Here is a 65,466-nt window from a genome sequence, read left to right as displayed (position 1 = left end):
GCCGTTGCTCCGCCGGACCACCACTTGAGGCCCTCACCTCTGTCGGACCACCGCTTGACGCCATTGCTCCGCCGGACCATCACGTGAGGCCCTCACCTCCGTCGGACCACCGTTGCTCCGCCGGACCACCGTTGCTCCGTCGGACCACCGTTGCTCCGCCGGACCACCACTTGAGGCCTTCACCTCCGCCGGACCATCGTCTGACGTCGTTGCTCTGCTGGATCACCACCTTAGGCCCGGACTTCTGCCGGACCACCACTTGAGGCCCGAACTCCGCCAGACCACCATCTGACATCAAACTTCTACCGAAGTATCACCCTCCTACTACGGTCTTTCAGACCCCGGTCTCCTGCCAACAATGATCTTTCAGACCCTGGTCTCCTTCCAACAACGGTCTTTTAGACCCTGGTCTCTTGCCAACAATGATCTTTCAGACCCTGGTCTCCTTCCAACAACGGTCTTTTAGACCCTGGTCTCTTGCCAACAATGATCTTTCAGACCCTGGTCTCCTTCCAACAACGGTCTTTTAGACCCTGGTCTCTTGCCAACAATGATCTTTCAGACCCTGGTCTCCTGCCAACAACGGTCTTTCAGACCCTGGTCTCCTGCCGACTACGGTCCTCCCGACCTCTGTCGCCTATTACGGTCACTCCGACCTCCATCATAGGACAACGGTCTTTCTGACCCCAATCTCCTGCCGACTACGGTCCTCCCGACCTATGTCGCCTACTACGGTCACTCCGACCTCCATCACAAGATGATGGTCCAGACCTCGGTCTCCTTCCAAACAACGGTCTTTCAGACCCTGGTCTCCTGCCAACAACGGTATTTCAGACCCTATGCTTCTGTCGACTACGGTCCTCCCGACCTCCGTCGCCTACTACGGTCACTCCGACCTCCATCACAGGACAATGGTCTTTCTGACCCCAGTCTCCTCCCGACTACGATCCTCCCGACCTCCGTCGCCTATTACGATCACTCCGACCTCCATCATAGGACAACGATCTTTCTGACCCCGGTCTCCTGCCGACTACGGTCCTCCCGACCTCTGTCGCCTACTATGGTCACTCCGACCTCCATCACAAGACAATGGTCTTTCAAACCTCGGCCACCTTCCAACAACGGTATTTCAGACCCTGGTCTCCTGCCAACAACGGTCTTTCAGACCCTGGTCTTCTGCCGACTACGATCCTCCTGACCTCCGTCGCCTACTACGGTCACTCTGACCTCCATCACAAAACAACAGTTTTTTTGAACCTCTGTCGCCTACTATGGTCACTCCGACCTCCATCACAAGACAATGGTCTTTCAAACCTCGGCCACCTTCCAACAACGGTATTTCAGACCCTGGTCTCCTGCCAACAACGGTCTTTCAGACCCTGGTCTTCTGCCGACTACGATCCTCCTGACCTCCGTCGCCTACTACGGTCACTCTGACCTCCATCACAAAACAACAGTTTTTTTGACCCCAGTCTCTTGCCGACACGGTCCTCCCGTCCTCCGTCGCCTATTACGGTCACTCCGACCTCCATCACAAGACATCGTTATCTTTCAGACCTCGGTCTCCTGCTGACTACGGTCCTTCTGACCTCTGTCTCTTGCCGACAATGGCCCTTCCAACCAAACAAACATGTCTATGTTGATTATTGTAACTCCCACAATGTAATGCATTCTATATGACGAACATTTGTAACATCAAGCTAAGGCCTTCTCCCTAAGAAGGGCCTCATTTGTAATCGACTGCAAATACTAGTGGATTTATTCAAATTGGGCTAGACCCCGTGGTTTTTCTCCCCTTTTAAGGGGTTTTCCACATAAAAATCTTGGTGTCTTATAAATGTTACACCCTCTCTCACTTATCTGCTTGTGCGCTGGATCTACCGTCGTGAATATTCCAGGACGCAACAAGTGCGGACGTTGATTTGATGTTGTGGATAGGAAATAAGAAATTTTGTTTAAATCCCTCCAAATACAAGAAATTATATTTAAAAAAATTAATAAAATATTTAAGATGTGCGTGTCAGATATGTTTGTCCAATTTGTATTTGATATTTTTTAAATTGGGCACATGTTCGGTGTGTCCGACACGTGTTGGAGGAGTGTTAGACGAGTGTCGTCGGACTCTTTGAGGAGAAGTCTATATTGTAGGATCTTCATATAAGAAGAGTGATGCACTTAGAACAATTCAACATTATAAAATAATTTTTTATCTAACCAAAGAGAAGTTGAGTAGTGGTCAAGATTTGAATCAAAAGACAAGTTTAGAACGAGCTGGTGACACTCGTTGATGTTCGCATTTTCATACCTTAATTAATCTGATGAAAATGTATGCTTCTGTAATTGAAGTGATTGAAATTATTAAAAAAAATACGATAAATGATCAACAATCTTTTTGAAGCTAGTGTTATGATATATGATATTGAATTTTTTTTTATTTTATCCTACAATGCACTTAATTATTTACATTGTAGGTGTTACAAATGAATTATTACAAGCCTTGCAGAAAAAAGATCAAGATATCAAAAATATAATGAAATTAGTACTATTCTCCAAATAATATTACAAATAATGAATATATGATATTTTTTACTTGACTAAGTATTATATTTTTTGCAATGTTTTTGAAGTTGATGTTTCTAGTATGATTTCTAAATTCAAGAGTGATTGGCGATCAGAACACAGAAATAAAAAATAACAAATTTGCATCATTATCGTGTGAATTTCTTTTACATTGTTATTGATATGTAATTTCAATAGCAAAATAATAAATTCTTTGAAGTTAGTATTAAGTTGCTTCTTTGTATTTCATTCTTGAATCGAAGTAAAATGTTTTTCTTTTTATGATAAGAAAAAATTAATTCAGCTTGCAAAGTAATATTCAACATATTTTTTCTATTGTTAAACTTATAGCTTTAGAGCTCCAACTATTCACATACATTCTTGATATGTGAACAAGAGAGGAGTTTTCATCTTTGAGTAACATTGCTGTGCAAAATAATTTATTAAGATTAAGAAAGATATTATGTATCCCTTAATTTACAGGCTTATTGTTTTGATATTAACTTTGTCAGTTACAATTGCTACAATTGAGATAATATTTTCTATAATGAATGCAAAGCTTGTAATTTTTTTATTTAATAATTATAATGCAAGTTTTTTTGATTTGATTCAAAATAAGAATTGTTTGGTATATTGTAATATTGAAATGAATACTTCAGAAAGAAGAAACTACCAGATCAAAGGAATCATAGAAAGTCAACCCTCAGGTAAGGTTGACAAAAATGATTTGATTGTCCTAAATAAAATAGGGTTTTATGGTGGTCTACCAATAAAGATGGAAATGAAAACTAGAACTCAATGTGAGAGAGAGAGATAGAGAGAGAGATAGAGTCTCACATCGATGCGGGAAGAGATAGTAACTAACTAGGGTTAGGGGTGTAAGTGAGTCAAGTTGGTTTGTGAGCTAGTCTGAGCTTGATTGGATAAATGGCTTACGAGATGAGCTTGATTAGCTGAGGAGTCAAGCTTGACTAACTTTGACTTGACTAGTCTCATTCGCTCGCGAGCTTGCTCATTTAAAAAATATAAATATAAAATATGTTTAAACATGTTAAAATTCAGGAGTTCAAATATAAAGTTACTAAAAAATATTTAAAATCTATATCTTAATTTCTTATAAATGATTTTTTGTTACTTATCTATTAATTTCTCATTCTTTTGTGATGTTATCATAATAATTGTTTGTAGCATATTCATTTTCTCTTTTTATTATAAACGAGTGAGTTTAAACTCGTAGAATTAAGTTCAAACTAGAGCTCGCAAATGTCATGAATGTTAGAAAGTGAAAAAGATGTTGATGTAGTTAGTTATGAATGCTAGAAGAGTAAAATGGAGCGGGAAGAGGAGATGCCATTGATGTGGGTGGTAGGAAGAGTTTAGAAGGTTTTAATAATCAATTTTCATCACTTTGTTTAACCTATCTATTAAAGTCCATAGCTTTCACTCAGCAGTACGTTGTTAAGGATTTCATATAATGATACTCCAATAATTGTGTTTGTAATGGATGCATAAAGTTCTAAAAATCAATCGTATGAGGACCACAAGAACAATAATGTTGGACCATGTTGCATCCTGGAAAATTCGTGTTGCGGAGAAATAAAGAATTTAATGTCCTAAATTTGTACGAAGATCTAACAGACATATATATAAGAAAGAGAAGTGTAGTGTTCATAAGAGACAAAAATTTTTAAGTAAAGACCTCTTAAATGGTGGAAAAATCATGGGCCTTGCATAGTTTGAATGTATCCACTTGTGTTTGTAGTTGATTATAAATAATGCCCTTTCTCGAAGGAAGGTGTTGGCTCAATGTAGCTAATACACATTGTATAAAGCACTTTATACGTGGTTGGGACTGGAAGAAATCAATATCATAAGAGTTGTTCTCAAGTGAGTGTTGTCAAATTCATTTGGTTGGTAGGGTCATAGTTGGATTATGATGGTCAGAAAGACCGTAGTCGACAGACCACGGAAGTTAGAAAGATTGTAATCAGGTGACGGATGTTGAAGGAACTGTAGTCGACGAGCGAAGGTCTGAAGGACAGTGGTCGGAGGGACTGTAGTCAGGTGATGGTGATAAGAGGAAGGCTCTATAGCCAACGGAGATGGTCGGGTAGACGTCCAGCAACAACGGCCTGGTAACGTGGATTCATGGGCGGTGGTGTCGGGTGGAGCTCCAGGATTCTTCAAGTGTTAGAGTTCTCCTCTTCTTCATTCATTCGCCTTCTCCCTTTTATGTGAAGAATGAGATGGTATTTATAGTTTTTTGGGTGTGACATCCTCAGTAAATATTGGGAAGATCCAGGATATATTCGGAGTGTTCTATCAAATGGCTAACAATGATTCTCTTGATCATAGAGCTTTTGTCAAGCATTTAAGTGTCTTAGTGATATCATAATGAAGTAATCATGGGCTCGTTGGATTCATCGAGCCACTCGATTCAACTATAAGCATGTGATATTTGGATATCATTTGGTTATCTAATTTATACTTTGAACCTTCTAAATATGCTTCTCCTCTCAATTTAAACTCATTTGGGCTCAGATTGGAACGATTTTTCTGTCGTTGGGTTTGTATCTTCGAGACATTGATTAGTTTGACTATAAGTTTGGTAAAATTTGAGTTCGGATGGTACCGCATTTAATTTTGAAAGTTTCCAATTTGAAAATGCCTAGAGATCCATCCGTGAACAAGGCGATTGTTGGTGATTTATCGAACCATATGATAATAATCAAATAACAATTAAATAACTTATTATATTAATAAAGATTATTGAAGATAATGATCAAATTTGTAATATCACTTGCTGGTGGTAGCTACTCGCTAAGTTTTGCTATGAAAATTATAGTAATACCACTTGAAATTAATCTAACCAATCTGCATGCCATTAGACATGATAAGACATTATTATATCTAATATCAAGTTAGCATTCAAATGGTCAAATTAAAAATTTAGATCCAAAGATTAAAATTTAATCTGGCAATGTTACAAATAAATGTAATATTCATATATGAATCATATAATGATGTATATAGATATTATATAAGGGTCTTTTGGGACAAATTTTTTATTATTTTTATGAAGCAATTTTTTAGTATAAGGCTTTGTTTGGGACGGCTTTCTTGTCCCTTCTTAAAGCAGTTTTCTAGTACAAAATTTTAAATTTTTGTACTAGAAAGCAGCTTTAAGAAGCAATAAAAAAGTCATCCCAAACGAAGCCTAAATTTTATACTAAAAAGTTGTTTCATAAAGCAGGAAAAAAGCTCTCCCAAATAAAACTTTAGTGGATCAAAGTCTTTCTATCTCCTTGTTGATATAAACTAAAGTCAACCACATAGACTTGGTGCATTCTTCTTTGGAACTTGATCTCTTTTACAATTGCTTTGTAATTAGTATCATGATAATTTAGCTACATTTAGATGGTGAGATTTTGATAGATGTCTTGGAAGAAATAACTATAAAATGTTTGTGATTCAAGGTGGAGCTGTTGTATATGATCAATAGCCTCTTCAATAAATTTTACTAAAAGTTCATATTATATATCTATTAAATCACATTTGAATGAATTTAATTCCATCATTTGAGATTTGAGGATTGTTCATGTGATTATTAATAATGAAGATCAAATGAAATTATGTAAATTATGTTGCTCACTTTTATAGTGGTTGATCTCTTTTATAATTACTTCATAGTTCACCATACTATTTGATGAGAAAAACTCAATAACATTAAATATGTCTTAATCTAAGTTCAAATGATCATAAATCAAGAACTTCGAAGTCTAGCTAGTTAGATGCTTCAAACTTCATACACAATTTAAAAAGTGAAACGATGCCCAAATCCTATATACTTACATCTCTATAAATAGAGAGTCAATAAGTTCAAAATCACTTAATTTTAATATTACTAAGGCTTCTCTTGAGATAGCTTTTTTACTACTTCTTAAAGCAGCTTTTTAATACAAAAATTAAAAAAAAATCGTGCTAAAATATTGTTTTAAGAAACAGTAAAAAAGTCTTCACAAATGACACTTAAATGCCTAAGAAACCGTCTATAATCAAGAAATCAATATTGATCATTCGATACATGTTTAAAATTTTGCCAAATATAACGAAATAAATACTCGAGAAAATTATAGATAGCTCCGCATTTATTCTACACATAAAATTGACAAGTAATTAGAGAGAGCTTAACTATCTAAAAATCCAAGAACTCTGCTTATCAATCATCATCGATGATTATTCTATGCGGTGTTCAAATAAATCCGGAGGACAATTCGGATGTGCCACATGGCCACATCATCCAATATACTGTATATTGAATGACATGACATGTCCGAATTAACCTCCGGCCACATGGAACAGGGCACCTACTAATTTTTTCATTGTCGGCCGACAACAAAAGGTTGGCTCTCTTCCCCTATCGCAATAGGGTAAGCGCCTGTCTGCACATTGGGCATGTAGAATTCCGCCGGAACCACTTATCAATACACTCCACATGGAAGCAGTGTCCGCACTCCGGCAAAAACCGAACTTTTTCGCCGTCCTCAAACTCCGACAAACACACCGCACACATCCTCTCCTCTCCTCCGCCACCGCCGCCGGCACTGCCACCGCACGCTTCACCACCAGCCACGTCTACCTTCCTAAAAATACGTGACGGCGGTATCAGCTGAACTCTCGACACCTCAATGGACACCGCCACATCAGCTCTGATCGCCGCCTCGCCGTTGAACTCTAGAAACACGTCACGACCTCGCTGCCGGCGACAGATTTTTGACATACAGAAGTAAATTACGACGAAAGCGGCGGCTAGAGAAAAGGTGACGAGGAGAAGATTCATGAAGGCGCGAAGGTTGCTTTGTTCACCGTCCATGAGAGGGAGAAAGCTGCATGGAGCAGGATTTTCCTTCTTCATAAGAGATGCAGTTGAGATTGTTAAATTGTTGAGGAGTCCATGGGAGGCTTTTTTTTTTTAATTTTTTTACTTGTTTATGCGTTGAAAAATTGACCTTGGAGTATAAAATTATTAAATAACGCATTAATGTGAAATAAAAAAAGATTTTTTAGAATTACAAGCTTCTAATTTTGTCGTGCTCGATATACTTTTATATGTTTGTTTTTTGCTTGGAATGAATATAAGAAGGTATTGGAATGCTATAGCCGTAAAAAAATAATCCTTGTGAGATTGTTTTGAAATATTCATAAAAATGAAACTTTTGAAAGAGACCAAAATAAAAATGGTCAATGAAAGTATTTTTTTTATCATATATGGTCAATGGAAGTTGTGATAACAACCCACAAAATTTTTTTAAAGAAAAAATCGAGCATTTGATCAATATTAAATTCATTATTGGTATGATTGAATTTAATTGGTTATGAATAGAGAGAGAGAGAGAAAGATTATTATTTAAATTAGAAATTTTTTAAATTGGCTTTGAGGCCACCCAAACTCTATTTTTTGCAAACTTGTATAGCAAATAAGTGTTATGGTGAGACCAACCAACAATACTAATAACTTCTTGATTCGAACCTGAATTTGGCTAAGTCAGACTCTTTGAAATATAATGAGTCATTCATAGGGCCGTTTGAGGGACCAAATTAAATGACATCCATTTTTTGTGTGCTTATGATCAAAATGAGCGTTTTGATGATACAAATATAGTAAGCCTAATTTCACTCAGATATGGTATCATTAAATAATAAAGATATTAGGAAAAAAACTAAATAATAAAAAAGATCGACTCTGATCGTCCAGTAGATCATGCTTATACACATTTGATTAAATCAATTAGAAAGACCACTAAAAAAATTTGTAAATAGGCTCTACTAATACACATTTAAGAAAATACTTCTTCAACTTTGAAGAATTTCAAAGCTCTAATCATCAACACACTACAGGAAAAACATCATTTTCCGGCGTCCATTTTCCAGAAATCCGCCGGAAAATCCGCCGGTATTTGCGACGAATTTACTTCCGCCTGAAATTATGTCGGAAATGAGTTGTTTTCCTGTAGCGACAGCTAAAGCTCACAACCTTTGAGGAGCAAGATGAACCTAGAGTAGGAGATTGAGAATCTTAAAATTTATTTTATTTACCCTAAAAATATGTATGTCAAGATGTCTAGTTGTCCCAATCTCACTTGACATTCATAAACTATGTTGATCAATATAAATTGTGAATTTCAAAATATAATTTATGAACTTAATTAAGAGTCTCTATAGAACTTAACCCATAAGATGCAATTAACTATGAAAGTTTGCTCTTTTGTTGAACTCGTAATTAAATAACTATGTATTGTTTTTTATATTAGACATGGGGAAATTTCTATGCAACACTTAAACCATCTAGTTCTATTAAACCTGAGAAAATTTTGTTTCTACCCCTATAAATTTTTATGTCCTTGCCCTCATTAAGGCTCTTTTGAAAGTAATCATACTTTTACCCCCTATAAGGCTATAATAGTGATGAGTAAAATGAACTAGGGTGGATACTTAGGAAAACCCTCACAATAATATTATTCTTCCCTTGAGATTTAGTATGCCTCTAAAGAGAATCTCTAAAAAACTTTTTTCAGAAATCCCCTTAATTTTGGCTTATCCTAGAGAAGTGGGACAAGTCCTTAATAATCTTTTAACTTTTGCTAAAATTCATGATAAAGAGCTTCATGAAGGATCGAGACAAAGGGAGACATATGAGGAAAATATAAATTAGAGGGAGAAAGACAAGGCTTTCCATATTTAAATTGATAATTTTTAAATAATATTTATTAAATAAGATTTTTATATAATCAAAAGTCATCTTGATATGGAATGGAGGAGTGAGCAGGATCTTCCATTGCCTTAGCAAGACCATAACTAAAGTTTGGTGTTTTTTTTATTTAAAATGGCCAATTAGGAAAAAGTATTAGTGGTGAGTGATGGTTTATTTATAGAATATTAGTTGTGATGGGGAGGAATTTTAAGTTGGTTTAAGGAGAGGGGATTAGTACTAGTGATGGCTAGAGAGAATGAAATAAATGAACATGAGTAAATGTGGGTGTATTTAGGGTGGGTAAGTTTTCTTGGAATATAATAAGTGCTTGATTTAATGAGTAAGATATCAATAATTAAGATGTTTTTGGAATGACAAATTGGGTTGTAGAACTTAAATGACATGTTATAGATTTTATGGTATGTGAGTTGTTATATTATTTATGTTAGTGGATTTGAGATAGGGAGGAGGGGATGAGGGATGAATGAAAGAAATGTTGACCTCAACAAATATGATATGAATAAGCAATATTAGTTAAAGGAGAGAATTTTGGTTATGATAATGTATTTTTCATCGAAACTAAAACTATTAATGATAAAAGTAAATTCTTATGATAATGTCTCTTTGAGCCTTCTCATAAAGGCTCATTAGCATGTGATATTATACTGTAGATCTGTAAGAACATAATTCAAAACAGTCTTTAGTAACTTGCATTGAGCTTTAAGGGAAATATCGAGGACTAATCATTTACTTGGGTTGTTTGATAGAAGGATTTGAGCGCAGAATTTTAAAAAAATGACACTTTAATTCCTACATAATTTTAAATCCTATTTCTCCCCCCATTTTGGCTTAAATCCAAGATTCAGTAAATTCAAGCAGTGGACAAATTTAACTTGTATCCAGAAGTCTATCACAACTTCTTCTCCTTCACAATCCTTCATTTGTCACTGGTCTCGTCAATACCTTCTCCAATAAGCTCTGATGCCCACTTCCTTGCTTATTTGTCATCTAGGATCTTGAAATTTGAGGGAGAAAGACAAGGCTTTCCATATTTAATTGATAATTTTTAAATAATATTTATTAAATAAGATTTTTATATAATCAAAAGTCATATTGATCTGGAATGAATTTCGAGACATATTTGAATTGAAAACTTTCAAATTTCAATTAAAAGATATTTGAACTCTGATTTCAATAAACTTATAGTTGAACATAATGTCTCAATAGGACAAACTGATCAACTCCAAAAGTGATCCAATATAAGCTTGAATGAGTCCAAATCAAGAGCCTGAAGCATAATTAAAACTTTATGACGTTAGTTGGATGGCCAAATGGTCTATAATTTTGGCATGCTTATAATCAAATTAAGCAGCTTGACACGACGAATATAATGAGCCCAAGATTGATTAATTTTGACATAATTAAGGTACTTAAATATTAAAGAAATCAACTATGTTCAATAGAAACAGTCATTTTGATGGAGTGTTTAAGATTTTCTATATATTTATGGGGCATATCCCAAAATCTAATTTTGAATAATTAATTCTTTCTTTTGTCTTTTATAATAATAACAACCAAATCTATCTAACTTCTTTTATCAATAGTATAAATATCAATGAAAATGACTATATTCATCAATATATATCTATAACTAATTAGTTTCACACTCTCAATCATCTTCCCTGATCTGAAATGATTTAAACTATATATAATGAGCTAAAAAGCTCAACATATTCCTAAATCCTACAAGTCAACTCATAGCGCAAAAAAAAAAAAAACAATATGCAAGTTGCAAATCAGCTCAAAGCAATAGATATCAATTTGATCATGAATTTATGCTAAAATAATAAAATACATACAATAACCATAAGACCTATAAAAATAGTGCAGTAAGGATGCAAGTACAATAGTGCAGAACGGAAATAATGAAATTTGCAAATTGGAAAACCAAGAATCATTGACTAACCAGTAACCACCACCATCAAACCTTTATCGCTTAATCGCCATCGCCAAACCTATGCGGCTCCATCAGCGAACCACCGCTACTAAACTCACTACAGGAAAACCTCATATTACCGGCGGACGAAATCCGCCGGAATACATAGATATTTCGACGGAAATATACGTTTCTGGCGCACGTTGCGGCGAAAATCCATACGCCGGTTTCGGTCGCGTCGATAAATTATTTTCGGCGCCATATCCGCCGGTAATTAGCGTCGCATTATGCGCCGGCCATTACCGGCGGATAATACGATACAAAGTGTGCATAGAAACCCCACGAACTCGTTTGCGATTCAAATTGTACGTCGGTACTTACCGGCGGACTGTGCGCCGGTACATGGGCCGGTAATTTCCGACAGAACAAAGACGACGGTACATACGATACGATTTGTTGTATCGTCGTTTCCGGCGAACTTCCGGCGCAAAATCCGCCGGAAACCTGGAGCATTGACAAAAAAAAATTTCCTTCCCAGCCAACAATCAAATTTCCACACCTGCAAACCTATACAAATATCAATTCTACAACATTTCAATTGTAACATTACAACATATCAACAATTTCACCACAGTTTCACAACAGTTTATAACATTAAAAGAAACAGTTCAGTACTAACAATCAACTAAAAACATCACATTAAAAGAAACTGTTCAATAAAACATGTTCACAGAAATAAACAAGTTCATATAAACTAAATTAAACTACTCTGACTCCGTGGACTCCTCCTCATATTTATTATTAATGAGCCAAAAGATATTAATTTAACCATATTAATATCATTTATTGTTTCATTTGATTAAAATTGTATTTTTTACCTTTATAAATTATTCATTAATAGCTAATTATGATATTAGTTATGTTAATTATAATTAAAGTGCATATTTAAAATTGAAAAAATAAAAAAAAATGGAAGAGAATTTCGAAGAAGAGAAATAAAGACCAAGGGTTCTTAATAATTTAATTTAGACCCCCACGAACTTAACCAAATAAAAAGCATCGTTTAATAAGTTAAGTAAATTACTAAGTAATAATTAATTGAGATATTATTTATGCTAATTTTTATTTTATTACTTAAATTAGCATTAATATATAATAAATTACTATGATTAAATATCATAATAATAATTAATATATAATAAGTTTACTAAATGAGTTAAATCCTTCTTAAAGCTAAACCCTCTATGGACGCCAACATTTAAAAATAATAAGTTCCGTATGAAATCGAAATTTCAAAAATATATATATATATATATTTAAATTGTGTCACACGCCTCGGCCTCTAGGCGTGATTTGATTTTAGTTTAATTTAATTTTTATATTTTCTTATAATAATTATTATATCATCATTATTATTTTTATTATATCATTATATATATATACTCGAATTTAATAATTCATAAAATTTATATCTTTCTTATTTTTATGTTCATTTAAATATCAAAATTTACTATAAAATCACATTTTATTGTTTTATTAAATTTTCAATAAAAATATATGAATTCAAATTGAATTTGTAAATAGTTAATGTTATGTGTGTAATCCTGAAAAAAGAAATGCTGGAATTACAAGAAAAGGAAAGAAGCCGTCACCGTTACAAACGGCGATGCGATCTTATCTGATGGAGGGCAAGTCTGAACGCGGGAGCATGAAAACCTCACCCTTTTGCCGTCTCCTTCTTTCTTTCTTCTTCGCGTTTTTCTGCTTTCGTTTCTCTTCCTCTCGAATCTTTTATCTGGATGGGGAAAGATCGCGAATCTGGTTACGGTGGTGGAGGCATTCTTCTCTCCGGCATGCAAACTCTCGCCGCCGCCTCCGTTCTTGCCGAGGTAACCATCTCGAAGCGATCACAGTCCTCCTAGGGCTTTTTTTTTTTTTTTTCATCCAGTTAATTATTGAAATGCTCGATTTGAATTTCCGTCTTTTTAACGATTCGTTCTTCTAGTTAGTTGGGGGTTTTCAATTGCTAAATGGGGGAATGGTTAACTGATTTATACTATCAAGGTTTCTCTTTCTTTAATTTTACTTGGTTTTGCGGTTAAGATTGGGTGGGTATTTTGTTGTATTTCTTCTTCTGGTTGGTTGATTTGGGTGTTGGTATTTATGAAATGGAATTGTGAGGTTTTTCTGTGCGATGCTTCTTTTTCTTTATTGCGGTGGACTTCAGAATCCACCAGACGGATAGGTGTCAGAGGTGGAGGAGGAGCTTCTCGGGATTAAGTCAAATAGCTTATCACAGAGTTTGGAGAGATTGAAAACCATATGGGTGAATCCCTGCTTACATCTCTCTCCATGGAGAACCACCACCCCTCCACCCTTCTCTCCATGGATCCCACTGGAGGTTGCCCTTTGCTGACTGCACCACCTTCTTCTTCCCATGATGATTCGGACCATGACATGATCCAACGCCAAATTGTGCTTTATGGTCCGCCGGACATTAACCTACCCCTCTCAGCTGATCGATCTCCTTGCCAGTTCGACCACTCCGAGTTGCTTGATGTTGGCTTAGGAACACAAATATATGAAGCTGAGTCCACTGTCATAATCCCTAAGGCTGGATCTCGAAAATGTAGCAAACGTGGAGATGGCATATGGGGAGCCTGGTTCTTCTTCAATTTTTATTTCAAGCCTGCCCTCACTGAGAAATCCAAGGGAAAGATTATATGGGATGGATCTGGTTTTACTGGATTCGACAAGTCCAACATTCGGCTCGATGTGTTCTTGGTCCAGCATGACATGGAAAACATGTACATGTGGGTGTTTAAGGACAGAGTAGAAAATACTCTTGGGAAGATGCAGCTGAGGAGCTTCATGAATGGGCACTCTCGTAACGGCGAGCCTCAGTTCCCTTTCAATGTCGAAAAGGGTTTTGTTCGATCGCATCGGATGCAACGCAAGCAGTACAGAGGCCTTTCTAACCCACAGTGTGTTCATGGGATTGAGGTTGTGAGTCTCCCCAATCTGACAGTTGTTTCTGAAGCTGATTGCAAGAAATGGACAGAGCTCACTGGAAGAGAACTTAATTTCTCAATTCCCGCAGATGCCATTGACTTTTCATCATGGAGGAATCTTCCCACCATGGATTTTGAGCTTGAGAGGCCGCCACCTCTGTTGAAGACGATGACATTGCATCCACATCAGAAGAAACTACTCAACGGTTCTGGATTGAACCTGTTGACCCAGCAATCAAATCTTTCAGCTTCTGAAGGGATAGACCTTCCAGCTACTGGCAACAAGCGCAGGAAGGATTATTTCCCTCAAGGAATGGAAGAAGACTTCTGCTCTCCTAGCAGTTCTTATTCAGATAGAGTTGCAGACATTGAATTGCATGTAGTAGCTGATCCTCCATGGCTGAATGAGTTCAGTGGTGTCATGAGAAATGCTTCTGGGCCTGTAACTGCTGGAAAGACGATATATGAGGATGATGAAGGGTATCTTATAATGGTTAGCTTGCCTTTCTCTGATCAACAGAGAGTGAAGGTCTCTTGGAGGAACACACTTACGCATGGAATAGTTAAGATACTATGTGTTAGTACTGCTCGAATGCCTTACATAAGAAGGCATGATAGGACATTCAAGCTGACAGATCCTTGTCCCGAACACTGCCCTCCTGGTGAATTTGTAAGGGAGATACCTTTAGCTACCCGCATACCTGAAGAGGCCAAGTTGGAAGCTTATTATGATGAAACTGGAGCTGTTCTTGAGATTATGGTGCCAAAGCATCGGGTTGGCTCTGAAGAACATGAAGTTAGGGTTTCCATGCGCCCTCCTCATCTTGTCGACCCAATGAACTTTTGTTAATGCAAGAAAGTTGGGTGAAGTAGATTGGTCAATTACTGTTGATTACTTTGTTTCATGCAGAAAAATTGCTTTGTATTTAAGAAGCTTCAATCATCATATACAGCCTTCATAGCACTTTTTTATTGTTTTTGGGCATTGCGTGGGGAAATTTTTTGGGTCAGGGTGGATTTGATGGTTATGTGTTGCACTTGTTTTGAAGTAAAAATATTGCTCATTCTGATCAAATTTGACTTAGAGTGTCTTTATCATAATTTTCTCTTATTTTCTTGCAAGATTAGTGCTGCTTTTATAATTTCTTTTTGGGATTGTTGGAGAAAATGCTTCATACTTTGAAGCTATTTATAATTTTTTATTATTGCAAATACTGGCAGTCTGGCATATGGTAAATGCATGAATGATTGTTAATGATGCATATAAATTATTTTAATGTTTTTAATTGGTAAAATATACAAATAAAATTAGATATTTAATTTGGCTTTTACTTGACATGCAATAATATTTGTATTTTTAATATATTTAATGAATGAGTAAATTAGTATAAAATTATTGAATTTTAATTTGTAAGTATTTGAAGTGTTTTGCATAACAATAACAAGTCTTTATCTCACTATGTGAGGGCGGTTGCATGAATTTTTTCTCTATTGTGTTTTATTAAGAGTCAAGTTCACATTTAAATTTAATAAAATAATATTAATTTTAATAATTTCTAATAAAGATTTTTTAGGTCCGTTTCTATCTTTCTTAATATATGTTAGCTAACAGGATCATTGGGAGGTTAATATTTTATGTGATCAAATCATCTAAGATGTCTCTATTTTTCATGTTTTAAATAATATTAAGGCTTCATTTGGAATAAATTTTTTATTGTTTTTCTACAACAACTTTAAAGCACAAAAATTTTTTGATAACAGTGAGAAAATATGATCAAAAGTTATCCCAAATAAAACTTAAATTATGGTTGGCTTATAATTTGGAGAATGTATAAGGTACTTATTGTGTGGCAGATGACAAGAGTCATGGTAATGAGAGATTATTACGTGCGGACGTCGAATGCGTCCAGAGGCTAATCAGGAGCCGCCATGTCATGCAATACTCTGTGCATTGAGTGATGTGGTAGCTCCTGACTGGCGTCTATATGCGTTCGGCATCCGCATGTAGCAATTATTTCAAGAAAAGGGCGACCATAGGAGTGGGAGGAAAGCACGAGGAAGCTTGCAATGCTAAATGATGAATGAAAAAAACTTCTCTTATTGAATATGATGACTGTCTTATTAATAGCATTTATAGAACATTGGAGAGAAAAATTAGAAAAAGGCGATAAAGTTGAAAAAGTGATAAAAGCCAAAATTTCAAATGCCTAAGTATTCAATAATGCTAAAAGCAATTCATTGATTAAATCCATCCAAACTATTCTTTCTAATAGCTTTTGAATGGTAGACTATAATATCCCACACATATAAGCAAATGACTATCACTTCTTAATAGACAATAATAATTACATCAAATTGAGATTTTATTTGGAACATATTTCATACTACTTTTTAAAACAGTTTTTTATTACAAAATTTTTAAATTCAAAAAAAAATTACACTAAAAAATTATTTTATAAAACAATAAAAAAATCGTCCCAAATGAAATCTGAATCAGCTTAGATTGCCCCACATGAGTACTATAAAAATCCTGCCTTACCCCATCAATAGGCATTGATTGATGAGGTCACCAAAATGAAATAATTGAAGCAAGTGGATCTCATAATCCAATAAAATTTTCTTCCAGCCAGCACATTCTTAACACCATCTTGCACTTCATGGTCCTCTGCGTGTGGACCCCTTCAATCACAATGAATTGTTGGTTTATTGGACTGAAATGATGTGCTCAATTCCATTTGCTCTTGAAATAGTTTAGAATATTATAATGATAACTAAATGATGTTGATGATAATAACTAATTAAAAAGTTATTACTAATAATTATAAGCTTGTTGCATCCTAAAAAAATTTTAATTGGATGATATTAGTCGAGCAATGATGATCAGCTATGATGATCAGATGATGTTAGTCGAGCGATGATGATGGGGTGAAACGGTCAAACAATGACGCTCGAACAATCATGAATGGATTATAATTATCGAGCGATAATTATTAGAAAAAAAACAATCGGGCGAAGATGTTCAAATTATCATAGTCAAGAAACAGAAGTCAAATAATGGTGGTGGCTAGTGATGATCATCGATATTTGTAGAGCTCTCTAGTCTTCGATGTGTCTGTGAGCTTGTCTTTCTTTTTTTTTTTTTTTTTGGTTCTTCAAATTTTCTAAGCTCTCTTCAAACTCAAGTTTAGGTTTCTTTCATGTTGATAATAAGGGGTCAATTTATAATATTTTAGCATTGGCATTTTGATAAATTTTGCTAAAATTTAATAACATTTCATCGAACTGCTCATATTGAATCATTTGATCATAGGCCATTTAAGGCATTAATGACCTTTTAATTGAGTGATCTTTGACTTAGTAGATTTAGCTTCATGACACCGCTCGATTTGACTAGAAACACACAAGATTTGAATATTGCATGATCCTGCAATCAATTTCCATAAGTTTCTAATTAGACTTCAGTTAATTGATCATTTGGATTCATATCGAATCATCTTTTGGATTGTTGGTTTCATCTTGTCAAGATGCACAGTTTGACTATAACCGCACTGTAATCAGAGTCCGAATAATTCTAAATTTAATTTTTGATATTTCTAATATAGACGGTGCATCAAAATTTGTGTCGAAGAAGTGAAATTTGTAAGACATACAAAACTAAATATTTTTAAATACCAGAGAAGCAAAACATTAAGTGGAGAATAAGCATCTAGATAATAACTAGCGTAGATCATAGTCAAACACTTTGAATTTGTAAAATTGTTCTCCGTGGCAAAGAATATAAAGATCCGTAGACCAAATTCATGGTCAAAGTGCTCAAACCTAGTCATGGGGGTGGATCGATTCCATCTCCACGACCTTATCTTTTCATTATAAAGAATCATTCATATAAGCCTCAAATATGCAAAACTAAGATTTCGTTTGGGACGGCTTTCTTACTACTTATAATAGTTTTGTTAGTACAAAATTTTAATTTATGTACTAAAAAACTATTTTAAAAAGCACTAAGAAAGTCATCCCAGACGAAGTTAGGCGAAACCTTAGGCTTCATTTGGGACGACTTTCTTCTTGCTTTTTAAAATAACTTTTTAGTACAAAAATTTTTTTAATTTGAAATTTTTGCAGTACAACGCCGTTTTAAAAAGCAATCTGAAAGCTGTCCCAAAGAAAACTAAGGGTTCGTTTGGGACGGCTTTTTTATTGTTTTCTAAAACAAAATTTTAGTACAAATTTTTTTATGCCAAATACATTTTGTGCCAAAATATTTCAATACTTTTTTTTTTTTTTTCTCGAAAAGAGTTCAACAGCATCAAGCCTTTAACACACTATGTGAGGTTAGCTACATGAATCATTTTTTTTTTTTTCCATTGTGGCTGTTTTAAGTCAAATTCCTATTTAAATCTAATATAAAAAAGTCATTTCTAATACTTTCTAACCAAATATTTCTTGGCCTATCTCTACATTTCTTAACATAGGTCATATATAACACATATATTCTCCTAATCGAGTCATCAAAATACTGACATTTTATATGACCAAATCATCTAAAGTGACTCTTCTAATCTTATATGTCGCTAGAGCTACTCCAATCTTTTCACGTATATGCTCATTTCGCATTATGTCTCTAAGATTAAATTCGGGACCCTAAACCCTAAACCCTAAAAGAAAATATAAAATTATATATGCATTTTTTTAATAGGTTTGAAAGAATCTTTTTTTTTTTAGGTAAATTATCTTTGAGGTGGTCAAGTATTTGATTGAATGTCGGCCACTAGCCAGATTGCTCTCATGCATGTAACATATGTTTTGCATGAAATTTATTTTTTATTAGGGCTTTGTTTGGGATGGCTCTCTTACTACTTCTTCTAATACAAAAAATAAAAATTTTATACTAAAGAGTTGTTTTAAGAAATAATAAAAAAATCACCCCAAACGAAGCCTAAGTTGATTGGCTTTATCATGATAGTGCCCTCATTAGTTTGATCTCTATACATAAAGAAAAAGAGAAATGAGATCAACTCATTTAGAGATTACATAGAAATTAAGGTGCTATTAAAAATTGAACATAAAATCAAAGTAATGATAGGTAAATTGAATAAAAAGAAAGTAATTGGATAATTGATGGCCTCTTTATAAATAGAAGTGAAAGATAATTGTTATGATGAAAACTTCAAATAGTTCGAATGAGAAAGTATCATTAGGATTGAGAATTGTCTATCTGAAGAAAAATATATAAGAGAATGATATAATATAGATAGAAAGATGCTAAAATTTAAGTGATTTGGCATCAATTAAATCTAAATCCAATAGAAAAATATATGAACTACTGATAAATATAAAAATGTTGTTCAAGATGTACAATATTAAGCACACTTAATATCATTTTCTAAATATCTTTTTTTTTGTCTCCTCCTCATCAAATTGAGGACTCTGGTCTTATAAAGCTCTATATGGCTTAAAACCTTGCAATCTCAGCTGACTAAAATATCATCTGAATTAAATTCCTATGTTCTAGAAATGGGAGGAAGAAGAAACTCTTCTTGAGCCTTCTTGCTAGAGAGAGTGAAGAATAAGGGAGGAGAGGGAGAGAGGAGTTGTAGGAATCTCTTATTCTTTAATCTATTGGGCTTACAAGAGAGGCTCATTACATCAGCCTAAACAACCTATATATAAGAGATTGGATACTCGTGTGGTGTCTTTGTGGATCAACCTAATCTAAAATAGGACAAAAACACAACACTATAAGAAACCTCTAAACCATTATGTTTTTCTTTCAATTAGTACTACTAAATTTGAATTTGTATGTGTCACTAATTTGTTATTCCACTAAAAAATTCTTCCCCTGACCCTAAGTATTGAGATGATACGACCTGGTACTACGAGAAAATATGCAGCACAAAGTCAAAATCTTATAGGATAATAAATTCACAGAACTTTGTTCTCAAAAGATCAGAATTCTTTGACCTATCAAAATTTTCTCCACCTGAAACAACATGAATGGTGATCCAAAATTATGATATTATAACAAAGTGTTCTATTGGATGATGCGCTTAAAGATCGTGAATGATGCGCTTAAAGAAAATATAGAAGAGGAATAAAATACACCATAAGAGAGACACCCATATTTGTATATTGACTTGCCAATTTTATTTCCATTGGAGTGGAGAGATTTTTTAATCAACTAATAAACACACAACTCATAATCATGTTGCATATTATAAAGAATACCACTAGCACTTTCTTTTACCAAAGTGCACTTAAGAAAAAGGCAAGAATCCAACAGAGATTAACTTGTATAAGAAACCTCATGTCACACTCCATAATTTAATTTGAAAAGGGCTAAATTAATAGAGATTTATTTGATAGTACCTGCACCCAGGTATGATGTGAGCGGGAAGAGGATCAGAGATGAATCAAGCAGGGATAAAAAAAGTGTCAATGGTAAGATAAGTAGATATGCTGATTCGAGGAGAGGATTGATAGCACCTACCAATAACTACAATGATTGTATTCATTGTGGAAGGAGACATTCCTGACAATGCAACCTTCTAGCGAGGCGATGTTTTCAATATAGACAGCAAGAACATAAGGTAGCTAATTGTCTACAAAGAAGACCTGGAAGAAGAGCCGATCCTAGAGCAAGATAGTCTAGGCAGATTGAAGGACAGTGGATTGTATGATTGAGAGAAAACAATGCAAAATTGAATAATATGGCTTACGAAAGAGTTGTTAGTGGTTGTTAGTGGCAGTTAGAGTCTTTTGCACTAGGACCAACAGCACTTGTCCCAATGATGCCACGAGTGTACAACTTGCAATTACATGTAGATACGAATAGGCCTGAAGGTTCTACTGCTAAGAAATTTTGTTATGAATGGCATGACATTTCATTGCATAAATAAATGGTGTGTGATTACATGAATTGTTTGACTGTATAATATAAATTGATTTCTAGTTTGGCTTGGATTCTTCGACAAGATTTTGATTTGATTTTGATATGATTTGAAATTATGTTGTACTTATTTATTTTGAAACTAATTTGTTTTGTATTGATTTCGTGTATCCTAAATTCTTAGTAGATTATTGGGCATGATTTTTTTTTGAAACTAATTTGTTGTGGCATTGGGATTTTGAGTGTCGCGGCTTTGGGGGGTGCAGTGCTGCAATGCCAGAATTTGACGCGGCGACATTAATGCACTCTATTCTACAACACTTCATACTTATTCCATAGTTACTGTAGAACAAAGAACATAAGTGTCACTTTATTGAATTCTGACGCCCCAATGCTGCAACCTCCATAGGCACATTTCTCAAAATTCCACCACCGCAGCACCATAGTGTAGAAATTTTAGATGTTTCAAATAAATCCATTTAAGATCTTTCAATTGTTGCACCTTCTAATATGCATTAAGAGAGTGTGAGAGAAATGTAAAAGATGTCCAAAACTATAATATCTTAACCCTACGCTAACCATAAAACATCTCTAATATAAAAAGGACATAAAGAGCCTTACTCAGTCAAGCAAATTAAAATAAGATCTATGTGGAAGCCCCTAACAAAGTCAATAGTTAGGGAAGATCTTAGCTTTTTGAGTGATATCCCTAAAACACTTAAACATGATGATTAAGAAATCTACCTAATAAAATCTAATTAGCCTGATCAAACTTTGGTTAACTCAAGTTAGCTAAAACAAACATTAGTCAACATAATAATGAATTGTGTTTGTTATATATTTAGAACACAAAGGAAAAACTATACTCTATAAGAGACAAAAGCTACAAATTTGCCCCATTTTGACATGTGAAGTGGCACTTGGTATGTCTTACTTGACACTATGTAGTTACAAGCTCAACTACTCAGCATTCTCCTAATTACTTGACTACTTGCTCATACATGCTTAGTTACTTAATTATACATATTAATTTACTAGGTCCAACCAATCTCTTAATTTGCCTTCTTCCCTATGAACCTGTCATGCTTAAATGCCTACTTGGCTCTCCTATTATAGTTTCTACTCAGCCCTCATGATACAATTATTTACTTGAGTGTGCTTCTACTCCAAATTAAAGTGAAGGAGAACTTGAGTGTGTGAATTCATAGCCCCTAGACAAAGACTTCTAAGAAAGGAATGAGGTCATAGTGATGATAAACTATTTATAGAGGTCAACTTCAACTTATTATCATTTCATCACTAGATATATTAAATCCCCCACAAGTTAGATTATTCATACTTCTTTATTTCTTATATGCATTTATAAGAATTAATCTTCTAGTGTATTTATTATAATAATAGCTTAGATCACCTCCTACTCATTCTTGTTATTGTGTATGTGTTCTATACTAATTATATGTTTAACATTATTAACTTATAAATAATTTAACAACTACTAATGTAATTACATCAATCTTATAATAGATTATACTTGTCCTACATCATGCCCTCTCTCAAGCCCAATGTTATTATATTTGATACATTATCAAAAATTGATTTGATTAGGCACTAATCTCAATGCATATTTAAATAAAGAACTTTCAGAATTAATCCAACATCATCTAAACCCTAAATTAAAGAAGACCTCATCATCTGTCGCTGGCATAATAGGTCAATTGGTTATAAGGTAAAGTTTATAATTATACCACAGACCTTTTATTTTAAGGAAAGTCCATCAGCTCACCCTCATACGCATGGTATTTTGTTTAGCGCCTAACATTGCGGCGCTCCATTGACCTAACACTACAGCGTTGCATGTAAAACATCACTACACTGCAACCCCACGTCAGCATCGCTGTGCTAAATTATTTCTAGAAATTATTTACATGTTTCCAATTACATGAACATAGAAATAATAGTACTTTAAAAATGTAAAAATGTTAGTACTTTCAACATATGTAAACAATATCTATATATTACATAAGTATGCATAGTGCACATTTAATGTAAATAATGACTTGCATTTTTCTCTTCTTCCCTCATTCCACACATTTTCAAGTACATGACCATAGAAATTTCAGTACCATCAACATGCATGAATAATATCAGGAGCGAAGCCAGAAATTTGTATTAATGGGGGCACAAATTATTGATTTTAAATTATTCTAAATCTATATTTAAAATTTTAATAAGTAAAATAACTAGAAAAGAAATTATACACTGCAAATTTTTTAAAAAATTTTTTGAATTACTCCCCAAAGTTCATTTTCTACATTTTTTTTTTGCTAATTTTAAACATATTTTCATATTCAAATAACTTTAAGAAATTAGATTATATCATAAAAATTAAAACTTTAAATTTACAAAATGGTTGGATCTAATACTTTACTTATTTTTCATTTTTATAAGATTTTTAAATGTTTTTATTATATATTGTAAAGTAAAAATCTAACAATACGGTACGCATCCCTAAACCCTAAACAAATAACTTTAAATTCCTTTTTCAGAAAAGAACAAAAAAAGTGATAGAAAGAGAGACTCACAAGTAACAAATCCTTAGAGAGAGAGAGAGAAAGAGAGAGCCGTGCGAATACCAAGAATTAATATTTTGGGGGAAACCAAGAATAAATCTCAATTTTGAGCACATTTGGCTTTAGGGTTGCTGCTTCAAGCATGTGGGGAAAAATAGCGGCAACGAAAGGAATTTAGGATAAAGCTAATTCACTTAATTATGTTTTAACCTTTTATATCAAATACATTACCTAATTTATAAAATTTTCATTTGCTTGTGGGGGCACCTGCCCCTAGTGCCCCCACCCTGGATCCGCTAGTGAATAGCATCAAATATAACACAAGAATATGTAATTTTTCACATGTATAATGAACACAGTATCATTTTCGAGGGAAACACTTGTATGTACATTCAACATTTACAAATAATAAAACTATTCATGAATAACTTTTTCTTCATTGGTTGAGATGAAGCATAGAAAAAACTTACTTGCTAGTGATGTGTGTGAGATGTTAAGAGGCCCTTCAAGTGCTTGGTGGGCTATTTTGAAAGGATCAAGGAGACGACCATTCAAATTAGAAAAATTACAAGGAACCATAGCCAAAAAGCTTAGAAGACCAAAGCTAAGAGATGATGAAGAATAAGGACTAATACTAGTAGAAAAAAAAAAAAGATAAGAGAGAAAGACAACGTAAAAATACTCTAACCCTACCATCAACTAATCATAATCCAAAAAAAAAAAAAAACTCAATAAAATTATTTTTTAGAAAATTTATTTGTGATTATATATATATATATATAGCTGTATCAGGAAATCTACAACTCGTCTTTCTCGCTCACTCGTCCACCGGACTCTTGAGCCTATATATTTATCAAACCTGTCCGCTGGTTGGGCTTCGAAGGCTTCTCCGCTTCTACGTCATTGCCTTGCCTGCAAGCAGAGCATCCCAACGGACTCCTTGTCTCCTCTCCTTCCTCACAGGCTGTCGCGTTTTACCCATTCCCTGATCGTCGCTGATGGCAGCGGCAAGCCAAGCAAGTTTGCTCCTTCAGAAGCAACTGAAAGGTTAGCGGTTTGATCGCTAGGGTTTACACCAAATTCATCGTGCATCGCTAGCATGGAGAATATATATGATGGTTCACTGTTTATTTCTTGTTCTATGATCAGATCTCAGCAAAAATCCGGTGGACGGCTTCTCCGCCGGCCTTGTAGACGATTCTAATATCTTTGAATGGAGCGTGACCATCATCGGCCCGCCGGACACGCTCTAGTGAGTGATTCTTTTGGAAATTGTTTGGATTTCACCTGAAATTTGGTTTTAATCATTGATATGTTGGGCTAAATATTGGATGGATATGTTGGGTGTTCATGTGAAATATGTTTTTTTTTTTAATTGTTGTTTGATCTGAAATTTGTTGTTATATATAATAGGAAAATGGTTGAAATTGACTTAATTTGCTTAAAAATTGTGATTCCTGAAGGTTCTGTTAGGGTATTTGTTTCCTTGAATGATAAAGCTTTTCCTATTTTATTGTATTTTAATCTATTCCCAGGGCATGCTTCATGTTTTAAATTTCCTTGACTTTAGCATGGAGCAAAGAAAACATAGGATATACAAGAGCATAATTTAATTTTATTGCTAGTCGCCCCCTATATTTATATTGTTATGGTTTTGACTCAGAGTTGTAATCTGATGCTGGGTTGTTCTACTTATAAATTGCAATTGCTAGGATTATCTGTTAAAATGTCTCTCAGGGTCTTTTATGTTGCTTGTGCTCGTCATCATTAGCCTAGTCTCTACTATTTGGAGTGAGTTTAGAAATTCCGTTTCTCCATTCCTTTAGAGTGCTGCTCACTTTCAGGCATGATTGATAAAATACTTTCAGATACTTTTTGAAGACTTTTTACATGAGAACCATAAAACTAGCATGAAAAGCTATATGCTTTGATTGTGCCTATAGCAATAACAATGATGATGATACGTCAGGGTTATCAAATATTGTAAGGTGGTAGAAGGTCTAAAGACTCAAAGAGGATTTTAGAGAAGAGTGTAGGTGGTTTGGAGTTTAGCCTCTGGAGTGTTATTAAATAAGGGCTAATTTCTTCCAATTGCGGAGGATAAATTCACTTGCATCCCTACATAGAGTTGTAGGGACTTCACATTATGTAGCGGTTCTTTTATTTTCATGTTGTTTGTATGATATTACTTTTCCCCACTGTAGGATAGGCATTCTGCAATATAGATGCTTTTTAAAAATGTGGGTATCCTTGGGGTTATTTCGTGTGGAAGTGTTGGATGTTTAAAAAGGGTGTTAGGAAATGTTTGTAGAAGGTATGAATTGGTAATCATACTTAATAGGTTGCTCGTATCTTAGAGTCTAAGTTGTTTAAATAAGGCAAAGTTTTTCATTCATATATAAAAAAAAAGGCTGAGGTGCCTTATCAGCTTCCTACCTACTCCCAGGTGATTCACTTTACAAGGGGATGTACCTTGACAATGTCTTTGTTAAGGCGAGCATTTTTTAATACCATGTAGTATAGTGAATTCACATCTTTACTTGTAGCTTTTCCTCCTTTTGTTAGACTGGAGATGTTTTTTATTTGTGTAAAGGTTATAAAATGATCATAAATTTAATTATTTTAAGCTACTTCTCCATTCTGATAAATTACACGACTAATTTAGAAGATAGAAAATCACACTATCCTTACTCTTCTTCATTTTCTATTAACCTTCAATTTTTTTCATGCTCATTTTACATATTCACTTGCATTATTTGGAATATGTTGTATATGTTAAGAAGTGCAACAATATTTTTCTTTTGCATAATAAATCAATAAAAAAAAAATTTTCTTGATGGAAGGTACCTTACAATAATATAGTCCATAAGTGCTAGTGGTAGTTCTCCCTCACTATGCATTTTGGAGAATTCTCATTAAAAAATTCAACATAGCTCTTGATTAATTGTTGAATGGGTTTCCCAATATTAATATCTTAAGTCTAATAATTGACAAAGTATTTACATATCAATATCTTTTTTTTACGAAAAGTACTCAATGTTTTACCTAGTTGTACAGAAAACTATTTATAAAAGGGAAAACACCTTAGCTCTTGTCTTTCTGATGTGATTTCAATCTTTGGTATCTTGTGTTGCCTTACAATATAATGAAACTATAAAGAATCTATCATCTTGCATGAAAATTTGTAAAATCTTCTAGGTCTTCAGTGGTTGTGGCATCTTTGCCCAACATATGTGTATTTAATGCATTGAAGCTTAGCCAACGGCACATTTTTTAAGCATAAGAAATTTAGTGTTCATGCATCCAAGACGGGCTTGTTTTGTTTTTAAGTTGTTTAGGTTGCTTTTCATGATTAGTGAATCGTTTTTTTATATTTTTTTCGTGAGCTGGTAGCCGCTGTTCTAGGCTATAAAGCATAGAGCTGAACTTAAGACATGGTACAGGTGACAAGGCATTAGATGGATATTATGGAAAAATATTTATGATATATAATATGAAATCATGCTTTTGTTTTATATATAAGTCTACATGACAAACTACATATGAATTAAAATTTTGATTAAAAAGAGAATGAAATTCTAATCGCTACATTATGCAAGAATAAACCAAGAGGATTCCAAAATCATCAATTTTATGTATTTTCTATAGTATTCAATTGATTTAGAAGGTCCAAGACAGTTTTCATATTTTCTACAAGATCCCCGAGAGTTTCTAGATGGAATTGATGAAGTTTCAAACTCTAAAACCGTCTATGACGGGATTGGAAACTTCTAGGATGGTTCAAATTTCAATTTACTAAAAAGAAGATGCAACGTGGAATTTAGCAACAAAATAGCAACCAAATCCTATCCACATGCAGGGACCAAACACTTAAGGATGATTTCAAGCAGAATTTTAAATGTGTTGCTTGTTTTAAAGATTATTTCTTATGTTTATCCTTATTTTCGGATTTCATGTTTTTAGTTAGTTACTTATGACTGTTTGATGGAGAAGTATAGAGAGAATAAGGTGGATATATATATGATATTTATTGATTTAGAGAAAGCATATGCTAAAGTTCCAAGAGAAGTGCTATGGAGAGTTCTAGAAAAGAAAGTGATTAATAATATTTATATTCAAGTCATTAAGGATATGTAGGAGCTATTACTTGTGTTCAAATACAAGATGATTTGATCAATTATTTTCCTATTTCAATTGGATAACATCAAGGATCAACCTTAAGCCCATATCTTTTTACATTAGTTATAGATGTTCTTACTAGACATTTGCAAGAGGTTGTACCTTGGTGTATGCTTTTTGTTGATGATATTCTTCTTGTTGATAAGATTAGAGAGGGAGTTGATGGTAAACTTGAATTATGGAGGTCAACCTTAGAGTCTAAAGGTTTTCGTTTGAGTATATCTAAAATTGAAAAGATGGAGTGTAATTTTAGTAGTAATAGAACCAGTGGGGGGCTTGTGACTTTGGGCTATCAAGTCGTTAATAAGAGTACACGTTTTATACATCTTGGGTCTATTGCTCAAAATGATGGTGATCTTTTTCAAGATTAGTTTGGATTTTGCTTGCTTCTATGTTTTTTTTTTAATTTTCTAGAAATAGAGATCAATTGTAATAAATGAAAACACGTTGGAAATTCAATACGAAGATGATTCTCTTGATCTGAAACCCCTCCCTCTTATCTAATACCCACCATCCTCTAGTCCCAATAGAAATAGAGGCTTTGACTCTCTTTTCTTCACCCTCTATTTTTTCCCTAGATATTGGCTATAGTTGTATACTACAACTGATGAGGATATCCGACCTTGAAGAGTCTACCAGAGGCATGGCCGTCGATCTACGACCACGATTGCACCTCTTTACTTTTGATTATCATTATATTAGATTTATTATTTATGTATTAATTTATGGGGCCTAGTCATGTGTATGCCCTAAGGGCAAGTTGGTCTTTTTATTTTCTTCATTGTATTTGCTATTTAAAGCCTCCTCCTCCTTATTTGAGGAGGTAATAAATGATATTATGAAAATTTCAGCAACTTGTTCCTTGTGAGGTTGTGAGAAAGCTTTGGAGAGAACCCTAAGTGAGGGAATCAGATCACCCACCAGTTGTAGGAGGCATCCAGGCTCGTGGTCATCTTTATTTGCTTTCTTTCTTCCCCTCCCCTCCCACCATCGGCCATCCCCTCCCCACCTCTCGACAAATTCCCACCACCATCCCTCCACTTAGGCCGACCACCCAAACTCTAGCCCCCTTACTTGGCCGCCGGCCCCAACCCCAATTTCCCCTAGCCGTCGGCCATAGTTCCCCTCCTTTGCCTCCAAATCCTCAAGTCTCTAATTACTTACTTTCCATATTTAGTTTATCTCTATTTGGGAAGATTTCAAATTCAAATTTCAATTATAATCGAATTGAAATTCTTTCCTAAATTAATCAAGCTATATTTGGAAAGTTTCCAAAATCAAATCAATTCAAATTAAAGAGATCTTCATGATTAAATCTCTTTAATTTAATTTATCTTGTTTGGAAACAAATTAAAACCCTCCACAAATCCCCTTCCCCTTCCTATAGCCGACGACCCCCCCTCTTTTGCCCGTCTCTCTCCTATCTAGTTAACACCCCCATTAACCTATCCAATCAACCACTCAACTTCCCCAAGATCAGCCGCCACTACCCTTGCTCCTCCCCTTAATTTTCTACCAAGTATTCTCTCCCAAAAACAGCTCCTAATCCCCAATTCTAGGTTTCCAAGTTGCTGTCCAAATTTTCTGGACATTGTTTGGTGGCTGTCCAGAGATTTATGCACTTCTCCTTGCTATCCAGCCAGTCGGGAGATCATCGTTTGCTATTCGGAAGTTCCAACACACTAAAATCTGTTGTTCTCTCATGCATGGTGGATCTGGAACTTGATCACAGGTTTGTTTACAACAATCAAGGCCAAATAGACATTGTCAAATCTCCATTCTTCGATGTCAACTTGGAGATCAACCGCACCGTTGAAGAGTACATTGATAGGATTATCTTCAACCTCGCCGCCGCCTTCGACGAACAACTCTCATCTGTCCAGTGGCAGATTATTTCCAAACCCCTGATGAAGATTAACTCTTCCTCCGAATTTTATACCTTCCTAATTACTTTCAATTATGGTCATAATTAATTCATAAAGTTGTGTTAACTCCCTCCGCTAAGTCTAGTAATTAAGGAGTTGAGTGAGGGATCTATTTTCATAGTGACTAGTCTCATTGTTAACTTAGGGAATTTTCATTGAAAATCTTCCATGTATGTTATGCTTGAGTAATTGATTATTTTGTGATCTTAACCTTTAGTTGTGTGACTTGGCCTAAGCTATTTTCACCCCTTTTTTCACTTTATTTCATCGTGCAAATCACTACAAGTTCATTAGTTAATATTGCTCTCTAAATTAAAGCGTGCAAAATTTTTATTTAACATCGCCTAGTCATTTAAGTTATGCATCAACAACCATCCATGAAAGAGAGTTACATCTTGGGTCTATTTTCATACTTTGGGCTGTCAAGTCGTCAGCATTGAGACCTTTTTCTTGCAGTTGTATTGGAGTAACTTCATTTTCATTCTTCGCAAACAATCTATCATTTGATGGCTCATTAATGATGCTAGGTGTTAGCACAGCATGAAGCTGTGAGTCAAGGATATGTGCACAGTTTTGGTGCTTGGTTTCATATGTTTTAGGTTTAGGTGTAGAGAAATAACAAATTAGAATTTATTTTATGAATAAAAATAGAAAATATACTTTGAATTTTATTGCTTGATTCTGTTTGAACTATGAAAGTATATATAGACTTATCCAAAAGTCTTATAATGAAAATAAATCAAAGCTAATCATGTGTGAGAGAAGGTCGTAAACTCTATTTGGATTGTTAGTCACGATTATTCAACACTCCCTCTCAAACTGAATGGTATAAATTTACTATTTCAAGTTTATTTACAATATTTTTGAATATGGTGTTGAATAAATCTTTGGAGAGAATATCTACAAGTTGATTTTCTATTGGCACATAAGGAATGTAAATCAACCCACTTTCTAGTCGAAAACCGCCTCGAGGCGCAGTTACGCAATTTTAAACCTTGCACATAAGGAATGTAAATCAACCCACTTTCTAGTTTTTCTTTTATGAAATGTCCATCCAGGTCTATATTCTTGGTATGATTATGATGTATTAGATTATGAGCAATACTGATGGTTGATTTATTATCACAATGAATCTTCATTAGCTCTTCCTATTTGTTTTTTTAATCTTTCAAAATGATTTTAATCCTCTTAAGCTTGTAGATTCTTTGAGCAATACCTCTAAATTTAGATTCAGCTCTAGATTTCGCAACAAGTTGTTTTTTGCTCCTAAGATTTCCTTTAAAAAATGTATAGTATCTAGTGATGGGTCTTCTATCAATTGTTGTTCCTATATAATTTGTATTAATATATCTTTCAATTTATAAAGTATCATATTTTTATAGAGAATTTTTTTATCAAGACTTTATTTAAGGTATCTAAGGATTCTATAAGTAACTTAAAGGTGAGACTCTTTGGATTTGTGCATGGATTAAGTGATGATACTCACTACAAATGAGATGTCTGGACATGTGTGAGATAGAAAGATTTTTTTTTCAACTAATCTTTTATTTTATATATTTACTTATTTTCCTTCTTCATCTACTTTCAACTTTTAACCAGGTTCAGTTGGGGTTTTATGAGACTTGCAATAAGTCATTTTTGTTTCTTTTAGAAGATCTATGACATTTTTATTGAGAGGGGAATATTCCTTATTCTAATTTAGCATTTTCTAATTCACAAGAAGTATTCGAGTTTCCTAACTCTTTGATCTCAAATTCTTTGATAAACTTTTTTTATGAAGCTTATTTTCTTTATTTTCAATGCTTGTAACAGTTATATCATTAATGGAGTGTTTTATGAAGAGGGTATGATCTTCTTGGCTTTGTTTGTGTCCAATTTTATTTATGGCTTTTGTAAATCTGTGTAACCATACAATTAGAGATTGTGTGAGGCCATATAAAGCCTTTTTTAATTTGCACATTGTTTTTCTATGAAAGAGCTATCAAATGCAGGTGATAGATGCATGCAGAATTCTTCAACATCTCAATGTAAGAAAATAGTTACACAATGTGGCTGCATGGACTATCCACGATTTGCTGCAAAAAAGATTAAGATGCGTATTGCATTCATCTTCACAACAAGAATGAATTTTTTGCAGCCAATTTCATAGGATCGAGTATTTCTTTTGGCCACCAATCTTACTTTAAACTATTCTAGGGTTCCTTTTGTTGTATATTTTATAGAAAAAATCTATTTGCATCTTATTATTTTCTTTATTTTGGTGGTTCAACGATCTCCCAAGTGTGATATTTTGTAGAGCATTTATCTCTTCTATCATAGAATCCTTCCAATTTTTTTTCCAAGTGCCTCAAGTATAGTTTGCACTATTATAATTGAGTTGAAACTAGTATTTGTAAGAAAGGCTTAATAGGTAGGAAATTTTTTTTTAAAAGATGTGTACTAGGAAATGAGATGCATGGGAGAATGTGTAGTGATGTGTTGATCTTTATTATCTAATAAAGCTTCTGAGTCTTATGCTTGTCAGAGATTTTGGCCGGGCTTATTTCTTATTGTATAGACTTGCAGGGATATAATGTTTAGATTTTTTTAAGTTTATTTTGTAAGAATGTCAAAATGAAAGATAAATATTTATCTTCCAGTTGTAAGTTCTTCTTTTAAGGGTGAGTTTGATTGAAAAAGTTTTGCATCAAATCTAAAATCTTTTAAAAGAATTTTTCGATGGTAGGATGACAACACTTATGCCATTTTTCGAGTGGAGAAAAACCTAATAAATACAATTTAAGAGCTTTAGGATCAAGTGTACCCATGTGTTGTTTGTGGATATAGAAATAGACAATTTACTCAAAGATTTTTAGAGAAATTTTTGAGAGAGTTATTTATGGGGAAAAATTCAACGACATAGTTTAGAGGACTTTCTAAACCAATCACCTTAAGGGTATTCTATTAATTAGATATATGATATTTAGAATTGTTTCTCCCCAATATTTTTTAGCCCCTTGATTATGAAAGAGAAGAGCTGTGGTGGCTTTCAAAAGATGGTCATTTTTTTCCTTTCTACACTCCTTATTGGAGAGTGTCAGGGTAGGAAGATGGGTGGATGATACATTCTTTTTGAAAAAAGACGATAATATTTGATTAAAGCAATGGTGAGCATTCTCACTTCAAAGTACCTTGATGATATCATGGAATTATTTTTGTATGATGATAGTAAAATTGGGAAGAATAATATTAACATCATATATTTGTTTGATAAAATATACCCATATAATTTTAGTACAATTATCAATGAAGGTGACAAATATTTTAGATTTAAAAATATTTTGGATTTTGGAAGGTCTACATATGTAAGTTAAATTAGAAAAATGAGTAGAGTAGAGGATCTAGAATTATTTTCAAGAAAAAAGACAGGGTGATGTTTAATTATTCCATTAAGTCTTATAATAAAAAAATTTCTTATTTACATTAAAAAAATAAAGTATACATTATATGGTTTTAAAAGAGGGATGCTCTAGCATATAATAATATTCTCAAATGACTTCTATATTGAGAGTGGAAATGAAGTAATATAACAAGTGGTTTCAATCTTTAAGAAGATATAGCCCATCTTTTTTCTAGTTTGTCTAATGGCCTTTCCTATGGCAAGGTCCTAAAATAGCAATGATTAACAAAAAAGGTTATCTTGTAGTTATAGTTTTTAATAATTTTATGAGTTGATAGAAGATTTACTATAAGATGAAGAACATGTAGTAGTATATTATTGAAAATAAATGTCAAAGAAATCAAAATATTTCTTTGACTTGCTACTTTTATTTTTCTATTGCTAGGGTAAGATTTGTTGGTTTGAAAAAGGTTTGTAAGATTTTTCATGTGGTTTGTGACTCCTGAATCTACGATTCATGTGTTATGAAAACTATTTAAGGTATTGAAAAGTTATGTCATTTTGAGTTTGAGAGCAAAGAGTTGAGAAGGTTTTTTGAGTTGGTTGATTTCTTTAGAATTGAGCCCTTCTAATTTCACAAGGTATATCTACCCATTTAGTGATGCTCTTTATTTTTATAATAGCATGGGGTTTTTCATAAAGTTCCCAAAATTTTTATTTGATGACATTTCTTCTTGCAATAGTTGTTTCATAGTTTGCCTTTGGAAAAATGTTTTTATCATTTCTTACTAGAAGAGTTTAGCAGTTAGTCTTTGATCTTGAGGTTTAGTGGTTAACATGGTAGATGTTTCGTAGATGAGAGCGTCGAGCATTATCATCCTTCCTTCTTTTGCTCGTATGAGAGAAAAGTTCTCATTTAGTGATGGTAGGTTTTCTCTATTTATGATTTGGACATAAAATTGGAAGAAGTCATTGTTGAGTCCTACAAACATCCTTTCTATTTGTACAACTTGCTTGAGAATTACAACATCACATAGCATGTCATCTTGAGATCTTTGTAATAATCCAGTTGAAGCCAATAAATTTTCATTGCATTACATTAGTAAATAACATGAATATTATATTGCTTGGTTGATAAATTTAGTTTTGATCTCGTAGATGAGGGTAGCATCCTTTACTTTTAAGTATGACTATTTCACGATGTTCCAAATTCTTTTGCAGTAAAAATAAATAAATATATCGCCCACTAATCTTAGGCATCATCATATTCTAGAATCGTATCATGATCATGAAATCTGCTTCATTTCAAAGTATAAACTTTGGATCCTTTGGCTTTGAAGAAGGATCCGCAAGGTGATGGATCTTTCCTTTTCCCTTCAAAATGATCCTTATAATCCAGAACTATCTCAGATAATTTCTCCCACTCAAGCGATACGAGATTTATAGCCCCTGGAGTTCTCTCTTCCTTAGTAGAATAGTCAATGAAACCAAATATAATGAAGAATGTGAAGAATATCAATAAGAAGGAATGAGATCAAAGATTAAAAGGGGGAAATACTAACCTTTGTTTGATAACACGTGAATAAGTAGAAATGTAGAAAAGCTACTTTGAATTTTATTACTTGGTAGAAAAGCTACTTTGAATTTTATTACTTGGTTACATACAAAGTGTGGAATACATATAAACTTCTTACAATGGAGATAAATGAAACTCATTAAACCAAAAAAAAGTCCCCAAGGATGGTCAAAGCTAGAAGAGAAAGATGAGGCGCATGGACTGCAGTCTAAGGGTCATAAGATTGATCCAATGATTAGAACCCTTAATTCATGTGCTTAAGGATAGGACTGTCAATATTTGACACGACCCGAAAATCCGACTCGAATCCGACCCGAAAATTTTGGGTTAGAGTCAACCCGAACCCGAAACGGTTCGGGTTCAACATTTCGACCCGTTTCAAAAATCGGGTCAGGTTCGGGTTAACCATTTGACCCTAAATTGACCCGAAAATCCGGTTTTTACCCGGCAATCCGAGATTGACCCTTTTTTGACCCGAAAAAGAGGAGATGGACCCGTTTTTTACCCAAAAAAAGGAGATAGACTCGTTTTTTATCCGAAAACTAGCAATTTTTTGTTGGAAATGGGTCATTCGGGTCGTGTTGAGTTGATCCGGACTCGAAGCGGGTCGGGTTCGGGTCAGGAAAACTGACTCGTTTTCAAAAACGGATCGGGTTTGGGTTGACCCGAATAGTGCCGAGTCAGTTTCGCATTCGACCCAAACCCGACCCGTGACCCGAACTTGACACCCCTACTTAAGGATCCTTCCCAAGATCATTTGATTTTTGGGTCCCACCAATGCTACTATGTGTAGGAGGATGGAAACTCTATTTGGGCTGTCAACTGTGGTGTGGGCCCCACAGTCATTTAACATTTTATATATTAGAGGTTTTTTACTCTTACAAATTGTGTATATATGTGTTTTGGCTTCACCAAGGCATATGCCTCATTGCCAAAAGGTGAGGCATATGCCTCATAGTGTTTCTTTTTTAAATTGTGTTGAGATGTGTCTCTTATTGTACAATTTTAAATAATGACATTGATATAGGTATCAAATAATGAAAGGGATGGTCAATGCAACTATTTGCTTGAAAGATGTCTTTAAAAAGAAGCTTCTCTCATAATTTAGGCATTATATAGTGGAAAGATCAAGGAGGTGTTCATTAAAGTTTTGGTAGTCCGATATCTTGATGGAGATCACCAGTGGTGTGATTTTCAAGTCACACCTTAGAGATTGAAAATATGTATCCATGAGTGAACATGCATCGTTGATTAGATGCATGATGATTAAGATTAGGATGTAGGAAATCCATTGGATGGCAATAAGAACAACGAGATAATGATGATTTTTTTAATTTTGAACTTGTTTTGATGAGTTTGTATCACTATTCACTTTGAAGAAATCTTTAAAGAGAAGTTACCCTCATAATTTAAGCATTATATAGCGGAAATATCAAAGTTATTGTATTCGTTGAAGTTTAGACAGTCCAATCTCTTGGTGGAGATCACCAGTGGTGTGATTTTCAGATCACACTGTTGAGCTTGGAAGTATGTATACATGAGCGAATATGGATCGCTGATTGGATACCTATTGATCAAGATCAAGAGGTAGGACAATCAAGATCATTGGATAGAAATAAGAACAACAAGATAATGATAACTTTTGAAAATTGAACTTATTTTGGATAAGTTTGTATTGTGAATTTAAATTTAAAGTTCCTTCTTTTGAGACTTAATTAATAGTGTTTAAAATTATGCCTAAACTATTGAGTTAGGGACAACGTTACTTCTTAGTTTATGGAGTTAGTTTAGGAGAATATAATGTTAAATTCAAATTAATTTATTATCATTTTTAGCTACAAATATGCCATTTCCTGTAATTAATAGTAATTCCAATTCTCCAAAAATCTCTCGCCCTCTTTTGCAGTCCAGCAACGGGCAACCAAAGACCAAGCCACCAGCGCCATCTAGCTTATGTTGTGGCCTTTACTACCCCAAACAGCTGTTATCCAAACACACAACAGGGAAAAAAAATTCTGTTTCTTTGTCCTTAGCAATTCGGATTCAAAACAGTTAAGGATATCTTGCTCTCCCACACCAAAAATTATTTTTTGTTGGCTGTTTACACTGGACTAGAGTTAAGAAACAACAAGGTGATAGGAAATGCTTGAGTTCGCAAGTAACCCTAATGGGAAATACTCGAGTTCGCAAGCAAACCTAACAATAATCAGTAAAACAGCGAGAAAAAATGAAGAAAATATGTGGAAGAACAATCAAACGATAGATAATCTTATAGAAAGCAAAGCGAAATAAGAACGAAGCAAAGATACACTTGCTCTTCAATTTGAGAGGAGGATCGTTCTCTCCCAATCTCTAGACAAGAAGCCTAGGGCCCAAGTCGCCAAGAAACTCTAATTCCAATCAATCAAAACATAATCCCTCCCTAATCCTCTCATGCTCTTTAATACAAAAGCTTTCCTAATCTAATTTCCCTCCCAAGCCCTAGTCGCCCCTCCTTTTTAATTTGAATTCAATTGTATAAGTGGGGCCCTCACTATGGGCGGGCAACGCCAAGGGAGGCGGATGGTTTCCGCCTACTGTAATAAAACTGAGCCGGCCCAAGCCGGCTAGGCCGGTTCAGGGTGAACCGGCCTAACACAAGGTAGCTGCTTTCTTGTGGAGGAAAGCTAGCAAACTGAGAAGGAACTTGCTGTTCACAGCAAGAAAGGTGAAAACGGAAAGAGGGTTTCATCTGCAGTATGAAACAACATACACTCAAAATGCCTTCAATTGATTGAAAGAATTTTAGGGAACCTTCACAAAAAATTTTAAACTCTTCTAATCCTCTTCAACTCTCTTAATTTGGGACTTTGAACCTTTTAAGGAGTAGATTGGGATCATACCCGTTGTTGTTCTTGGTCGTTCCATCCAACTGTGAATATTTTCACTATTGGCAGAATACTAGGGAAGTTTTGAGGTAAAAATAACAAGCATGAATAAGGGGAATAGAAAAGCATGCCAAAAGGAGGAGAAAGCTGATGAAGAATGTTCATAAGAAAACTAATTAGCCTCGTTATGCTATTGCGGTAACATCCTTTCAATTTACTTACTAGATTAACATCTATTCTTTGTTTTTACTAATGTATCATATGTAGCCTTTCCATTTCATTTTAGCAACTTGATAAGATACCCTCGAAATATTGAGAAATTTTGTGCTATTTATTTTGTTACATTCGGCAGTTTTAAGTTGGGAATGATACATCCTTCAACCCTATATTTTAAGCAGGAAACACACCCTTATACACTATACTAAACACCCAAAGACTCCTGATCCATTTGAAATTTTTTGGACGCCAATCCTATCCTATCCGAGATAGCTTTTGCTCATGTTTGGCACCAATGCACAACCCTTAGCCTAAAACGCTGGAGTGACATGGATGCAAAAAAAAAAAAACTTGGACAACCCTTAATAACTAAGACGCCTCAAGGATAGAGGAACTATACGCTATGCAAGGAGCTAGCAATACACCAAATGAGAATGATGTTAGACTTGCAAGAATTGCAAGGGTATTAGAAAATATGGACCAAATGACTCATTTGCAAACATCAGTGTCTTATAAGCACAAAAAGGGATCACTTCAAAAGTCGCAGTAAGAACTTCAGATTCTTGAGGTCATTAATGAATCATGGAAAGAATCACCTGTAGATGAAGAAAACCAACTACTAGTTAAACATCTACCTTCTTGCAAAGCGGATGCCAATTAGAGTTATTTATTTTGGATGATACAGAAGATGCTGATAAGATAAAAAATTAGTTGGGAGTCCTACATATCAATTTTTCCTTTTACATTTGCACTTTCGCTCAATAAAATTTATTTAACCAATTGAAAATGTCGTCCCCCGCACTTATATGATGGAAATCAAAATCCTTAAACTATGACCCGCCTCAAATAGTATGAGAATAATTAAAGAGATAATTGAAGGCCTAGCTTTATCCCATCGTCCATAAGGTGGAGTAGTGGATCTGTGTAGAGCTACTAAGGCAGAGAAACGAGCAGTCAGCATGAGAGTATGCCAATGATTTCAAGAATTTAAAAATGACGTCTCTATAAGGATTTTCTGAAGCATTGTGGAATTGTGCATGTCAGTGCATGGTCACATCACCACTAGTAGCGACGTAAGCATCTTCAACAGTCCTGGGAGCATCACTAGTAGCCCTTAAAACAAAATAAAATGAAGAGGAAAAAGTCTTAAGCAAGTTCAGCTCCATAAGGAGTCACCTTAGTTCTCCTTTTGCCAGCTAGGAAAAGAAGAACAAGAAGAGAAAGATGAAGCTCAGTAATATATCCCAATCGACGCGATTTGCGGCAGAGTCTCGGCAGATTTCGTGGATCCGTCGGGTATGAGGTTTGTACAAGAATTTTCACTTTGCTTCTCCTCTCATCTTTGCTCTTTTGGGTTTGATCCGTAGGTCAACAACAATCTCAGATTTTAGACAAGATTCACAAGAGTTCCTTGATGAAATTGATCAAATTTCAAGAATTCTGTGTCTGGCAACAAAATAACAACTAAAAACTTACCTCATGCTAATGCAAAGACCGAGTACCTAAGAAGGATTTTAAGGATTTAAAATTTATTGTTTGTTTTGTAGGCTAGCCTCCTATTTTTATGCTAATCTTCTGACTTATAGCTATTTATCAGCTACTTTTGAGGAGTTAGTTCTTATTTTCAAGATTACTTTGAATTTTGAACGTTTTTGAACTTTTCTATGAATCTCTATAAATAAAGTTTGATCAAAATCAACAAAAACTAGTTAGGAATTGAAAGTAAAGCTATTTCTCTTGATCCTAATTCCCTCTCTCTTCTATGCATTTCAGCATCTAGTTCTAGGAGAAATAGAGAATCCAGAGATCAGCCAGAGTAGGTAATTAGCCATCTTGCATTTGCAGTCCCCAACTGCAACCTTCCAGTGAACGGAGCCACACCTAAAGTTGCTGCTATTCTTCTTTATTTTGCTAACGGTGAATATTTTCACTGTTGGCAGAATACAGAGCAAGTTCAGTGGTAAAAACAGCAAGCATACACAAGGGAAATAGCCAAGCTCACGACCAAAGAAAAAGTCAGAGAATGTTCCTCAGATAACCATTAGCCTCATTATTTTTTTATGGTAACATTCTTTCAATTTGCGTACCAGATAAACATCTATTAGGTGTTTGTTTATCTGTCATATTGGGCTTTTCATTACATTAGTAGATTTGCTTGGTAGGACACCCTAGAAATATTGGGAGGCCTTGTGTGATGTCATTATATTGCTTTTGGTAGTTTTAGGTAGGAAAGAACACATCACTCAATCATGTAGTGTAAGTAGGTGACATACCTTTAGACACTAGACGCCCAAAGACTATTTAATCCACTTGGGAGGATTTGGGTACTAATCCTATCCAAGGCAATTTTGGATCAATGAAGCATAAGGAATAAACAATGAGATTAAATAATGTACACCGAATCAATAATCTGCAATATAAGTGATTCAAGGGAAATGATTTAAGGAACTTGGATAAAGCTAAAAAATGGGCTGATTAAAAAGCATATATAAGACCAACTATCTTCTGAAGTTCATTTAAAATTTTTATTTGAGGATATGGCAAATAATTTAAGCAAATAAGTTGCTTCAATGGACACTGCGACCATCAAATAGTGTTGGCATTTATTACTGTTCTAGAACTTTTAATTGCCTTTATATTATGAAGCATTTTTTAGCTATTTACCATATTATTATTAAGTTTTTGCAATTTTCAATGATAAAGGCTTTACTTGAATTATGTAGAATATGTTATTGGTACCGGCATCCTTTCTATCTATTAGATTTTTTGTTATCACAGTGATGGTGGTTATTTCAATGCAATTATGAGTTTCCCACCCAATTATCCTAATAGTCCTCCAACAGTAAGGTTTACATCAGAGATGTGGCATCCAAATGGTTAGTTTTCTGCACCTTTGTTTTAGCTTGAGAAAAAATTCCCTTTAACAAAGAATGCTAACAATAGATGCATTCAGTTTACCCTGATGGCCGTGTTTGTATATCAATTCTTCATGCACCTGGGGATGATCCTAATGGTTATGAGCTTGCAAGTGAACGTTGGACACCTGTACACACGGTACGTTACTGGTTCACAAATTTTAGCAAGTATTCCTCTATAAGGCTGCATTGGCATTATTTCGTGTACTTCTTATATTGTCTTTGTTTTGGTCTATTGTTGTCTCTCCCTTATCTTTGGTTGTGTTGAGCATGAAGATCAATATATTAGAAAATGATAAACTTTTATCCATGTATCTTTATTATTTGCAATGTAGAACCAGTAAAATACTATAGAGGAATTAGAATATAAAAGTATATCTTCTCAAAAGAATTGAAAACGTTCTTATAATTCTTGGTGTTTGGTTTTGTAATTCCACTGGAAAAATAGAGAACTGTACTTGTTTTCTGCAAAAAAAGGTGGATAAAATAAAAGAATATTAAGCATACACTTTCCAAGTAAGCTAATGAAGTTCCTTTCTACTAGAATATGCTTTTTTTATGCGTTTTATACTATGGTTATGATCACTCTTAGTTTAAGAAAAAATAATAGCACGGAGCTAAAGCGAAATTTAGCTAAATGGGACAAGAAAAGACAGAAGAGTTATAGGTTCTGAATATAAATGTTGTTAGCAGGTGTGCTACCTTTGTTATGGTTGAGATCAAGATTGGTGGTAGTGTGAGTTGTGGGGATTGATCAGATGAGTTGGACAGATGGAACTAAATTTGTGTGTTATTTTTGTATGCCGATAGGTTATCTATGAATAGGCAAAAATTGACTTTGAACTGACCTTAAGAAAGTGATGGAGGTGCAAGTCAAGATTGATCATTTGGTTACGTACAATGGATGAGTCAAGGTGGTTGTGCGTAGTATAGATCGATAGGCGTAAGGAGATATGTGGTGTTGGGAGGTGGCAGATGCAGGAGGGGTTTTTCAGAGAATCAGAGAATAGAGAAGCAGAACATAATTTTTCTATTTCTTCTTCGCACAACCAAGGACCGTGAAACAGAGACAAAATCGTGTATACATACAAAATTTCATTTCTTTGCAACCTGGATTTGGCAGAATTTCACCTATCGAATGAAAATGAAAACTAACATGTTCTAATAGTAGCCAATAGGTTGACCTAAACAAAACATGTGGTAGCTGATGTAGTGCATGAAGCTCCTGCTAATGTAGGGTCTAATGACTATAACTATTGCACTATGAAAGAAAAACAAAATAGGCTGTTATTATTTGAACTTGTAGAAGTTGGAAGAAATATTAATCAAATGATTGGACTTAATTAAGATTGACTTCTAATAAGAAAGTAACAGTTAAATGAATATGAAGATATAAATATTTGTTAAAAAAATAGGCTACTACTAATGGAGGGTTTGGTAGAAATCATAAAGAGCTACATTTTTACTTTATTGATTATGATACTATTCGAGACATGTCTATATAAAGGCAAAAAATGAGAAATAAAAAACAATTATGGAGAATATCCTCAATACTAAGGATATATTACTCTAATAAATAGATTTTTAATAAACATTAAGCATGTATGATAATGTTAATATTATAATATAATAAATCTAAGAACTCTAACGTCCTCATACAAATTCACAATGTGACAGCTAGGAGCATTGACAATTATATAATGCAAGAAGAACCGAGAGATCTAAATCAAAAGCTATTTAATAACTTTCCAAATTTTATAAGTCAATTTACATTGAAACGAGTCATTCTTTGGGAAACCAAGAACTGAGAGATTGGCTTTGGGCTGAATGTTGAGATGAGGGAAAGAAAATATAGGATGAGAGAACCAAGTGATCAAGCATAACCAACCAAGATGCTAGCGAGCACAAACAACTAAAGATTTGACATTGCCGTTGTCAAGCTGAGAAGGCAAAGATGTCAAGATAGTGCTAAGCTATGATTGTTGCCAAGATAAGAGTACCTAGAGAAAATAAATTGTACAAGAGAGATTGAGGATTTGGAAACCACAGAGTGTCAAATGAGTATCAAGCAAATGGCGGAGATTGAGATCAAGGAGATGATCCAAGTGATCGATCTAGACACAAAAAAGAGCTTGACATGTCCTCCAAGCAAGATGGAGTAGAGACTAGGTGCTAGCAAAACAGGCTTGAGCAGTATTGATCATAATGCTATTACAAATATGTCTATATAAAGGTAAGAGAATAAAATAATAAAGATAATAAAATAAAGGACTTTATCTTTAATGATGAAGATTTATTACACTAATAAATATTATGTATTTCAAATAAATATTGAGCATATACGATAATGTTAATATAATAACATAATATTTCTAATAACTCTAGTAGTGTTTACTGGTTAAAAAGGTTATGCATTACAAAGAAAAAAAAAATAGGCCACATTATTTGAACATAATTATGATTGAATTGTAATAAGGAAATTAACTTTTAACTTACATGTAGATGTGAATATTTGTAGAAAAAATTAAGCTCCTACTAATCCAGGGTTTGGTTAAAAAGATTTTGTTTTGAAGAAAAATAAAATAAGCGGTCATTATTTGAACATGTTGAATTTGGAAGTAATATTAATTAAGTGATTAAACTTAATTAAGATTGAGTATTTATAAGGAAATAAACTTTTGAAGAAATAAGAAGATATGAATGTTTGTTAAAAAAAGAAAAAATAAATTAATTAATAAAGTAAGACATCTCTTTTTATATCTTGAAGCTTGTTCGGGTCATCTTAGTTTTTTTTATGGTTATGGCTATAATATGCTTCTTGGAAATTGCAATAGTTTCTTGAACCTTTTTGTGTTCTTGCATATGCTTTTATGTTGTTAGGTTGAGAGCTTCATAGGCTTTTGCATTTATTTATCTATGATGACATGTAGCACTAATTAGAATTTTCTATGTTTGTAGACTTGAAATTTTGATTAATTCATGCCCTCTTTGGAAAAATATGTTTTTAATGAATTGTTCTATTGATATTTATCAAGTTGATATAGGCATAAATGATATACTTCTCGAAAAGAAATTCATAAGACATCACATGCAAACTTATCTTGTCGTTGCACCAAATATCTTAGATGTCTGGCACTAGTAGTGGATATAATTTTTTTTATCATAACTTGTGTCATTAGATTAGTTTTGCTTTCTAAAATTTTAGAAATGATATGTTGTTTGTGAATCCCGAAGGAGGTGGAAATGGAAGAATTAATATGTTGGTTGATAGTTCATGAAATAAATTCAAATCAAATACATTATAAATTAGACTAAGTGATGTGAAACATGTATGAAAACAATAATTGCTTTGGAAATTAATAATAATTTGGAAAAAAAATTTGCCAATTGTAAACCTTATGTTTAATCAAGTTACATTCCTTAATTTTCAATTAGAAGTTATGTAATAGCATATGGTTACAAACGGGATTAAAAGGATACTTGCAAGTAACAACAAAATAAATAAGTAAAACTAACGGTAATGAATAACAAAAATCCACGGTTTAACAATTAGAAATGTTCACCTTGAGTTCCCTCACTCTCGCTCTTGAAAGTGGTGTTTAGCAGAGAAAGATTAAAAGTAATCCTAGTGATGCCACAACAAGACAAGCGACGCTTAAGGTATTGTTCGCTAGATAAGTAGTTGCGGGAGGGGAACTTGGTGGACGTCCGATGATTTGCCACTGTCTGGTTGGTCGTTGTTCGTCGATCGTCTCAACGAGATGATAGAGTATGCGATATACGTAGCTTTCAACATAATCTTTGAATTCCTAGTCAGGGTCAAAGAAGGGCGATTGAAGGATGTCGATTTGTCCTTGAGAGTTGTATGCAAATTAGTGGTTGACTTTAGGATCGGCCATTCATGGAGGCGACGTTGGCTTGTCGGACTTGATCCTTGAGAGGATTTGATTTGGAGGAGGAGAGAAGTTATGAGAGTTTGAGGCAATGGGAGGATTTCGTCTAGGTTAAGGTGGGGTTCAAGGAGGTTGGGAGAGGGAAGAGAAAAGGTGGCTTAGGAAAATCTGAAATTAATTTCAGATTTTTCTAGGATGGGGAAAGAATAGATTTTGAAATTCAAAATCACTCCAATTAGGCAAGGGGAGGAGGGGCTGCGGTTAGATGGGATTATGGGGATTTAATTTGAGCTTGGAGATTTAATTGGAGAGAGAAAGGAGAGAGAGGGTTGGCCGGCCACATGGGGTTTGGGGTTGAAAATAAGAGTCTAGGTTCAATGTATGTGGGCCCAAAGACTTAAATAATGATTGGGATCAAATCTGAAATTATATTTCAGATTTGATTTAATTTGAAGGCTTACCAATTGGGTTCTAACAATAAGGAAAGTATTTCAAATTTAAAATTAATTGAATTTTTTTTTTTTTGGAAATTAAATTAATTGAATTCAAATAAAGACTCTTTCCTAATTGTCTTTGGAATATTTTAGGAAAGTAATTAGGAGCCTATTGAATTTGAAAATTCAACTTAATGGTGAGGGTGGCCGGCGACTAGGAGGGTTGTCGGGGGGAATGCCGGCTGTTGAAGGGATGGAAACCGGCGGCTGTAGGGGCGGTTGGGGTTGTCGGCGGCTTGGGATGATGGGGATGGGGCCGGCGGGTTATGGGGGGAATGGGAAAGGCTAGGGAGGGCTTTGGCCGGCTGCAAGGAGGAAGGGTTATGGGTGATGGCAGATATAAGAGGAAGGAAAAGATAAGAAAAAAAATAGAGAAAAGCAAGAGCTCACCCGAAAGAGCTGTTAGGTACTTCGTTTGAGCCTCTCCTAGACTTCACCTCTCATCTCAAGAGCTCATAAACAAGAACTCAAAATCTGAAAATTTTATTAATTCATCATTAACCTCATACAATGCAAAAGACCTCTATATATAGGTCTAAATAATAAAAGAAAAAGAAAGACTCAAATGCCCTCGGGGCTACAACAAGAACTCACTATCCATAGGGGTAAAATAGGAAAAATTAAATTGCAAAAATAATAAGCAATACATGAATACATCAAAAGCAAAGGCTCCGAATCATAGCCGTCGATCTACGATTCCTCCGATGATACACATGTTGAAATCTCTAGCTGATGTCCTCATCACTAAGATCATATTATTTTAATGTAGATCTATTATGAGATATAAAACATCATGCAATACATGCAAAATTCACTAGTCCCGAACTTTTAGTAACATTTATTTACTACTTTTGATGAAAATAATAAAATATAAAACAAATCTATTCAAATGAAAATGCAATGCCATTCTGCTAGAAATAACAAGTTTAGAACTAAGAAAGCCACGCCATGAGTTGAAATCAATTCATTCATTGCAAATCAGATTGTATCAATTATTGAGTAAAAATAAACACAATTATTTTAATAACAAAGTTTTGAGCAATCAAAGTAGGACAGAAGTCACCAAAAGCAAAAAAAGTAACACGCATGTTTGTATAGGGAGATGAACTCCTCAAAATCTTATAATCACTCACTTGATTCAGAAGTTGACTCACGTAAGTTGAAGGAATGTGGCCCCTAAAATTATTTGAAACAAATTTTTTTTTTTCATTTCTCAAACCCCACGTAGTCGGATAAAGACTTGATATTGTTGTTGATGTTGTTTTTCATTTCTAAGAGCCTTAGATTATCCATCCATTGATCCAAAGAAACTCGTGAAATTCACATACCTTTGTTATTAGAAAAAAGGGAAAATCCAAGAACATGAATCCAACCCAAGTGTAACCATTGGAGACCAACATTACAATTCATCTACGAGAGTATCAGAACACCTACAAATTGTGAAATAGAAGGCAAGGCCCACCTGTTGGAGAAGGATAATAAAGGTCAAACAAAAATGTTTTCTTGCAACCGAAGTAAACTAATTAACAAGACAAAAGGATCGCATTAGCCTGTAAGTCATAAATTAAAGAGTTGGTGGACACAAAGAATTGCATAACCAATCAAAGCAACTGAACAATAAATTAACGAATCCAAAAATTAAATACTTGTCATAAATCAAATTTTTATGCCATGGTGACACTAATTAGAATTTTTTTATTTTTGTAGAATTTGAGGTTTAGATTAATTCATGTTTTGTTGGGAAAAATATGCTTTCGATAAATTGTGCAATTGATATTCATCAAGTTGATATGGGCATAAAAATAAAAAAATAAAAAAGTTGATATGGGCATAATTGATAAACCCACTGTAAAAAAAAACATAAAACATCACATGCAGACTAGTCTCGCCATCACAAAGATATCTTTGATTTTCTGCATTATATATTTGATGCAATTCAATTGTAATCCTTATTTTGAAATTATCTTCAGCCTTGGCTAATTAGAAGCAATTTAAAAGAGAGAAAATTATCTTTGTCAAATGGAAAGTTTTTTAACTTGTCATTTCTTTTTTTTTTTTCCTCCTGAGCTCAAGCATTCAGGAATATGTAGTGTTGGTGCAATGCGATCTTTTAATTTTCTCTCTTTATTATGGAGAGATTTTTTCCTTATTGTGAGACCTTTTTTCTCACCTTCTTTAGCTTATTTGGAAAGACAGCATGATATGGGCAAACATTTGACACGACATCACCCTGGCTCATCAATTTGCATTCTAGTCTATTGCAGAATTTGAGATTTGTAATAGAGTTTAATTTTCTTGTGATACAGAATGAAAAGTTTTTAGCTTCGTGTTTCATTCTTTGCGCTCATGCATTCATTAATAAGCAGCATCGGTGCAGTGCAATTTTTTAATTATTTCTTTAACTTGGAGGTATTTTTCCTTTTCGTGGGAGACCATTGTTGCCACCTTTAGTGCATTTTGGAAGACAACATGATCCGTGGAAGCAATTGAAATAACCCTTTAGGCCTCATTCTTTTATATTTTCATATATTTATTTCATTTAGTAGTTATATTTCCATATATTTCTTTCATTTAGTAGTTTTATCCTTCCAAAATGAGAAGATCATTGGCCTTTCAAATACAAATCTCAATAAGAAGTTTATTTTGATGAACATGTTCAGCATGCTTTTGGCCTGCGATTTAAATGAGATGTGGATTTTCAGGTGGCAAATGAGTTCATGTAAGACACAAGATGTTCACTTTGCCAATTTTGAGGACTTAGTGATGTAGGACTACAATGCTTGCAATGGTTTTGTTAAGAGCTTGCACAACTTATTGATTAGAGAAATAACAAATAGAACTAGTAGCAAATAGAACGATGAATCAAAACATAAGAGTGGTCACTTTCGTTTAGACTAAGTTGCATATTAAGAGATTTGAATCATCAAAATATCATAGGAAAAATAATATCATGCAAAGTATTAGCTTTCAACGAAAATCTCTAGTCTAACAATAAGATTAGGAAACAAATGAATGCACTCAAATCCCTATGTTTACTAAGCTTAGCAGAATCAGGCAAACGCGACCTTCATGACTACAATCAAATCACAAAGAAAGGATTAGATTTTAAGAAATACGATAAGAGGAAGATTAGAAAACCTTCGTCAAGGATCGGTTGTAATCCTCCACTCGACGATCTCAAGTTGCTCTTCAATAGCCTCGACCAAGGTGTCCAAGATGCGCTCTATGTAGTCCTCAACCGTATGATCGATCCTCAGGTTGACGTCGAAGAAGGTTGAATGGAGGATATGCACGAAGCCGTGTTCGTCGTAGGCAATTCTGTAATGAAGATCCGGATTGGCCATGCATTGGTTTGTTGTGTGTAGTAGTAGTAGCGGCGACGCCCTTCAAGGCCCCAAGATCTCTTAAGAAAGAGGTGGTCTTCACATGAAACAAGAGAGAGGGAGAGGGGAAGTTAAGAGGGCTCTCTAAATTGAGATGATCTCATTTAGGTCAGTTTTTTTATTTTCAAATTCTTTTGAATTTTGAAATCAAATAGTTTCCAAAATTAAAACAACCTAATTTAGGAAAGGGCATAGGGTGGGGCAGCGGCTTGGTGGGAGGAAGTGAGCCGGCGGCGTGGAGTGGTGGTGGTGGCCGGTGGATAAGGGAGAGACGGAGAGGCGGTGAGGCAAGGGGGCAACGACGCCTTGCTTGGGAAGCTTGGGCCGTGGGGCGAAAAAGGAAGGGGAAGGGAGGAGGATGCCGGCGGAGGGAGAGATGGTATGGCCGGTGTTGGTAGAGGGGAAAAAAAAGGTAAGGAGATAGAAGATAGAACCACGAACCCGACTCGTTTAGGTTGGTGGGTATTGCACAAGCTTCCCTCTCCTAGAGATTTCACTCTAAACTCTCAAACTCTCAAGCTCTCAAGAGAATTCAAATAAGAGAAACAAAGTTTTCGATTAATCATTCATTAACTTGCAAAGAAGAACAAGGGGACTATATATTGCCTCTTACAATGACTCAAACATAAAAGACGACAATGACCCTAGGGCTTACGAACTACCTCCCTTAACAAAAGGATATAACGGGAAAGCAAATACAATATGACATCATAAATAGGAAAATATAAAAAAGAAATAAAAAATACAATGACTCAATCGTGGCCATAGATCGACGGCCATGTCTCTGATAAAACTTCCACGATCTGATGTTCCCATCACTTAGCATTTATTCACCTTAATAGTTAGTATGTCTTGTGGGATGGATTTAGTCTTAGTTGCTGATTGGGAATATAAGACGCTGAGAAGAACCAAGATGTATCTAGTTTCTTAGATTCGTCCAAAAATTGAGCAGAATACTTCATCAAATGGAAGGGGCTAATATTATGTGGTAGTTTTATTCAACTTTTAACTTCATGGTAGGTGTGTTTAGAGATTGCGGTCATGATGAAATTTTTCTTGTGTTTAGGCCTCACATTTTCCTTTTTAGCTTGCTGCAAGAGTTTGCCTAGCAAGAAAAGTGGGAGGCTGGGAGGAGGGTTCCCCGCACAGGGATGTGGTTGTTCTGGTGGATGGGAGAGATGCGGAAGGGCTTTGATTTTTGAGTTGCATGATATTTTCTTGTCAATCAGGATTCAGATATCCTAAGAGTTCTTCCACAACACTTATTGCAAATTTGTCATGTATTATATTAACGATTTTTCAAGTTGTTTGTGGTTAACTGCTTACTTTTTCACATTGAAAAACACATATTAATTATTACTAATTAAACCAGGTGCTGTGTACAGGTTGAGAGCATAGTTCTGAGTATTATTTCGATGCTTTCAAGCCCCAATGACGAATCCCCTGCAAATGTGGAAGCTGCAGTGAGTGCAGAAATTATTTACAATATAAGCCATTACCTTTACATCTTCTGCTCTATTTTAAAACTTCTTAGTGATTGTTTGAACTATTTGTCATTTTTTTGTGTGTTTTTCTGCTGTGGCTAAGCCTTGAAATCTTCAAATAAAGATTTGCCAAAAGTTTCACAACTTGTGTTCATATTTTTCTTATTTTGATATAAATCATGAGTACTTTCACAGTCGACCCCATTTGTAGCTATTAGAAACACATATGGCATACTATCGAGTGGTTCTGTGGTTGTGTGATTGCTTGCTTACAAAATAATGTACCATCAGGACTATATGGTCTACTTGTTAGCGAAGGTGGAGTTAATACCAGATTTTTCTGTAAACTGGTTGGGTTTATGGAATAGGTTAAAAAAATTTCATCGTTCAGATTGTCTTGGATTTCTGTTTTGTTCATCTAAAATATGCTTCCAGCAAACCATTTTGGCGAGTATCATTCTAGAAATTAGCTAATCATTCTAGAAATTAGCTATCTTGGAAGTTTGTTTTGTTGTTCATGTAGTGAAGACGTGCTAGCATTTTTATGGATGGTTAAAATGGATGGATAAAGGCTTGATGTTGTTGTTGTTTATGGATAGTTCCAGCAAAGAACCTTTCTATTTTTGTTAGCATTTTGATTGGTAACATCACCTTCCTTTGATTGGTAGAAAACTTACCCTAGGTTATGCCCTTTTTGGTTCATTCCAAGCACTTGGTGTCTTTATGATATTTTTTTGGAATTTATCATGTAGGTTTAATTACAGTCGATTTCTTTTGTAGTAGTTGCACTGAAATTTGTGGAACTTTTGAACTAAGAATGCAGAATAACCCACAAATTTATGCACGTTGAAGTCCTAATAAATTGTTAGATCTTATAAAGCTCTAATTTGCAATGAACAATTTCTTCTCCATTAGATACTTAGGAAAGCCTCTGATTGTCTGAAATATGGGATATTACATCGCTGCTTCAGAACATACTTTTGCCTAGAAAAACATAGATGTTAAAACTTTAGATCTTATGTCTTCTGGATTAAGTTTTAATGTATGAAAGTTAACGCCTTTAGAAGGACTAAATTTTTTTCTCTTTTTCTAGAGAAAAATAAACGAGTGATTTCAGAATGTTCTCTGATAAACTGGAACATACCCGCAAGGGGTTACCCAAGGAAGAATTTGTTGGTGGAAAGAAACTGAAAGTTCCAATGAATAGGCTGTGTTGGTGGGTGGAGATGAAACATATTGGCTTGTGAGAGTTTGATCGCTGGCTCAAGGATTTGCAGCCAATAATCGTTAAAGGCAGTATTGACTGGCTTCGGAATGGCAGTATGAAGCCTGTTCTGATCTAAACTCCAAAATGCACATGACTATTTTTTCCAAATTGCATGCAATGATACTTACAAAAAATAGATATTGCGTAAATGTCAATTCAAGTAATATTTTTTTTATAATAAATGCTTTACTAAAGGTGTGCTAATAGTTCTCCTTTGACGATTCCTACTTGAACTTTGCTGGAAACATTTATTTGATCTTCTCAAAGTATCTTTCGTTTTCTCTGTCTTTGCATTTTTAGTTAAAAAATGCTGCAAAACAGTTGCAATAATTCATTCACCGCCAAAAACCTGTATTCTAGTTAATAGTCTTGATTGGGTTTTACTGTTGGGGTTTTTTCTTATCCCATTCACGAGATAGAATCTAGGAAGATGGTGAGCATTATTAAGTGCTGCAAAATTCCACATTCTTTTGTGACATTTTTGTATGCTGTCGAGAACAATGGAGGAGCTATTTTTATTTTAGGCTATGGAAGTCATACATTTATTAAGAGGTTTGATGGAGAAATATAGAGAAAATAAGGAGGATCTACATATGATATTTATTGATTTAGAAAAAGCATATGATAAAGTTTCAAGAGAAGTGCTTTGGAGAGTTCTTGAAAAGAAAGGAGTCAATAATGCTTATATTCAAATCATTAAAGATATGTATGCAGGAGCTATTACTTGTGTTCAAACACAAGGTGGATTGACCAAGTATTTCCCTATTTCGGTTGGGCTACATCAAGGATCAGCCTTAAGCCCATATCTATTTGCTTAAGTCATGGATGTTCTCGCTAGACATTTGCAAGAGGATGTACCTTGGCGTATGCTTTTTTGCTGATGATATTCTTCTTGTTGATAAGACTAGAGAGGAGTTGAAGGTAAACTTAATTATGGATGTCAACCTTAGAGTCTAAAGGTTTTCGCTTGAGTAGATCTAAAACGGAATATATGGAGTATAATTTTAGTAGTAATAGACCTAGTGATGGGATTGTGACTTTGGGCGATCAAGTCATTAATAAGAGTACACATTTTAGATATCTTGGATCTATTGTTTAGAGTGACGGTGAAATAGATGGAGTATTATCAGCAGAATTCAGTTGGATGATTGAAGTGGAGGAATGCATCGGACTTGTTATGTGATAGAAATGTACCCCTCAAACTTAAGGGAATTCTATAAGATGGTAGTGAGGCCTGCAATGCTTTATGGTGCCGAATGTTGATCATTAAAAGAGAAGCAAAATACTAGTTTAAGTGTTGCAAGATGAGGATGCTCAGGTGGATGAGTGGTTTACCCTTAAGAGATAGGATACGAAATGAGCATATACGTGAAAAAGGTTGGAGTAGCTCCAGTAGAAGATAAGATTAGAGAGAGTCGCCTTAGATGGTTTGGTCACATAAAACGGCGGCCTTCCGATGACCCGGTTAGGGAGTAGAGGTATTAGATTTGAATTATGTTAAGAAAGGTAGAGTCAAGCCTAAAAAGACTTGGTTAGAAAATATTAGGGATGACCTTTCTTTATTAGATTTAAACGAGAATTTGACTTTTAATAGGACACAATGGAGAAAAAGGATTTATGTAGCCAACCCCACGTAGTGGGTTAAAGGCTTGATGTTGTTGTTGTTATTACTTAACCCCCACCCTAATTTTTCAACATTACTACTTATCATGTATGCCTTATCCCGATTATTTGTGATTGATGAGTAGTATATGAGGTGTTAAATCTATTTTATTATCTTTTTAAGCAACTTAAATTATTACCAATACTTCATTCTAATCATATGACATTAATTTTATTATCCAACTTATTGGTACATTTTATTACCTATCATTCTACTAACCCAAATCACATAAATTTGGCTTTGGTGATGAACTCATTCAATACTAGTAAGAATCTCATATGAAATTTTTTGATATCACGGATTCCTATTACTCATTTTGGTCACATAAAACGGCAGCCTTCCGATTACCCGATTAGGAAAATAAAGGTATTGGATTTGACTTATGTTAAGGGTAGAGGTAGACCCAAAAAAACTTGGTTATAAAATATTAGAAATGATCTTTCTTTATTAGATTTAAATGAGAATTTGACTTTTAACAAGACACGATGGAGAAAAATGATTCATATAGCCGATCCCACATAGTGGTACAAAGGCTTGATATTGTTGTTGTTGTGGATTCTATTACTCCTTAATATCTTAAGATTTAGACAATTGGTTGAATCTAGTGAAATAATTTTATAGACATTTATTGATATCTTCCTTTTATAAAATAAATTGATTTGATTCTTGAATGATTCACTTTATTTCTAATTTTATTGCAACAAAATATTTCCCTTTGATGTAGAAAAGATCCGTGTCAATAATTATTATTTTATATGATGGACGTCTCAATATTTTTTCCTTCTCAACAAAAAATCTTTACTTTGGTGCATCGGTAAAAAAATTGCTTTTTGTGGGGGAAACCATTTCACTAGTCATGTCCCAAGTGTCTAACATCTTCATGCATAACAATTTCCTATAAAATTGTGATGAAACAAATAACTTGTACAAATTATGCCAATCTTTTCATTTTTGAATTCGATCTGATCCATTAGTTCGTGGAGCTATTTACCCGATTGCAGATATTTCTGCAATATCTCTGGCAGAGGAGCAAACAGTCAACTTAGAAAAAAAAAACTTACCATCAGCCTCTTTTAGACATGGATTTATTTGATTCAAAAGGGAATAATTAATTAGTATCTCAGTTTCAAATCAAACATGAATCTGATTCAAATATCTTGAGACAAATATCTTGAGAAGTATATACCCACCATTCTCAAATTTAATCCTGTCTGAATCTATCATTTTTTTGTTTTTCCACATATTCATCTACCATTTTAATTTCTAGTAAGCCAAATTTGACTATCAATAATTTCTTTTCAACTTAACTCTCAAAGCCTTATTCCATAATTGACAAATTATAGATTTATAAAATTTAACTTTTAGTCTCTATGACATTCTTTAATCAAATAGTAGTTTTAAGCCACCTCTTCATTTAATTACTCTGCTTTAACTCTAAAATCTCACTTCTAGCTCTTTTTTTATTTTTCCAAATAACAAATAAGTTGCTTAAACCTGCCACATGATCCAAATCCACTAAGTTAGAAGTACTAATGTCCATCTTAACAGTCTCAAATAGGACTAAAAGAGTTTATGATACTGTAGAAAGGCATCTTCCATGTTTCCGTTAGTAAAGGTTCTTCTAGATTTTGCCTTCTTGTTGTAGAAGACTTGCCTCTCAGATTTCTGACTATCGTTGTGAACAACAATAATTCTTCGTTGATTTGGGTTATTCTTCCCTGTACATCAATCTAGCTTTTCGTTCTTCTCATGATCTGTTTTAACTACAAAGCTCTTGCTCTCTCCATTAACATCCAAGTTACTTAACTTCTTTTTTTTTTTTTCTTTGCAGAAAGATTGGAGAGATAGGAGGGATGAATTCAAGAAGAAAGTTCGGCTCATTGTGAGGCGTTCCCAGGAGATGTTGTAAGCAGCACAAAGCATTAGCTCTGTTTAAATTGCAAGCCTGGATGAGTATTCAGAAGAACAAGGAAGAGAGTCACCTGATTTTCTTCTTGTCTTTAATTGTTTGTCAACTGGCTTATGTAGAATTTCTGCAAGTTGATCATCTTAAGAAGAGACGCTGTCTCACTTTGATTGTAGTGAAATGACTCTGTATTTCTATAAGGTTTATGAGTTTTAATGAAATTTCTTTTACTTGTTGGTTGGATTAGCCATTCTCAGGTTTTCTTTCTGCTCTATTTATCAAGGAAAATAATGTATATGAAAGAAGTTGATTTTTATTATTTGGGGTCATTTTTTTATTTTTTTTAGTTTATTTTAGTTACATTTTAGCTTTAACCATTGCCATGGGATATACTTTGCACCATTGTTTGTACCACAATCATCTTTGACAATATTTGTGTTTCAATCTTATTTGGGCCACAATCACCTCCCATAGAGGAATTATTCTATGCAGACACTAGACAGTGCGAAGGCCAATCAAAATGTGCAGCGTCATCCGATATATAGCGGTACCGACATTTGTTCGGTGTCAACACAAAATAGTTTTTCCCAAATTTTTAGCCATTAGCTAGAGCCCACTCAACCTACTAAGCAAAACTAATTCTACCAAATTCGAGCATAATTTGAAATGACCATATTGTTAATCTTAAAATGACTCCTCTAATTCCCTCCTAAATCAATCTCATTTTCCTAAATAATTCTCTCTCAAATTTACATTTACATTAAATCTCTTTCTCAAATTAATTCTCTTCCAATTAAAACAACTTTTTTTCTAAAAAATTCCCTATTGATTCCTCCTAACATAATGAATATTAACTCTATTAGATGTTCCCTAAATAAGTCCCTCTCAAATTTGATGATTAAATTAAATGTTTCCCAAATTAATTCTTTTCCAATTGTAATTAAAAAATTTCTTAAATAATTCCCTCTTGATTCCTCCTTACATAATGAATATTAACTCCCTTAGACTTTCTCTAAATAACCCCCTCTCAAATTTAAAAATCAAATTAGATTTTTTTTCGCCAAATTAATTCTTTTTCAATTGTAATTAAAATTTTCCTAAACAATTTCCTCTCTTCTTACATGCTACCCACTTAATGGGACCCACCAGCTCCACTACTAATTTATCAATACTCCCCACCGAAAAAGTCATACTATCCTCAAGATGAAATGAAGGAAACTATTGCTAAATCACTAAAATAATACCAATGAACTAAAAACTAGACTATCGCTAGTTCAAATGATCCCTAACTCCATCTCTCTCTAATTAATCTCTCGATCTCATCAATCGAGAGTTAGAGAGAATAGTTCGTACAAACACTGATATGTAAAACTTTCCTTCAAAATAATAGCACTCCTTTTTTTACGACAGAGGTATGCCCTAAACTAATTGGAACATCCCTTAATATTACTATAGATGTGGTTGAGCCACATTTGGTACCATCTTCTCCCCACTTTTTTTTCCTTCCAAACTCTAGAGCTCCATCAAAATTACCATCATTCATTATTTCCCCTTCTTGGAATTGACGCAAAAGATAGCATCCCATCTTCTTCCCCCAACATTTTCACCTCCTAATCTTATTATCTCCTTATCAAATTAGAGTTTCCTCCACTCCCTTAGAGACCAGCAACTATTTTGGTTTGGAATTTAAGCAACTTTCTAATCATCATCTCTATGATGGCAAACCTTTTATCAATCATCTCATGAATAGCTTAAATTTATTTTTTGAAATTTAAAATCTTTTCTATAAAATTAAATTTCAAATGTCCAATCTCCCCTTCCAACAATTCTACAATTCTTCCTACTACAAATGCCCAAATCTAAGCTCCAAACAGCAAAAGAAACAACAAAAAATAGCAAATCTAAGCTTCCAACAGCAAAATCAATAAAACAACGGGAACAAATGTAGCAAAAATTAACAAGAAAGACCTATATTCAACCCCTAACAACTCATTTATCAATTTGATAGGAAATAGATGCAATTTCAGCAAAACCAAAAAATGATACAAGAAATATCAGAAAAAGAACAACACAAAAACGCATTTTTTTTGACAGATTTTTTAAAACACACACACAAGATACAATCAAATCTTTAATTGGTGAGAAATATCAGACTCCAAAATCCCTGGCAATCAACTAAAGCCTATGCAATCTAAACAAAACTAATTCCAACAAATTTAAGCAAAATCTAAAATCATCCTATAGTTAACCTTAAATAGCCTCCTCAAATACTCTCCAAAAATATCTAAACAATTCTGATGGAGCAATCATCTAAAGCATTAACCCACGCATACAAATTTCTTGAAGCAACTTCAATTAATCCATCAAACAAAACTTCAACTAAATGAGTAACAAAGCAAGTACTGGCCTTAAACGATTCATAGGAGGGGAACAAAAGCTGCCGCCGTAAAATAGTTATGGAATATAATTCTTCAGCGGCAATTTAATTCAGAATTAAGAACAGGCACAAGCTGTTCCAAACCATAAGTTTCTGTTCTTAAAATACAGCATTCACTAAAGTCAGAGACAAAACGGAACGATATTGTAAACACTCAACAAAAGCTACAAATTATAAGGCATTGTGGTGTTTTCGAAGTTTTATTAAGAATGTAGATTGTAGTGTACAGGGATAACAAAATATTCAATAAAGAGAGCAATGAGGAAGCCGTAAAATAATTTGGAAGATTCTTTTTTTTTTTTCTTTTTTTTAAGTTTTAAAGTATAAGAAGCGATTTTGGCTGTAACGCAACGGCTGACAGTACTTCAATTAAATTTAATGGAACACCAACTAAGGTAAGATTGAACAAAAATGCCAAGTGGCGATAAGAAAAATATTGAAAAACAGTTAATTCATATAAAAGATCGCAGATAAGAATATCTTACATTAAAAGCCATAATAAATCATGATTCTTGCAATCCAAAGAAACAAAAGCAGAAAACGATCCCTAGAACAAGATATATAAAATAGCTTCTCAGAATCAAGCACCAATAATCACAAAAGCGCAGATCTCTTAAGAGCTGGTAAACTTGGTAACCGCCTTCGTGCCCTCCGAAACAGCATGCTTAGCAAGCTCACCAGGAAGCACAAGGCGAACAGAAGTCTGGATCTCCCTGGACGTGATCGTCGGCTTCTTGTTATAACGCGCAAGCCGAGACGACTCCTGGGCGAGCTTCTCGAAAATATCATTAATGAACGAATTCATGATGCTCATCGCCTTGCTAGAGATTCCGATGTCAGGATGAACCTGCTTCAAGACTTTAAAGATGTAGATCTTGTAGGTCTCACTTCCCTTCTTGTTCTTCTTCTTCTTCTTCTTGTCGCCAGCGGCAGACTCCTTAGACGGTAGGCGCTTCTCAGCCTTCGGCTTCTTTCCAGCCGGAGCCTTCTCGGCTTCCGACTTCTTCTCCTTCTCCTCTACCGGCTTCTCGGCGGCCGGCTTCTTCTCCGCGGGCTTCTTCTCGGCCTTGGGCGCCATTAGAAATCGAGGGTAAGGGAATCGTTAGGTTTGTGAAAGGGGGTGAAAGATGAAGGCGAAGGGTCCTTCGGTTCTTTATGTAAGGAGGACCAAAAGGATTGTGGTTGGACGCCAACAGGTAGCCACGGATTGATGAGGTGGCGGAGAATCGAGCCGTTAATTAGTCAGATGATTTCAACGATCGAGATTGGCGGGATTAGGGTCCCTCTTATTTATTACCGTCAGGCGGAACACGTGAGTGGCACGTGTTAGCGTCGGATCTTCAGAACATTAGGCGAATAATCTGACTACCAAATATAATTATAAAAAAAAAGTTACCCATCTCACGATAAGGCTATAGTGCACCGCATCAACAAATCTCACATTTGTTTGTTAATATGCACTTGATTGCTAGAAGCTATCACTTGATCTTGATATTTTATTTTCAATCATACATTTGGTAATCTTGGAGTCCAATTTCTTGATATTAATAATTGAGTTTTGTTCTGCGCTGTTTGTTTGAATTCAAGTTTCATGCTTACTCCTTTTTCAATTGTCCAAATTCAAATTTTTTGCAGTTCATTCAGGTTCAAATTAAGTCCCCTATAATTGTTCAAGGTAACTAGCGACGAGTTCTTCAAACAAGAACCTCTAATTAGCTATGAATATTTGGGCGATTAATGGATACTTATTGAATCCCTTCAACAAGCTGAATGGCTTAGAACTGACGATCAAGTTAGAGCAAACACTTAGGTGACTTGTTTGAGATTCAATTCTAGGCAACTTCAACTTTGGCGAATTCTGAATTGCAAAAGGTTTAAGTCGGTTCACAATCAACAGCTTATTGAATTTAGTTCATGTCTCATTGCGACTTGATTAATATGACCCAAGAAAATACGGGTGTACAAGGCATTCCATTAGAGGGCCTTTATGCCACCAAAGGCTTAAAACCCCCTCCTCACTAATTGAGCATTTGATTCAATAAAAAACATCCATCAATCTAATCAGCATCAGTCCATACAATAGCTACCATTCCATAGATTACAAAGCAACCGAATCGTTTGATGCAACCACGTTTGCCAAAATTGATCTCTACATAACATAATATCACCTACTCCGCAACACCAATCATCCTTATGCAGTGAGCATCAATGGCAACATCAAATACAGGTATTCAGAGTAGCACATTAAACACAATCAAATGGGGTTGTAACACTAATTCTCGAAACCAAATCACAGATCCAACTCCAAAATAAACCCGGAAAAAAAAAAGAGAAAGAGAGAGAAAAAAGCATACCATTTCGACGGAGCACAGACAGTCAATCAGGATGCGAGAGAGAATAATGCGGGCGAAGATCTAACGCGACACCGAAAGGGTAAGACGGCGATCTCGTTTATCAGAAGAAAGAGACTTCGGAGATGGAAGAGAAGGTGACGAGATTTTGAGATGGAGCTTTCAGCTGTGGACGGTGCTGTGGGTTCCTGGTAATGGAGGTCACGCACATGCCCCCGCGGCGTCGACGAGCGTGCGACCAATGCTCCTCCAATGCTGGCATAAACTATCATATTAGAAAATTTAAACCTTTTGATGTAACCTTTTTTGAAAAATAAATAAATTTTAGTTGCAAGATATCTCAAATTCTTTTTACCTTGAAAATCCAATGCTGGCACAAAACTTTTCAGGCCTTCAAACCTGTTGAACCTTTAGGGGCTGTTTGGTATGCGGATTTAGGCAGATTTAAGGTCGGATTTGGGCAAAATCCAGCCAAACGGCCTAAAATGCAAATCCAAATCTCACGGTAAACGAAATCCTCCGTGGACGAAAATATTATAAATAATAATTAAATAATTAATTAGTATTAATAAAGTTTTGTTATATTTTATTTAAAATTTTATTGTCGTGCTTTAATTATCCTAATAAAGTATGTCAACTTTTAACCGCCTTAAATCCTAAAATGAACAACCAAACAGTCACAAAGGATTTAACTGGATTTATCATGAATGTTACTAAACAGTTTTCAGGATTTAACTCCTCAGGATTTCGTAAATCCGGAATTTGGAGGATTTACGAAATCCTACTTAAATGAAATCCTAAATTCTACCAAAGAGCCCCTTACTTCTTTGGAGCATATAACCACCATGTTAAGCATCATGGTGCCATAGTCCATTTAGGTATAAGTATGAATAGTTTTTGCCCATTTTACTGGAGATTTTTTGTTAGTTCAACAATTTTGTCATTTTTTTCTTTCTAGACTGCGGTGTCCCCTTAGAGTAAAATCTAAGTGAGGCAAGAGGAGAGTAAGATACTACATTTGAGAATTGTTAGCATGCCTCCTGTAAGTAATCAGACATTTGGAGGAGAAAGAAGTGTTGAGAGTGCATTTGTACTATCCGGGTAACATCTGAAATGATTTTTACTCTTGCATTTTATCCTTTCTGTGAGTAATGAAATATGGTTTACTTTCTTTAAACATCATATCTGGCCAATTTCTTAATTTCGGGTTAATGATGTGAATCCAATGTTAGTACTAATATAGATTCTAGTGCTTCGAATGAGAAATTGATGTTTTCGATATCTGTCAAACTTAATTTAATGCATATAGTGGTCATATGTTAGTTAAAAACAAATGTAATATATTATCTTGGTGGAGGAATATTGGAATAAATATAAGTATTAGAATAAAATACTTGTATATCTAGATATTAGATGTTTAATTTTTTAGGGTCTAAGGAGATACAATTACTATAGGATGGTCATAAATCTCCGTTTACATTCGTACAAGCTTGACATATATATAGGGATACTCTAATCCACATCAATAATATGGAGTCTCGTTAGGACAACCTTGATAATTTATATTCATTAGCTCAAAATATGTTATTATCTTGAATCTTATCTTTTCTTTTGTAATCCACAACAGTAGTGATAGAAACTCAACCCTTACCTTCGATTCATAAGATAAATATTGTAGTTGTAGTATTCAATATTAGTTTACTTGCAAGTTAGCTCATCACTTCCTCGTAGGATTGACACTCGCTCAATTACTTTATTACTTGATTGACACATCCACTTGTATATTTTGGAGTATTATATATCAAAGAAAATTAAATCATATTTCAACCCGGAGCTTAAACCCACTTCATGCATTGAACACAGTTCGTGCAAACTCACCCGCACGCACCCATCATTAGTGAAAGAAAAACATGAGTGATCGGGAAATTTTCTGCATCCGTTACTCATTCTTAAGTGAAAATGAAAAGAAGTGACTATGAATTTTGCTATGAGTTTTTCTAGGTAAAGTTAAAGACATTATATTGTTTGAGTTGTAGTGAATCATTTGGCAAAATCTGTTCATTTCATTATGATATAACTGTTTGATTCAATAGATAAATTAATACAAGTATATATACAAGAGATTATTATATTACATAGGATATTGAAGCCCGAAGATTATAGTCTCTAACAAAGATGACAGGTTTACCTCCAGACTATGGATGGGTATTCAACAATGGTTGGATATGAAATTATATTTTAGTGCAATATTTCATCCTTAGACTAACGAGCAGTCTAAGAGAACTTTTTAGGTGTTAGAAAACCTTTTGAGACTTTATTTTCGATTTTAGTGTCAATTAAGATGATCATATTCCTTTGATTGAGTTTGCTTACAACAAAAACTTACCCTCATATTGATTGTGTTAGCTTTAGCTGATGATGCAACTAAAAAGAACGAGCTGGCCATAAAGAAATTGAAGGATGTATAGGATATATAGAGGTAGTATTTTGATGTTAAGTATCTGGCTATAAAATTTTAAGTAGAAGGTTTTGTATACATGAAGATCAAACAGGTGAAAGGAATTTAAAGATTTGACAATGAAGGAAAATTGAGTCGAAGATACATTGGACCATTTAAAGTTATTCAAAATATAAAAAAGTATGCATATATATTATAGTTGCTAGATCATATGTATGAGATTCATAACGTGTATCATGTGTCATTTCTGAGGAAATGGATATTTAATTATAAAAATATGATATCTACTGAAGATATCGCTGTACATATAAATTTGAGTTACATGGAAGAACTAGAAAGGGTTCCAACCTATGGTGTCAAAAAGTTAAGAAATAAACAAATTTTAAAAGTTAAAGTTTAGTGAAAGAAAAAATTAAAAGAAAAGCTACTTAATAAAAGGAATCTAAAATGAGATAGTTGTATCCCAATTTATTTATGAAATTTGAGAATTGAGTTTTGAAATTTGGAGGATGATATTATTTTGAGAAGGGGATTGTTGTGATGCCGCTGGGTTTAGCATTTGGTTTAACATATTCTAATTTTAATTAAAAAAGGTAAATATTAGAACTTTTATATTTTCAAATCTTTTATATATGTTTGAAATGATATGTGTGTATGAAAAAAGGTTTGCATGTGTTAATTTTAATGTGAGTTTAAGAGATTTGAATATATATTGAAAAACTCTAGAATTTTTCCTCCCAATCGCCACAATCTCGAGTGCTCTGGTGCCTAGTTGTTTTGTTGAATGGTGATGATGTTCTTAATTGTGACTCCCCGACATTATGCTATAGGGTTTTTGGAATTTGAACTAGCATTGTGGCGCTCAAATAGTGGCATATATGCACTGTAACATTTTTTACATTTAAAATAACCTTTTCCACTCAATTTTTCATCTTATCGTTTTGGCAGCCGATTGTTGGAGAGAAAGAGGATGATTTTGAGAGAGAGAAAAGGGTTTTTGAGTCACCTGGGTCATTTTTAGCAGTTGGCCTAGTTTTGAAAGTTATTTGATAGAGGTATGTCATGTTATGTCTATTTAGTTTTCAAAATACATAGTTTTTTTTATCATATTTTTATTAAATTCATAGTTTTGTTACAAAAAAATGAAGGTAAATTTGCGCTTGTAAAATTTTCACTACATAACTTTTTATATGTTATAAAGATTGTGATTTTGAATATTTTTTTAAAACTTTATATGGGGTATTTTGAAATGTGCATCATTTTATTGAATAATAAATAACCTGGACTCTAAAAAATGGTGTTATAGTCATATTAAAGTTTTAAAATATTATTCTACACAATCCCTAGTAATTTAATTATATTTTGAAACTCTGAATTTTTGCTCAGTAAAATTTCATGTTGCTTACCATTATAGAAAACTATACAATTTTGACATGGGCTCAAATATGTTTTAATTACCATCATGCGATGAAACATATGTTTATATGATCGATGTGATTGAATTATGTGTCTCATGGTTTGAATTAGTAAATTTTGGGAGAAATTTATTATGAAAGAAAAACGATATTTTTGTGCTTTTAAGGTATATTATAATGGTAAAATGTCCTGTTCTATTCCATACGAAGATGTTTAATATTCTGCTTGGGAAAAAAAAATCTATTATATTTGATATGTGACAGGAATTTTAATTTATTTGACTAGTGAGTATGATTAGTTGAATTCTCAAATAATTATTATTCTCCTATTACTTTACTCAGCATAGTGATTTATTATACTATATTTAAATATTATAAAAAATATTTAATAAAATAAATATTAGAAATTTATATCAATGTTTCTGGCATGCTGAGAAGGAGCATGTTGATTAGCAGTTCAGGTTCTAATCTAAGTCTATGGGTATTTATTCTAATAATTTTTGTATAGTCATCGTTAGTTTATTACTAAATTATGTAGCTTTTTATTTATAGCAACGTACTATAACTGTATATGTTATTTTGATACTAATAAAAAAATTTATGAATAAGTTTCGTTTAGCACTTTGAATGTTTTTAGTAGCTTTATAGTATGTTATTTTAAAAGTTTAAATTGAATGATGCAATCTGAAAAAAAAATTAAAGTAGATATTGCGATTCGTCTAACAAAAACCAACACGATTGGAACTATCTCATCGGTGGATTTTGTTGGGTTGGGTTGTGACAACCTGGCTATCAGTATGTCATACTAATGTATCATATCAATATGTCTATCAATGTCTATAGGTGTATTTGTCATATGCTATGACATGTTATATCAGTTTTAATGCTTACTCCATTAATTTTATGCCAATTATATTTATCAACAAGTTTAATGTGCTATCATGTAAATGCAATCACGAATGCGATTGTAAATAATAAGACATGACATCCAACTTTAATGCATAATTTTTTTTTCATCTACATTAATCATGAGTTTTTATCAATTATTTAATATATCATTATCATCATTATTATATCATTATTACAGGTGATTTTCAATAATCTATAAAGAGTCGTTATCCTCTATTCGTTTGCATAATTCAGTCAATCAATTACAAGCTAATACTTAAGATAACAACATAAATATATTATTTTAAGGAAAGCCCATCGTCCGACCCTCCTCTATACAATATTACAGTTTAAGAGGCAACTCATATTAATTATAATGTTAATGGCTAACATTCATTACTTACATACAAATACCTTATTTATCTCATATTATTCGTATTATTTTTTATGCAATATTAGTAAATATAATGTATGAATCAATTAATCTAAGTAAAACAAGAAATCAAAATACTATTTATTGCGGGCAAGAATATATGCGGTGATAGAGTAATAATATTATGTCATAACGTTATATGAATATCTAGCTCACATACAGAGAACATAAAATTTATTACGTCGAAAATCCTGGAAAGGAGAAAAATCAAGGCACCCGACCCATTCTAAAATGATTATACTAGCGTTTGGATATATTACAGTGGGCTGATGTTTGATCGAAAAATATATTTAAGTATATATAGTTTTGAAAAAGTATTAATTTTCTTTGGGAATATTTAATTTTGAATTTCAAAATTGAACACGTTATTATGAACAATATATCGCCTCGGGAGGTGATCATATCGTTCTCTAATGGGTTCAAATTTTAGAATTTTAATCGTATCCGAATTATCGTAGTCAAACTCAAAGGGAGAATGACATTTGACCTCGGAAGGTCAAAATAGACTTTAACCAATTGTTTGATTATTCTAATTCGGATAAAGGATCATTAATTTCATAATCGAAACCACGATAATAATTGATATATCTTTTTGAAGAAAGAAGATATCAATTATTATGGATC

At 34.0% G+C, this 65,466-nt stretch overlaps 4 protein-coding genes across 5 annotated transcripts; 2 read left to right on the top strand and 2 right to left on the bottom strand.

Moving 5' to 3' along the window:
- Positions 1–6,976: 6,976 nt before the first annotated feature.
- On the bottom strand, positions 6,977–7,474 carry LOC110097462 (RING-H2 finger protein ATL52-like). Its single transcript, XM_020823839.2, has one exon. The coding sequence runs from the start codon at positions 7,472–7,474 to the stop codon at positions 6,977–6,979; it is 498 nt and encodes a 165-aa protein (XP_020679498.1).
- A 5,462-nt stretch (positions 7,475–12,936) lies between these two features.
- On the top strand, positions 12,937–15,332 carry LOC110097748. Its single transcript, XM_020824301.2, has 2 exons — positions 12,937–13,135; positions 13,474–15,332. Exon 2 carries the CDS (start codon positions 13,569–13,571, stop codon positions 15,105–15,107), a length of 1,539 nt encoding a protein of 512 aa, XP_020679960.1. The 5' UTR covers positions 12,937–13,135; positions 13,474–13,568; the 3' UTR covers positions 15,108–15,332.
- A 9,173-nt stretch (positions 15,333–24,505) lies between these two features.
- On the top strand, positions 24,506–55,197 carry LOC110097759 (ubiquitin-conjugating enzyme E2 7). 2 transcript variants are annotated; one of them, XR_003700113.1, is made up of 7 exons: positions 24,506–24,760; positions 24,863–24,965; positions 40,634–40,731; positions 40,809–40,909; positions 49,926–50,003; positions 51,118–51,344; positions 54,786–55,197. XR_003700113.1 is itself a non-coding variant. In XM_020824310.2 (6 exons), the coding sequence occupies exons 1-6, from the start codon at positions 24,712–24,714 to the stop codon at positions 54,861–54,863; spliced, it is 507 nt and encodes a 168-aa protein (XP_020679969.1). In that variant the 5' UTR covers positions 24,507–24,711; the 3' UTR covers positions 54,864–55,179. The 2 variants fall into 2 exon arrangements, 1 of the variants encoding a protein (XP_020679969.1); XM_020824310.2 differs by lacking the exon at positions 51,118–51,344 and having other exon boundaries at positions 24,507–24,760; positions 54,786–55,179.
- Positions 55,198–57,731: 2,534 nt separating this feature from the next.
- Positions 57,732–58,436, bottom strand: LOC110097768 (histone H2B.11). Its single transcript, XM_020824324.2, has one exon. It carries the CDS (start codon positions 58,373–58,375, stop codon positions 57,911–57,913), a length of 465 nt encoding a protein of 154 aa, XP_020679983.1. The 5' UTR covers positions 58,376–58,436; the 3' UTR covers positions 57,732–57,910.
- Positions 58,437–65,466: the final 7,030 nt, after the last annotated feature.

The sequence above is a fragment of the Dendrobium catenatum genome, unplaced genomic scaffold (genome assembly GCF_001605985.2).
Source record: "Dendrobium catenatum unplaced genomic scaffold, ASM160598v2 fragScaff_scaffold_231, whole genome shotgun sequence".
In the NCBI taxonomy this organism is placed as follows: Eukaryota; Viridiplantae; Streptophyta; class Magnoliopsida; order Asparagales; family Orchidaceae; genus Dendrobium; species Dendrobium catenatum.
This window is presented reverse-complemented; position numbering and strand designations above follow the sequence as displayed.

Coding starts and splice junctions, on each gene's coding strand:
- LOC110097462 (XM_020823839.2), bottom strand. CDS start 7,474: ATGAAGAAGGAAAATCCTGCTCCATGCAGCTTTCTCCCTCTCATGGAC.
- LOC110097748 (XM_020824301.2), top strand. CDS start 13,569: ATGGGTGAATCCCTGCTTACATCTCTCTCCATGGAGAACCACCACCCC.
- LOC110097759 (XM_020824310.2), top strand. CDS start 24,712: ATGGCAGCGGCAAGCCAAGCAAGTTTGCTCCTTCAGAAGCAACTGAAA. Junction 24,966..40,633: donor GGCCCGCCGGACACGCTCTA/GTGAGTGATTCT, acceptor TTGTTATCACAG/TGATGGTGGTTATTTCAATG. Junction 40,732..40,808: donor AGAGATGTGGCATCCAAATG/GTTAGTTTTCTG, acceptor AGATGCATTCAG/TTTACCCTGATGGCCGTGTT.
- LOC110097768 (XM_020824324.2), bottom strand. CDS start 58,375: ATGGCGCCCAAGGCCGAGAAGAAGCCCGCGGAGAAGAAGCCGGCCGCC.